Source organism: Dipteris shenzhenensis, chromosome 1, assembly GCF_047967505.1.
Source record: "Dipteris shenzhenensis isolate YYH24624 ecotype China chromosome 1, Dip_SZ_1.0, whole genome shotgun sequence".
In the NCBI taxonomy this organism is placed as follows: domain Eukaryota; kingdom Viridiplantae; phylum Streptophyta; class Polypodiopsida; order Gleicheniales; family Dipteridaceae; genus Dipteris; species Dipteris shenzhenensis.
In genome coordinates this window covers 69,796,483-69,862,616 of record NC_141596.1, presented here as the reverse complement: position 1 = coordinate 69,862,616, position 66,134 = coordinate 69,796,483, and the positions used below count along the sequence as shown (strand labels likewise).

The following is a 66,134-nucleotide window of genomic DNA, read 5'->3' as shown; positions in this document are numbered from 1 at the left end:
TTTTGACTATCAAAATGTGGCATGGCAACTTGCCACATATGCCAATGACAAGTTGATAATGTGTAATGAGATCAGGGTGAGCTCATTCCAAGACGGGCAGTTTGGATGGGAGTTCGGACGGGAGAGTCCAGGATTGGGATCCTAAACTTGTATGCCCCAACGTGTAGACAGCACAGCCCGGCCTTTTGGAGGAGCCTGTTAGAGTGTCTTTCGAATGTAGACTCCTGGATTGTTGGAGGTGACTTCAACAACCTAGAGTTTGGGGAAGACAAGCAGGGTGGCACCTCGTTCTCTGAGATGCTAGCAGCAGAGCATAGTACCTGGGAGTAGTTCATTTTCATGATTAGTGGCAGAGACCCGTGGAGAGAGCCAGATTTCAACAGGACACTTGGTAGCCTTCTCTTCTCCTTTGGATAGAGGAGACACGATGGATTGCTAGAGAGATTAGACCGTTTCTATGTTGGGGACTGGGCACTACACAGAGGCGGATCTACCGAGATTCTGGCATGTACCACTGGTGACTTTGTGGTATGGTAGCCTTTTCTGCTATCAAAGGGCTTACATGTCACTTACCATCCCTTTCTAGTGCTTTGGTCAAAAGAAGCCTCCTTTCAATATATATATATATATATATATATGCATGCATAGACAACTCAAGGGACTCAAACTTGGGGCCTCGTGATCCATAACCCAAGAGCCTAACCATTAGAACATGTAGGGTTTCATGATTCTAGAACTTAAGAGATATGTTATATTGTTAATCTTAAGCACAGTCAAAACCCTAAAGTGGAGTCAATGCCACCTATTAATTGGAGGAAATTATATTCTCCAATCATGAAGAATCACAATTCCTATACTTTCTCTCATACTATTGTCTCTTGTGTCTCCACCTACGCTTTCTCTCATGCCACTACCTCCTACAGCTCCACATGCACTTCTCTGCAAGCTTGATGAAGCTTGCTTTTTTAGCTCCACAACTCCATCACCAAGTAGCAATGCTCTACCAAGCTCCACTTTGAGCTTCCACTCTATAAGCCTCTAGCTCCTTACAAGCCTCACCTCAGCTTGCCATCTATGAAACCACCACAACTACTCAAGTTTCTTGACTACAACCACTAAGGTGGCTATTCTATGCACTAGCATATTTTCACTACAATCCAATGAGCCATTGACTTTGCTCAATCAACTTGACATTTTGGAGTAAGGAATCGCCTCTCTTGTCACACGTTATTAGTGGCCATCTTGTTTTGCAAGCTTCTTTCTTCAAGCTTCTACTACAAGCATTGCCAAGCTTCCCTTCTTCAAGTTGCCATGCTTGCACTATTAAGCTTGCTTCTTAGAAGCTTTCTTGTTTCTTTGTGTCTTTGTTGAGGCTTTTGAGCTCTTCTAATGAGCTTTCTTGCTTTCTTCTACAAACTCATTGAGATAAACAAGCTCTTGCACAAGCTTCTTCTAAGTTATGAGCTTGCCTTTTGAAACAATAGGCTTCCTTTGCTTCCTTACTTGACACACGAGCTATTAAACCTTATCTTGTTGCCCCTTTGGACTTCCAAGGTTTCTTTGTACGAAATTAGAAGCTTCTTGAGGTCGTAGCTATTCCTTATAGCTTCTTACCCTAGAACTTGAACTAGAAGGTGCACTTGTACATAGAAGGAGCACCTCTACATAGCTCCTTCTAGAGCTCTCTATTGCCCAAAATGATAATAGAGCTCCTTAGAGCATGTGGTTATGTTTTGGGTTTTCTCATTTTGTATGACGTTTGGCCGAATAAGATCACTCATAAAATCTTAAAAGAGACTTATTTAGGTAATAGTTATTTTGCCTCCATTGCAGGCAAAGTTGCAAAACGCAATTAGACTGTAGCTACTTAATTTTGGCCTTGAGAGAAGTCCGTCAAGGTTTGGTACATGTTTGCTAATGCTATGATCATTTCAATCGAAATAACAAACATCGTGGACTAGTTAATTGTCACAAGAAGAGATGGGGTAAGTCTAGTAGGACTTGAGATCAAAATGACCCTTGATTCGAAGTGAGATAAATTGAAGGAAATGCATAGGGAGCCTTAAAGAGAAATCCAAATTTAATCTCCATGATTCACAACATTTTTGCATGAATTGAGGAAATAGGGTTACGATCGACACAATTGAAGGATAGGATCATTGAGTGATCCATTCATGACAAGATTAATTAAGAAATTTTCCCTGTCAAAGTGAGTAGGAAGGGAAAGACTAACCACCTTGGCAATATTGTAGTCTCATATTTTTTGGGGGTTTTCACGACCGTGTGTGTGTGTTGCGACGAGCGACGAGCGACGTGAAAGGGGAGGATCGAGGACAGACCCCGTCTCCTCCTGCGCCTTAAGCCTTGCCTTCCTCGCATGCTGCTGCGTCCCACAGCCTGCCTCCACGTTTCGCATCGTCCCCCCTAGCCAGGTACTTGCTTCTCTTTTTCTCGTTTCCCTTATCTATTTTCCTTTCTTGTTCATAGGCCCGTTTTGGGCAGGACCTTTGCATCGTCCCGATCTGGTGGAGTGTTCTCCACTTTCCTTCCTGGAGCTTCATCCTACGGCATAGGCCCGTCGGATTCATTGGAACTGTCGGATTTTAGAATTCTTTATTCCATCTTGTAAAATGCGGACCGTGGTTGAGGAAGAACGGACAAATTTCATGTTTCCATCTTTCCGATCTTGTAAAATGCGGACCGTGGTTGAGAAAAAACGAACCTTTTGTGAGCACGAAGATCTGACTACGATCTTGCGAGGAGGCACAAGGCATTTATAGCATCGAAGTAGTTCATTCAACAATAGAGAGATTTTAGAAGCTGGGCGGTAGGACGGGGGAGGAGCTAAACATACTAGCTTCTCTCTCTCTCTCTCTCATATTGTGCGTGTGCGTTTGTGTGTATGTTTGTGTGCAGAGTACAGGAGATCGGACGTCAGGATTCCGGATCCAAGATGGGTACCCCCAAAGCTACTTTTCTGGGGGTTTGTTTCTATGGTGTTTGCATTTTGGCCATTATGGCAAGAGATGTGCCGAGCGCCGAGGCTTTCTATTTGCCTGGCAGTTACATGAAGATATTTCCGGCCAAGGAAGTTCTCACGGTGAAGGTAAACTCCATCACATCCATTGAAACGGAGCTACCGTTCAGCTATTACAGTCTGCCGTACTGCAAACCACAGGGAGGCGAGCAGCACAGTCCTGAGAATTTAGGGGAACTTCTGATGGGAGATCGGATCGAGAATTCTCCCTACAAATTTTACATGAATACGAATGAGTCCAGCGTTTACCTTTGCACTACGACAAAACTCAGTGCAGATTTGGTAAAGGTCTTAAAGCAGCGGATCAATGACCTTTATCAAGTGAACATAATGCTGGACAATTTGCCTGCCATCAGGTATACCAAAGTAGGGGATAACGTTCTTCGATGGACAGGCTTTCCTGTGGGTTACTTTGATGACGTTCAGACCAAGCAGCACTGCATTATCAACCATCTGAGGTTTACCGTCTACATCCATGAATATGTAGACTCTGGAGTGGGTGCCATTATGGGCAGCGGGGATAGTTTGGATGTGGTTCCCACCGGCTCAGGTAAAAACTCATCTGGTTTTCAGGTTGTGGGCTTTGAAGTTCATCCTTGCAGCCTGCGCCACAATGATAAAGACACCATTGCCAAGCTCAACATGTATGACAAGATATCCCCAAAAATAAATTGTGAGGAGAGTGAACAGCAATTTGTGATTGAAGGTGAACCAATTTCCTTTTCTTATGAAGTAAATTTCGTAAAGAGTGACATCCGCTGGCCTTCACGTTGGGATGCATATCTCAAGATGGAAGGTGCTCGAGTGCACTGGTTTTCAATCTTGAATTCACTTATGGTCATCACATTTCTTGCCGGGATTGTTTTTGTTATTTTCCTTCGCACCATACGCCGTGACCTGACTAAGTATGAAGAACTCGACAAGGAGGATCAAGCTCAAATGACGGAAGAACTCTCTGGATGGAAGTTGGTTGTGGGGGAGGTATTCAGAGCCCCACCACACTTCGAGTTACTTAGCATCATGGTTGGAGATGGGGTACAGATCACGGGCATGGCTGCTGTGACGATCTTATTTGCAGCTTTTGGGTTCATGTCTCCAGCCTCACGTGGCATGCTTTTAACTGGCATGATTATACTTTATCTTATTCTTGGAATTGCTGCTGGGTATGTAGCAGTGTGGCTCTGGAAAACAATGAAAGGAGACTCTACTGGTTGGAGATCAGTTGCATGGCGTGTAGCGTGCTTTTTCCCTGGCATTGTGTTTGGCATCCTCATGGTACTGAATTTCCTTCTTTGGGCCAGTAAAAGTACTGGTGCTATTCCCATATCTCTCTTCTTTATCCTTCTTGCACTTTGGTTTTGTATATCTGTGCCTTTGACAATGTTGGGAGGCTTTTTTGGAGCAAGGTCAGGGCATATTCAGTACCCTGTGCGGACGAATCAAATCCCAAGAGAGATACCTCCACAGAAGTACCCTTCATGGCTGCTGGTTCTAGGGGCTGGGACATTACCGTTCGGGACTCTTTTCATTGAGCTCTTCTTTATTATGTCTAGCATCTGGCTCGGCAGGGTCTACTATGTTTTTGGATTTCTCTTTGTGGTGATGGTTCTACTTGTGATCGTTTGTGCCGAGGTGTCTGTCGTACTCACCTACATGCATCTGTGTGTGGAGGATTGGCGCTGGTGGTGGAAATCCTTCTTTGCATCAGGCTCGGTCGCTCTTTATGTTTTCTTATATGCTGTCAATTACTTGGTGTTTGATCTCAGAAGTCTCAGTGGGCCGGTCTCGACAGCTTTGTACTTGGGGTATTCAGTGTTAATGGTTCTGGCAATCATGCTGGCTACTGGGACCATTGGGTTCTTGACATCTTTCGGCTTTGTTTTCTATCTATTCTCTTCTGTCAAACTAGATTGATGGATGGCGTTGGAAGAAGATATACTTACAGCAATTCAGCAGCAGAGCAGGTGCATCATATCACACTTATTTTTCACCAATGTTGGGCCTAAGAGGTGGGATTTCTGATCTCCTCTTCACAGTGCAGCTTCATGGCTGTGCTTTATTCCTGTTGTGTCATGGCTTAAATCTCCCAGCTAGCACAGCCAGGCATAGTAGGAAATCATTGGTAGACTGAGGTCTTTCCTTCCAGGTAAGTGAACAGTAAAAACTCCAGTGTTTCAGCACTGCTACTTCGGTGTACTGTGGAAAGGCTTGCTTTTACTACTGTCTTTTCGGAATTTAGGTTCAACTATCTTTGTGAGCAGAATTGGAGCAACTTCCCTCTTTTTAACGGCACAAGCAAAGCCTGCCACCGTCTGTAGTAATGTTTGAATCATGCTGTCTTACGTTGTTTGTCTTGGCACAACTCAGTTTTAAGTAACCATTCATTTTTGGACAAGATTGTTGTAAAGGTCAGATCTATTCTACAAAAGGTTCGTCCACAATACAAATAAATATTTTGACAAGCTGAGAGTTATTGTTTGCTTGACTGCTATTCTTGAATGAGTCATAGCCCACTTGCATTAGGTTACTCCTTAAATATAGCAACTCCATCCCTTTATTAGAGGGCGACCCTTATAGCTCAGCTTAAACAGTGTTATATTTATGTTTGCATCTTCTTTATGTTCTTCAAATATATGCCCTTTTATTTTTAGCAATGCTAAATTTAGCAAGCAAGAATGCATTTCTATTTATACTTTCATTGCTCCACCTTTTAGTAAAGACTTTAGTATCTTTAGCTTATATAAAGAAGAACCTATGTACTCTGCACAAGTTTGGTAAATGAACATTTGACCATGTGATAACTTCATCAAGGAGTTCATTAACCAATCTTTCCCCCCAAGCTATTGTCATATAGACTTACTGTTATAATCTTGAAGATGAATTGCTCCTTTTTATTTTGAGACCTTACTTTACAGAGTTCTGAAGTAGTTCTACAATTTTCTTGCCATAATTTATACCATATTTGAAGAAAACAAACTTATTAAACCTCCGGTTACCTTCTCCTAAGTTGAAGTATCTTGTAGTCACTTAGCCAATTTTTCATATATTGTATGTCTTGTTCTTTTCTCCTTTTTCAAAATTTAGAAATATTTAATTTTCATGGTGGCTCTTCTACATCCTTTTGCTAGAGCCAATTTGCAAGTAAGTTTTGTAAGTATTAGGAATGAGACATTTATTAAGGGTTTTGGAAGTCTCACGCACTTTTACATTGGCTCTTTTGCAAATTTGTCTTTTTCTGCAATGAGCTTTCAGAAATCTGTAAATTTTATTTTTCTAATTGACGCCCTAGATTGAAGTCTACATTAGCATGATTGGTTCAAGATAAGATGTGTTGCTATCCACCCATCTAGCATAACTTATGCTCCTACAATAATGTTATTGGTATGAGGAGTATTTGGTGTTAGTATATAGTGGCTAGAACTCCTTTCAGCTCAATATAGTTCTAAGGGACTACACTACGGTACTTGAGAAATACTACTTTTAGTTGGTAACAGCATTGAGAGAAAGCACTTTGAGTTGATAGGAACTTGTCAAGGAAATTATTGATGGCTTCCATTGTTTGAGTGTTTCTTTTGCATTAGCTCTTGTTGAGGCCTCCTTGCTATACAAAGAAAATCCCTATAATGTGAGGGAAAGAGAGGAGAGAAGGGAGGGGAAATAGAGAGAGAAGGGAAAGAGAGAAGGGGAGAGGGGAGGGAAAATAGAGAGAGAAGGGAAAGAGAGAAGGGGAGAGGGGAGGGAAAATAGAGAGAGGAGGGAAAGGGAGAAGGAGAGAGGTTAGAGAAAATAGAGAGAGAGAGAGAGAGAGAGAGAGAGATTTGAAGAAGACCTCAAGGGTCTATGACACAGAGTACAAACATCAAAAAGTGACTTACTACATTTGGATAGCTAAAATGTGTTGAATTCTACGGATCTAAATAAAAATGTGTACATATTATCTCATGAAGAGAGTGAGCAAGATAGCCAATAAGAGTTTAACAACATAGAAGAGATTAGAGACAAAAAAATGTGTTTAATTCTATGGATCTAAATATAAATGTGTTGAACTCTAAGGATCTAAATAAGAGTTTAACCATAGAATTTCATATTAGAGACCCAAAAATGTGTTGAATTCTAAGGATCTAAATAAAGGGTCACCACACTAGAAATAGAAGAGAGTGTGGACATACCACCTTAAGATGGTTATTTACCCCCAAAAAAGTTATAAAAAACATTTAAGATTCAATAAATAAATGTGATAATTGTGTGTACGCGAGCATACGCGTGCTCGCATGTGTGTTCATCCTATATAAAGACACTAGTCATGCCAACCTTTCCTTCTCTTCTAGTCACTTGCTCAACCCAAGTTGCCTAGGTTTGGAGCTTGTCGAGCTCAACGAATTCATTTAGGTGCTATTGAAGAGCGTTCGACTCCCCGAGTTGATGCTCTCGGTTGTGACTCACAGACTTGTAGCCAAGAATTCCAAATGCACGACCATCTCCAAGCTATAGGCCATGTGGAAAGGGGTAAGGGTTGTTGTGACCTTATAGGATGTCCTCTACACCCAAAGGGATGAATTTAACTTGAAATCCTAATCCTATCAATTATCTTCGTGAGGATGTCTTCAACACCTTGTGTGTTGTCTCGACCTACCCATAATGCTGATGGTAGCATGTTGTTGCCACTTGGTGTATGACCATGAACTCCATGACCAAGATGGTGAACACACAGTTAATGAAATGTGTACCTAGATCGTTAATGAACTCGATTGGGATGCCTATCTCTAAATGATGTATTCATAATAACTTAGCTATGCTTCAAGCCGAGTTGTCCCTTAAGGCCTTGGCTTCAACCCATTTAATTGCACAGTTTGTACAAGATTAAAATTGTTTTAGTGAATTGAGCCACTTGCTTGGATGGACCCATTAGTCTAGACCCCATCTTTGAAATGCTTCCCAAGGTAAGCTTGACTATATCGGGGCAGACGATCCTATGGTAGGGGTCTTCTTGCCCTTCTTTGATCATGTCTCAAATCATGCTAGGTTGACAAGTGGCTCTAAAAAGTATGCTCCATCTTGCAAGACCTTCCTTATTGTGAGCTTGACACCAAAGTGGCCATCTGTGAGGCCTCAGTGGGCCTTGGTGACAACCGCTACTCATTCATGGGGTAGCAACCATCTTAGGAATACTCCATCTGCTCCTTGTTTGTAGAGTTGTCCTTTGATCAATCTATTTTATGAAGCCTTCAATGTCAGTTTCCTCTATCCTTATCAGAGCATTTCTTTAGGGAACATGGGGAGGAACAAGTAGTTCAATAGTTCCTGGTACTCGAACTCGAGAATATCTACTGCGCATCGGGATGCTATCCCTCCGTCTTCTTCAGGTGCTCCACCACTACATGGGACTTCCCTAGTTTATGTATGATTTTGAAATTGAATTCTTATAAAAGGATGATCCAACGCCCTAGATAACAGTTTTGTTAATGAGATATTGCAAATCTAAATGATCATCACGAGCCGCTCATCTAGCTATGTCAAGATGCTATTGATTACCTAGCTAGATGCATCTGCATCAACATGGAAATTAACATCCCACCTCAGCTGTCAAAGTATGGAGGTCAACCTTGCTCATTCCTTCAACTCCTTGAAGGCAACTATGTGATCTTCATCCCAATGGAAATCTCACTTTCTTTGTAAGTTCATACAAGGGGGCAACCACATGGGCGAATCTTTAATAAACTTGTGATGAAAACTTATGAATCTAATGAACAATTGGAGTTGTGTCAGGTCATTTGGCTCGGGCATTCTTTCAAAATCTCAATCTTGGAGTGCTTAGTCATGGGGATACTACATGATCAAGTAGTATGCCTGATTTTATATATAAGAAGCATTTGGATGGCTTAAGTGAAATCTCTACTTCTTTACACTTTCTAAAACTTTCTTAAGATAAAACAAAAGTGTCAGAATCATTCTTCCTTAGTTTAAACACAAAAGTCATCTAGATAGAGTGCGAGGAATTTTGTTAGGTACTCGGTGATTTTTTATGCCGTGAATCTTTGGAAGGAGGATGGCACATCCTCAATCCGAATGGCATGACATTGCATGCATACAAAGCCCACTTGGTTATAGATGCTATCTTTTACTGGTCCTCCTTAACAATGGATATTTGATTGTATGCGTTGTAGTTGTCCATGGATGAGTACATTTCACACATAGTTACCTAGTCTGAAATGCTATCTATGAAGAGGAGCAGAAAGGGGGTCTAGTATAGTCTGATCATTGAGCTTGTGGTAATCCACACAAACTTGGAGCTTCTTATTTGGACCACTCATGGGGTTGGTAGCCTTTAACCTCGGCTTGGGTCTCACTTGTAGTCTAATAATAAGATGCATTATTTGTTACTAATGCAATAACATTATCGCTACGATCAATCTTACAAATTGCTCTTTCATACACTTTATAGATGTAAGGTGATTCTTTTTCTTTTAGAGGAGTATCGATACTCTCTAAAAACATTGTTCCCTTTGGAGTAATGCACATTACATTTATTAAGGGTTTGGCTTGCTTATCAAAAGCAAGAGCACATTCATATGTTGGGATAAAATTGAGAATCTTCTTTTAAATACATTTCACCACTGTCCTTTTTACTTCTCATTTTATTATAATTTGGCAAGACAAAACTTGGTCTTGCGCATGACTTTAATGCATTACAGAATATCTCGTCTCTCATGAAATTGAATGCAATACCATTCTTTACAAAAGCTTCCGTCCATCTCAAGTGCTCTTCAAGCACTTGTTGCCTTTGCAAACCACTCTCCATGGATGTTTGTCCTACCTTTTTCCTCTTTTTATCTTGACTCTAATTTTAAGCATCCTGCACCCCCTATGATCCACTTTCCAATAGATCTGCATCATCCACTACATGTCCCGCATTTGAAGGCTCTCCCACTTCTTCATTTTCATCGACCTCAATGCATAAGGAACTACATCGGAGGGAGGGCATGTATGAGGGACTTTAACTTTTCTAAGTACGACTTGCATATTGGAAATACATCGGATGGAGGGCATGTACAAGCTTCAACATCCATGCCAATCCCTAAGAAATGTTGCTTAATGTGAGTAAATACGCTAGTAAACTTATGCTCACAAGATTTACACTATACAAATGAGACAGAGGTATGCACTTTTCGTATTTCCGTCATGTATGACCAAATTTTACTATGCACCATACTTCTGAAGTAACAAACAAAAACATAAACAAAAAACATAAGTTCCAAAGGTAACAATACAAATTATTATATTTGAACTCATTAACTATTGAGAAAGCATACATATTAAAACACACATGTGAGAATGCAATTTGATTAAAGATTGTATATCCGATTTAAAGAATATATGTATGCTTTCAACAGAGTAAAAGTTGTAAATAATCATGCATTCACCTACTATGGAAAGAATATAACAGATATTCACACAAAGTCTATTGAAAGATTATGAAATATATCCATTCATTGACGCATTATTGAAATAAAGGAGACTATTCATTCAAAAGTAAGTGTAGGAATGCCATTACTTAAAATACATCTATTCATTCAAAGAATAGGGAATATTCATTCAAAAGTAAGTGTAAGAATGTTATTATTTAAAAGTTCATCCACATATTGTTGAAAGAATACATATTTATTCTTTCAATAGCAAGCGTAAGAACTCTAATTAAGAGGGCAAATAGTTACCCATTCATTTACATCCAATTCAGGGAATAAATATATTCCCTAAAGAGTAAGTATAAGAAATAAATATATTCCCTAAAGAGTAAGTATAAGAATGTATCTTGACAAATACAAAAATGCAAATTGTAAAGCATGAATATTTACATACTATTGAAATAAAAAAAAATGCTCATTCAAAAGTACATGTAAGAATTTTTATACTTAAAAGTTCATTCACATAACATTGAAACAACACATATATATTTTTTCAACAGTAACTGTAAAAACTCTAATTAAGAGTGCAGATATTTCAAATAGTTATGCATTCATCCACATCCAATTGAAAGAATAAATATATTCTCTCAAAAGTAAGTGTAAGAATGCACATTGTGAAACATTCATTTACATACTATTGAAAAACATAAAAAATATTCATTCAAAATCAAGTGTAAGAATGCAATAATTAAAAGTCCATCCAATTGAAAGAATACATATATATTCTTTCAATAGTACGTGCAAGAACTCTAATATCATAAAGATGCAACACATTCATTCACATAATATTGAAAGAATATAATATCTCTTAATAATAAGTGTAAGAATGCAAATTGTGAATGACTATATTTTAAAAATTTCCCATATTTCACAACTAATTTCATAAAGATGCAACACATTCATTCACATAATATTGAAAGAATAGAATATCTCTTAATAATAATTGTAAGAATGCAAATTATGAATAACTATATTTTAAAATTTCCCATATTTCACAAAGTTGCAAAACATTCATTCACATAGTATTGAAAGAATAATGTTTTCTCTCAACAATAAGTGTAAGAATGCCAAATCTAGATTATATATATATATATATATAAACTTATAAAAAATCCTCAAATTTAAATACTAACTTTTAAAAAAAATTATAAACATAAAAAGCAAATTAAAAAACATAAACGCATAGAGATTATAGGAACTCTAAAAATGATATCCCAAGAACTCTATTAAACTACAAAAAACACAATTTACATAGCCTGTAGAGATCTTAAGAAGTCAAAAATGAGATCCTAAGAACTGTATTAAATTACAAAAAGTAGCCTTCCTTCTTTTCTTTTCCTTCTTTGATCTTTTATGCTTCGCTAGAGAACCAAGCATGAGATAAGCATATGACGCTCGTCTATTAGCTTATATAGCTGTAAACATTTGTTCTTATTTGAATAAAGTATATTCATAAGAATACAAGATGATGATGTGGCAAATCACTAAAAAAGGTGATGTGGCACCGATTTTTTAGCCCCTACAAATCATTCATCTAAATTTTTGAATCATTTGAATCATGAATTTGAATTCTTTCTACTTAGGTATTTGGAATGGTGTGGATTGACTGCTAGTTGCCTTATGGGTAGGATTATGGAGCACATAATGGGGTCTTGGATTTGGATGGATGGAAGGGTTGATTGAGTGGTTGGAGATGGACAATGTTGTTTGTTTGAACACTTTGGACGTGGGGTTTGCGTGATAGGGCATCACCTATTACATTTTCTTTTTCAAGGTAATATTTCAGGGAAAAAAATATTTTGTAGAGACAAAAGCCATCAGATTTGTATGATGTTCTTTTAAAAGTGGATTAAGGGTTTGTGGTCTGTTTCTATGGTGATTGGTGCTTCCATGCAGATTTGGGTCAAGTTTAGTGAAAGACCAGAGAATGGCTAGGAGCTCCCTTTCTATTGGCAAATAATTTTGTTGAGCTTTTGAGAGATTGCAACAGCTAATGAAACAAATGGGAAGCCAACCTTGCCAACTATTATCTTGTTGTAGTAGAAGAGCGCCAATCCGTGTCCTAAGGCATTTGTGCAGACTAAGAAAGGTGAGAAAAGTCATGATGTCTTATAATGATTGTGGCTGCGATAATCTTCTAAGTTTAGCATATGCCTATGCACACTTTTCGTCCTGTTTGAACTATTGATTTTATTGCAACAAGGTTCTAAAAGGAGTGGAGATATGGGTGAAAATATGGATGAATTTTGTTGAGAATTGGATCATGCCAAGGAAGCATTAGAGTCGTTTGATGGGGTTTGGCAGACCAAGGTTGTGGATAATTGTTGATTGCATCTATTTTGCTTGGGTTGATGTCAACTCTATTTGTAGAAATGATGTAGCCCAAAAACTTCATCTTGAGGGTTATCCATTTGCATTTTTTGAACTATAGCTTCAAATTGAATTATGTAGCTTTTTTCATGTGTTTGTGAACTTGTAGATACTCTTCCCAAGTTTTTGTCTAGATTAGTATGTCGACAATGCATACTACCAATACTTTCTTCTCAATTAAATCTTGGAAAATCAAGTTCACAATGTGCTGAAGGGTACTGCCTACATCTAAAAGTTTGAACAACAACTCATAAAGACCTCCCGATGTCTAAAATTGGTTTATGCGTATCCTTTGGGTTCTAAAGTGTTATGAGAATTGGGATTATCCCATTATTAATTAATCTTCCAGTATTTAGTTGGAGGATCTAGCATTTTGACGCAGTGTGTGTCCGCTGTTCGTATGAGTGTATAGCAATGTGTGCGCCACTTATGCGATGAGTGTGTAGCAGTGTGTGCACCACTTACGCGAAGAGTGATAGTATGTGTAGTAATGTGTGCACCATCCGTACCCATCACTGGATAAATATGGCTATGGCCATATGAGTGTGTAGCACTGTGTGCATCACTTACGCGATGACAGTATGTGTAGCAATGTGGGCACCATCCATATGATTTTATGCATGTGTAGCATTGTGTGCACCATGCAATGGTATGTGTTGCATGTGTGCACCATCCATCTATGATTTTTTGATTTTGCATTGCTTAAATGCTGAAAGATTGAATATTATTGGTGATTGTTTCCAAGGTTTCTTATGCTTGAAATATTTGCATTATTGATGGATGTTGTGGATTTAGGGGAAGAGCGATGGCTATTGGTGGCCAGCATTTTTGTGCACGTAAGGCGCAACCAGTGATGCGAGGAATAAACAAGGCTTACTTCAGAAAGCCTAGTTTTTGAAATTACAAACGCTCATGTACATATTTTAATTTTTGGAACATCAGAGGCTTAGCCTAAGCATATTAACTATAGAGGGAAAAGAAAACTCTATTTCTAGAAAAAACAAGCTATTTTGGAAAGTGTGAAGTGGCTTATCTCCAGTTCGTGCATGGAGGAGATATACATGAGCTTGTATCAGTTGTTGCTCAAAACTCTATAATCAATCAAATACATAGGACGTGGAAGATGCTACACCACTCTTATGGGGGCAGATTGCACCCAACACGCATGCCTTCTTTTTCGTTTGTGAGCTTTGAAAGATCGTGCATATTCTATTGTATAGTTTTCGCTATGTTTTTCGATGATTTGCAAGTTTTATGCGAGCGACTCTTGTTGTATAAAGAATTTGCTAGTAGCCTCTTGCTAAACCTAGAGAAGTAAAATATGTTGAATTACTGAGTTGCTCAAGTAGATCTTTGACTCTTAGGAGTGGATATACATCATGTTGAGTGGCTACATTGAGGGGATGAGAATCGATGCAGAATCTTAGGTCTCTTGAAGATTTCTTTGTCAAGTGAGGTTTTGATGCCCATGAGCGCTTTGAGGGCTGATTACCTATTTTTGAAGTATTTCTTTGACGACTAAGTTAATGAAAGCAATTTCTTTCGAGATCACCATCCTGACGGGTTTGGTGTGAATAGAATGAACTATGGGTTCAATTATTTGGGCATTGGGAATTTCTAATAGTTGTTTGATCTATTGGTGGCATGAATGATACTAACTGTGATTGTGGTATGTGTAATGGACATTACTACACACGGATCCTATTGCGACGTTTATGTACCAATGTTTAGCGCCCGCTTTTCTTTATGCTTTGGCCATTTCATATCTCTCAATCCACTTCTACATCTCAGGGCTATTGAGGATACAAAACTTATTGAATTTCTCCATTTGCTCTTCGCTCATCTTTCTTTCAATCCCTTTTCCTTGGGGAACCTCGCTAATGATGCGATCATCATCCTTGTTGTGCCAAGCTTGCGGCATATCGGGATCCGTGGATGCAAGAAACTCTGTGATATATACTAATGACTCTTGCACAAGCCATCCCTCTGCCATGCTTGCTTCCGGTCTTGCTCTTTGTCTTACAAATCCCTTTAAAGTTTTCATAAACTGCTCGAGAAAAAACATCCATCGACTATGAACAGTACCTACTATAGCCACCTCATCAACTATGTGCACAAGCAAGTGGACTTGAGTTGTCATAATGCTTGAGGGAAAGTGCTTCTCAAGCAAGCATATGGCTTCGATGGATTCCACCCTAGCCTTCTCGATGCTCGATATAGAGATCTCTTTTTGAGATATCCACCTATTTCACATGTCCATGTAAGATATTTTCATAATAAGTCTACAGATTAATCAGCTTAAATTGAAGAAAATACATAATGCGATTTGATAGTAAGCATACCTCACAATAACACAGATCTTGAATATAGCATTTCTAACATCTTCTTGTAAGTACCCTTTTATTGTAATTGGGAGGATGAACTATCAAAGCAACAATGAAGTCATGTAAACAATATAACATAATAATAATTACGCTAACGCATCACGATTATCAGTATACTAATTCTACTTAGAATACCTGTAAGACCTTGTGCCAATCATGGGACTTGAGCCCACTAAGCTTATTGTCCTTTGAAAATTCTCCTTTTAAGCAACGCATGTACCCTGTCAGTGTTTGAAAAGAGGCAATGTCTGCCTTGACCGCTGCCTCCTCCCTCGTAGATAGGATCCACGTTGCTTTCGGGAGGATAACTTTTCCCGAAGCATGCACTTGGGGCCACAAATGAGACATCCTATTCATAGCATGCAAGTCTTCTCGCACTCCTCTCGAGTCCTTGGAACCAACCAAGTGTGTCCAAATAGTAGCCCCCACATTCTTGAAGATATGCATGGGATCCAAGAGATGATTGATTTGTAATTGACCCCAATAAGGAAGCTCGTGAAAGATCGATAGCCTCTTCATACCAGGAGGAGGTTCCTCTCCATTCACCCTCCAAGCTTGAATCCAGTCACTTGCCTTCAAATATGATGGTGGTGGATCAAGCTGACCTCCACGTGCGAGATGGTCGAGTGGAAGGTATCAAGCATGACCTTCATAAACATTTTTCCTCATATGTTTGGAGTAGCGTGCAAGTGATTTTAGAGCCGATCCACAAACAGGACAAGCATGGTACCCACTTGTAACAAGTCCTGCACGCGTGCATGAATGTGTTAGTACAAGACATGCGTGTGAAAGAGAGTCAAAAAAGCATAATCCCTCATTGTACATGTAAAGACACAACCACGTACCTACGCACTCTCCATATCCTGGGTAGTCATGCATGGTCCACATCAAGTTACCCCTGACTAAAATATCATTGGTATGTCTAGGAGCTCTGGAAATATCAAAGACCTGCACTCCTCTCCATAATATCTGTAACTCCTCTATCAAAGGTGCCATGTACACGTCCATGTTTTTTGCCTTGTACTTTCCTGGCACAAGTAGTGCAAGCATGAGGTGTCCCTTTTTTATTGTTAGCCATGGTGGGATATTGTAATTCACCATGACTATGGGCCATGTTGACCAAGATGTTGAGCGTAACCCGAAAGGATTCACGCCGTCCATGGCTAGCCCAAGATGTAAGTTGCGTGGCTCCCTCGCAAAGTCCAGCCACTGATTATCTATGTGCTTCCAAGCTACACAATCTGTGGGAATCCTCAATGTGTCATCAGTGGACCGATGAGATGCATGCCATGTCATCAACTCCGCTATGGATTTGCATCGGAACATGTGTTGTATTCTTGCAATGATGGGAAACTGTCTCAAGACATTTACCGGTATCCACTCACCCTGCAAGTCATCTCTATATCGTTTTCGCATAACTCTTATTCTCTATTTCCGCATAAGCTCATGCATAAGCATAAGTATGAACTTATGCTTATGCTTATGCTTATTCTCTATTTCCGCATAAGCCCATGCATAAGCATAAGCATGAGCTCATGCTTATGCTTATTCTCTATTTCTATGCATGAGCTTATGCGAAAATAGAGAATAAGCATAAGCATAAGCTCATGCTCATGCTTATGCTTATGCATGAGCTTATGCGGAAATAGAGAATAAGCATAAGCATAAGCATAAGCTCATGTTTATGCTTATGCATGAGCATGAGCTTATGCTCATACTTATGCTTCTCTCTTTCCCCCTTCTCTATTTCCTCTAACTCTTATTCTTTATTTCCGCATAAGCTCATGCATAAGCATAAGCTCATGCATATGTCTCATTTTCTTATGCTCATGCTTATGCCGCATAAGCTCATGCTCATGCATAAGCATAAGCTCATGCTCATGCATAAGAGTTAGAGGAAATAGAGAAGGGGGAAAGAGAGAAGCATACGCATGAGCTTATGCTTATGCATGAGCATGAGCTTATGCAGCATAAGCATGAGCATAAGAAAATGAGACATATGCTCATGCTTATGCTTATGCATGAGCATAAGCGGAGTAGACAAATGCTCATGCATAAGCATGAGCATATGTCTCTTTTTTCCCCCTTCTCTTATTCTCTCTTTCCCCCTTCTCTATTTCCTCTAACTCTTATTCTCTATTTCTGCATAAGCTCATGCATAAGCATAAGCATGAGCTTATGCTTATGCATGAGCATGAGCTTATGCGGCATAAGCATGAGCATAAGAAAATGAGACATATGCTCATGCATAAGCATGAGCATATGTCTCTTTTTTCCCCCTTCTCTTATTCTCTCTTTCCCCCTTCTCTCTTTTCCCATTCTCTCTTCTTCCTCTTCTCTCCCTCTTCTTCCTCTTCTTCCTCTTCCTTTCCCTCTTCTCTCCTCTTCTTTCCCTCTTCTTCCTCTTCTCCTCCCCCTTCTCTTTTCCCCCTTCTCTTTTCCCTCTAAAATCCTCTTCTTTCGCTCTTTCCTTTCCCTCTTCTTCCTCTTCTCCTCCCCCTTCTCTTTTCCCTCTAAAATCCTCTTCTTCCTCTTCTCCTCCCCCTTCTCTTTTCCCTCTTCTCTCCCTCTTCTTCAGATTCCTCTTGCTCTTCTTCCTCTTGCTCTTCCTCTTCTTCCTCTTCTTTCCCTCTTTGCCTATGCCTATGCCTATGCCTATGCTTATGTTTGTTTTTTTGTTTTTTGTTTTCATGTTTGTGTCTATGTAGACATGGGATCACGTCGCTCATCCGATGAGTATGGACAGCCTCGTAGGAGAAGAGCTCATGATCTTTATGCTCCAGAGGACTTTGATTCCTCTCAGGCAACCACCCCGAGGACTACCCCTGGTCCAACTCCTCTCGGACCTAGCACTACGACTACCCCTGGTCCGACTCCTCTTCCACGTAGCACTACGACTATGCCTTGGGGAACTCCTTTGCTAGCCGCGCATGGCTTTGTCGGGAGTCCTGACGAGTTTGTAGCACAAATGAGCGATGAGGAGGCAGTGAGATTCTTCTCTCTGCTATCTCAAAGGACCTCAGCAATTCCCTCCCCTACACCGACAGGTGGACGTACTGCCCAGCCGTCCCCTCGTGCCCCTTCGACCGCAGGGTCATCACCTGCGCATGCCTCTCGTAAGGGAAGCAAGAGTAGGAAGGGCAACTCATGTTGTGTTGACTCGGGAGATGTAGATGAGTCAGCACACTCATGCTCCTACAGGTCTCCACTTGGTCCGGAGACACAGTATCAGTCAGGTCCCTTTCCCTCTCCTACTCCCACTGTTACTCCTCACTCCAAAAGCGCTCGCGCAGCTTCCACTCCTTCTAACTCTGCTACCGTCAGTCCTCCTTACTCATCAGGGGATCTCTCCTATCAAATCACAGCTGCCAGAGAGATAATAGAAGATAGAAAGGGCAAAGCAGTGATGGCCACCATGAGGAGATTGATGAGTCATCACTTCAAGAGCGGCCTTGCTACCGATTGGCGGTATCAAGATGGCCAAAAGAAGCAGGCGGTCATCGATGAGTTAAAACAAAGATACCCTAACCTGCCAAATGTGGAGTTTAATGAGGATTATATGCAAGAGCGCATGGGTTTGGTCTTGAAGCATCATAGATCAACCTTGCGTACTTCCATCACAAAGGGGTTGGCTAAACCCAGTTGGTTAGACAAAGCTGATTGGAAGTAATTCAAGAAGCAAAATAGGGACCATCCCGAATCGTTCGAGGGTCAGAGGAGGGCTGCGAAGAGACGGCTGGACGTCGTAGGTACTTCGCACTTTGGTGCAGGTGGACGATATGCATTCGAGGCAACCGTGGTAAGTCTACTTCTTCTCATTTAATGTATTGTTCTATTTGTTTTACTACATATTACATGCACTTTAGCTAACTCTAACTCTCGTAAGTTGGATCCACAGCAAGCTGCGATGGGTCGTCTTCCTACAGATGCAGAGACGCGATGCGCATTTCAGATAGGAACAAAGCCGTGGTTTATTGAGCAAGAGGTAATGGGAGCAACGATCGATTGGGTTGAGGTGGCTGCTTACACGGTATAAGTTTACTCCTACTTGTAATCTCACTTTTTAATTTAAGTTCCAATCTAATTTTTGATTTATATGGTTCACTCTTAGGGTCAAAGCTCAAGCGTCCCATCATCGGAGGCGAGCGATCAATAGGGCCAAGGATCAGACACACGTGACGAGGATGAGGGAGAAGACGCAGCTGACGAGGACCAAGGAACAGGCCAACAAGACGAGGACGATTCGGATTCAGATGAGTAGTAGTAGTAGTAGCATTTTCTTTTCCCTGTATGTCATTTTGTATATCCGCTCGTTTGAGCAATTTTGTATCACCCTTTCGAAAGGGTAATTTTGTTACAAACAATGTTGTATATGTCCGACATGTATATGCTTTTGTTGCTCATCATTTCACAAGAGCGATTTTGTATCACCCTTTGGCAAGGGAAATTTTGTTATAAAAAAGCTTTATTTTGTAATTACAAAAAAAAAAAAGGATTAGTGGGGCTAAACAGGGCCATAGCAAGCCCTGTTTAGCCCCACTAACCCTTTTTTTTAAGTTATGGTAATCGTCGCTATATAGCGACGTTTACCAGTGTCGCTATATAGCGACGGTTCTTTTCCAATGCTTTTAGCGACTCTTTTAGTGACGTTTGCGCCCGTGAAATTTTTTTTTTAATGTAAAAAGCGTCGGTATTTTTGTCGGAAAATGGCCTATGCCTTGTAGTGGGAAGTTCTAACCATGCAATGTCTGTGGGAATTTCTAATATTTGTTTGATCTATTGGTGGCATGTGTGATACTAACTATGATTGTGGTATGTGTAATCGAAGTTCTAACCATGCAATGTTTGTGTGATTTTGAAAGGAAATTTTTTAAGACTCAAAATTGATGAGTGCTTTGTGCAAAATCTAACTAATCAGAACCTATGGCAAGTAGGAAAAGTTGTCCAGGCAGGATACAAAATTGTGGGTGAAATTGGTTTTATTGATTACAAATGGAACGATTGCAATGGTGTTAGTTCTATAGGCTTGCAAATGATCTCTGAAAAAGACTTCTATAGGTAGTGCATTTTGTGTTCTGAATTTATATATATGACAATATCTGAGTTGATTGATGAGAATGAACTACATGAATCTATAAGTGTAAGTGTGGGGGTGTTTGGAAGGATTGTGACTAGAGTGGTTATAAATTATTCACAAGAACTCATGGAGGATTGAATTTGCATATAAATGACCTTGGACGACAACCTACTCAGTCGTTCCCTTGTGTGTGAGCTAGTGTAGTAACATAAGAGTCAATGACAGAGATTTGGATATTTTGTGGTGTTGCACCTTGGAAGCTTTCCATAGTATTTGGCTACATGTCTATACATGTCACAATTGAAAGACCTTCGTCTTCCTTGATTGTCTCGAGCAAGATGTCTTTGTCTGAATTGAGAATTTTAGACATTAATGTCCATCAGTACTGCTAACTCCATAGGAGATTTGGACTTTGGAGGTTAGCTTGTTTGTGAGGCAATATTGGATTTAATTTGTTGTGTGAATAGGGGGGCTATGAGAGAAAAAAATCAACTAGTAGATGGGGGGAACTGGGAGGGGGGGAAGGGGAGGGATAAATTGGGGGTAGGGATAATACGCCACGTGTCCCCCTTCTAGATCTCTCTGCACTAGAAGAATCTCTCTACACTGCCTTCTCAAGCATATAAAGCCCTGCGAGTTCTACCTTTAGCCATCGCTTCTACGAGAACTCCCTTCTGTTGTGTGTCTCCTAAATCTCTTAAGCATTTGAGGGTTCTCAATTACTTGAGAACCCCATACTCTCAAAAGCGATAGCAATTCGTAGACAACAATAGTTTGCAAGGAAAAATATACGAGAGTGTTTCAACTCGTAAAATCACATCCCCTCCGATATGCATGCAGAAACTCTATAAGGATCACGATCAAAGACCTTGCGATTCACCTCTACTAGCCCAAGGGAGGTGCTGCGAAGGTTAGTTAGAAATAGGGAGGGAGGAAGGAGAGGCGCTAGGAGGGAGGGACTAAGGAGCAAGTAGGTGACCGCCAGGGGGAGGGATGAAAAGAGCAGGGAGGGAGCCTCTCGGATTTAAGGCCTTGTTCAAGTCCTTGTAACCATTTGTCTAGGCAAGAACTCCATGAAGTCGAGTCAATCATCTGTAAGAGAGCTTCCAAATAGTAATGGCATAACCACTCCTTCTTGCTCCCCTTTGTCCGTTTGTATATTTTCTTATTGCCTTGAGTTAAAGAGTTTGTATGCTACCCCCTCTTCCATCCTTGGGCCTCTACAATTGGGACGGCAATTGCTCCCTGTGACGAGCAGTGCCAAAGTCTTGGCCCTTCCACAGATCATCTGCAGGAGCAGATCTCACTTACAGCATTAGACGAGCTCAGCACATTACATGTGAGATCAGCAAGGAACCAGAGGAGGGAGATGAGGCGAGGAAGATGAGAGTAGGGCTAGAGAGCAGGGGATGGGAGATGAGCCACGAGGGAGATGAATGTGAGCTGCGATTGCATTGGGAGGGTTCAATTTGTTGCATTAGCTTAGGTTAATTTTATTAATTTCATGACTCCTTTAGCCTTAGGTTAGTATACTTGATTTTTGGAGGGGAGGGGAGCTAAAATAGGGAACTCAGATTGATCTAATGCAATTTTTGAATTCAGAGACAATTGCAACACAAAATTACAAACCTGAAGGAACAAATCCTGTGGAAATCTGATGCTTGAATGCGAAGATCATGCTTTTTTTAAAATTAGTAGACCCATTAGGTGAAGACATGATTTATATTGCATTGTGGAAAGTTCCTAGTTATGGATCCATGGTTCATCGAGCATGTCGTGTCGGAGGCATGGCTACAGGAAAAACGATTTCATTTCTTTTGTCATATTTGGTTTGACGTGCAAGAGCAATTACTTTATTCTCACTGCAAATTCTACCCATAGGCTTGTTTACTTGGTGTCCCAGATTTAGGAGTTGTTGTAAAGCTATTTGGGTCGGCTTGGTATGAGAGACATTTGATTGGTTGATCCCATAGGAGATTCTAGTTGTAATGAATAGCCTTTGGCTTTTGTGAATACCAGGTTGTAGCTATTCCTTCTAGAACCATTCGGACACCGTGTGACTTACATTGATCGTTGCACTATTGACGTTGTTGAAATGATCATGCCATGAAATGACTTCTTCGGAGGGAAGGCCTGGAATTATGTTGATTGGAAAGGAGGGGCATCAGGTTTGGGAGAGCTGAGTTGTTTGTATGAAACATTTGTTCCACGGAATTGGGGTGAGGACAATAAGAGTGGCATCTCCACCAAGTTTGAGTATGTGACATGCAAACGACTCGAAGACAACACAGAAATCACAGAGAGCGAGACGTGAGAGAACTATCACTCAACTTCCATTCAGCCAACTGCACATGCACAACGCTTATCTCAAGCGTCCGTCTATGTATTGTCAAAATGCAACGGGACTCCGTCTCGTGGTGGAGGTGATGATGTGGCAGTGTGGATAGATGCGGGCAAACTCATGGCCCTACTTCCAATCCTACCCTATATACCTGCAAGAAAATTTGAACGACGGTCGAATTAGTGAAACCGAGCTGCAAATGTGCAAGTCGTGAAACTGTTCGTAGCTTCTTTGTAGGTCTGAGCTGTCTTGGCTGCTGCGTTTGCCTTCTATTGTGTTGTGCGCGGGCTGAGTCCTTCTAGTCGTGCGGCTGCTGTGTAGCCCATGCGCATGGCAACCTTTGTGCGTTCTTTGTTGCTTGTTTGAAGCGTAGTGTTGTTGCGGCTGTGTTGCAGGCCTTTGCTTTTTGCTTGGTTGATGAATGTGCTGTTGCTATTCCATCGTATACTTGTATGTGCCCCTGTGTTATTGCTTTGAATCTGTATCCTTTATTGCTCTAGCTTTTCTTTGCTTTGAGCTAGTTTGGCTGTCGTGAGGTCGCGTCGTCTGGTAGTTGTCTCTTAGTGTCGTGGGCTGCCTGTTTGCTGTAGGCTTTACTTCTTTAATCATTTGCTTATTGTTTCATTGCTTGATTATGTTTCATCTTAATAGTCGGCTGTCTGCTTCAATTGTTTTGTTGCTATGCTTGGCTGCTCTGTAGAAGTGCACGGTTGTGAGATTGTGGTTATTTGGCGTTGTCTTTTTGTTGCTGCGTTCGCCGTTGCCTTTGTCGCGTGCGTTGAAGCCTCCTGGGCTTTATGCTTTGCTTTGATGTAGATGTAGATGTGTCGTCCGTTGAAGTAGCATATTGGGTTGACTCAGGACTGTTGCGCAGTGCTTGCTGTGGAGTAACCTAGGTTTTTGTGTAGTTCTTAATTCGATGAGGCTAACTGCATGCAGGCTCCAAAGTCTTGAGCGCAGGTCCATTCAGCAGCCACCGTCTGCTTCAGCAGCCTTAGCAGTTGCAGAGTCTTTCTAAAGAACGCAAAAACTTGAAAATCAGAATTTCTCTCAAAGACAACCCAGAAATCTTCCATAGGAAAGAATATCACTCAAAGCCCTTATATCTACCCCTCTCTCTCTCTCCCTCCTCGAGGCTCTCTTTCTCTCTCTCTCTCTCTCTCTCTCTCTCTCATCATCTGCCACCTCTCCACCTATTAAGCTTAAGCAATAGGTGCCCACAACGTTGGAAAAAGAGAGTGCGTAGACTCTAGAGGTAGCAAGGAAGATATGAGAGGCAACCATATCAAGAAATTTCGATTTATTTTCCTCATATTCCTTAGCTTAATCGGCCATCTCGCTCTCCTTCCACAAGCTTATGATAATTAGGCATCACGCTCCCTCTAACTAATTCAAATAGCCATTTTTCCAAAGTTGTGGGCACCTATTGAGCTCCATAATATGGATGAGAGCTTCCTAAACCAAAACTAAGAGGAAGATGAACTCTACAAGAAGTGCTAAACGTGTGATTAAGATTAACTCTCCTTTAGTGCTAGCCTTTGTCATGGCTTGAGTCATCCTACACCTTCGTAGTGTTGGAATGACTTTGTATAAATGGATGCTCGAGTATGTGTGGGTGTGTGGATTTGTATGTGTGAGCATACTTTTTAAATTATGGTCCACACTCACTCACGACGTTAGTGGGGATATCATAATAGCTACTTCTTGGTATGCGTGATGAAGTTTATGGTTTTCAATCTTATGAGTGACTATCATGAGATTGAAATTGCACTATGTTGTGTTTTTAGAGGATGAGTTTGGGAATGTTCCTGGATTCATCTAGGTATAAACTTGTGATTAAGATTACCATGTTGGAGAATGTGAGAGAGCCGCTATACATGAACCCCTTGGGTTAGGTTTTCATCCTAATGCCCTTACATCTTTAACATTCACCTCAAAGGACTCCAAAAACTTCCTTGGAGTTTCATGTGGTGGCGATTGAGGCCTCAATGCATAAGACATTCTAAGTCAAGGTGAAACAAATCACCTAACTTTCAAACTCCCCGCAGTTGAGGATAAAGATTAGCAAGAGCCAATGAACATGCAGTAGGATATGTCACCAACAATGCAAAGGTTCTGGCAGCCAACAATTTTCTTGGCTTCCTATTTGAGGCGATCTAGCTAAAGACCATGAACAGTATATGCCTAGGCAGTTAGTTCAGAAAGCATTGAAGGTAGAAATAGGAGGGCCCATGAATTGGGCAAAGCTCTTAACTTTACACATCTAGGACTAGGTCCAGAAATTGAAGGCAAGAAAACAAAAGGTGTGCCAAGTAGGGACACATCTTTGCCTATTGCATGAGGAGACTAAGAACTTTTGAGCTAGCTACTACTGATTAAGCTACTACTGATCAAACCAATTGACCTCTTGGAGGAGCTATTCATTAAGCCTTCCTCAAAGACACAAAAGAAAGCAAAGCCACAAGGGAGCGTACCACCACCAACAAGGACTACCAAATATAGAGCCAAAGAGCAACCCATCGAGCAAATAACTGAGCCTCCTACCAAACAATCAATAGCCTCCGACAAGGGAAAGAAACCACTAGTGCAAGAATCATCCCATGGACAAGGAAGTGGCACACCTCCAAAGAAACTCCAATAGGATATGAGGCTTTACAATGTGTCCCTACTAGTCCCCCATATCAACATCACTATGGTGAACGAACAAGATACCAAGATGTATGCGCTCATTTGCCAAGTCATCAACGTGATGGCCCATGTTTAGGAGAATTTCAAACCTCATGGCATGTGAGAATTCAAAATGCAACAAGTAAATGGTGAGAGGGAGAGTGTAAAAGTGACATGCATGGTCCTGTAGGACAAAAGCATGAAGCGGCAGTGCAAGGGAGTAAACAACAATCGAGGAATATGCTTAGGACCTTTGCCAAGCTAAAGAATCAAAGCGATAGGTTGGTTTACTTTAAGAAGAGCTCAAGAAATTCAAATGTGTGAGCAAGAGGTGCAACACAAAGCAGAAGTAACCATAAGCCATCTTGCTCGAGTTAGGAAAGAGAATGTCAAGCTTAAGGCTTGTCTCTAGATCCTTGAAGCACAAGTGCAGATGGATTTGGACAAAGTACCTTTCTCTTGAGTGAAGTTATGGAGGTCCGGGAAAATTTTTCAAATAGGCATCCGTAATATTTTAGAGCATTCATCGACATGACAAATAGCAAGCATAGGTAGAGGAGCTCCTTCAACTCCTAATAAAACTAACCGAGCCCTCTCACTCACATCCACAAAGAAGGACCCTGAGTCGAGAGAAGGGGCTTCAATAGTGACAACCCTAGTAATATCATCAATTAGGATCACCCCCATGGAACAAACATCAATGAGCACAAAGCCTAGCCAACTAGGGGAAGGTCATAAGAAATAAAGACATGAAACCAAGCTAGCAGATGAGCTACTTATTGAATTCTCAAGCTTTGTGAATTTGAACAAAGCCAAGCAGTTGACTTTACAAAGGAATCCAAGGTTGAGCCCCAGCAATATCGAGATAGGTCACTCATGCCCCTCATAGAACCATGAGCCCACCAACAAACCCTACTAGCAACACACTGAATGAGGCACTCTAAAGCATAGACAAGGGAATTGGTTTTCTCAATCACCCGTAGCATTCCATAGAATGTTGAGTACTATCAACACTGAGAAATCTTTCAGTCAAAATGAGAAGCCCCAAATGTCAGTTGACTTGGTCACTCCTCAAAACCATAAGACTCCAAAATTTGAATTTAGAAACAAGCAGAGATTGGAGGCTAAAATTCACCCACATAGAACTAACTTTGAGAGGGATTTTGCAACAGACATAAAGCTCTAGTACCAAAGAACTTCCATTAGAGAGAGATTGTGCCAATTTGTGTCAGGTTGTCGGAGAGAGCAATGCCTTTTTCCACTAGTTTTTTCATGTTTTCTCCTCAAGTACTAGAGAATTGGTGCTCAGAATTTAACAATAGACTCCTCATATGGTCGCCCAACTCTAGCTAAGAGCAATTAGAAAGATTTGATGTGCTGAGGGAGAAATCGCAAAAACTTTGTTGAGTGAACATCTTGTCAGCACGAGTAGAAGATGCGACCATTTTGAAATTCTTCCTAGCTAGAAGTTCGCTGAATCATGTAGATGCTTGAGCTCAAAGGGCGTCGTCAATGGCTTAGAGAATGAGTAGAACAAGCCTAAGCAAATTCTGTGGGAAGAGAGGGAAGAAAACCTTCATTTGGGAAGAAGATTATGACATGGCACTGAAAAGGAGGGTGAAGTGGCTCTAATACCACATGATGGAACAACAAGGAAGGCACGAAATGAATCAGTAGTGAAGTGAAAAAGACATTTACTCAAGAGTAGAGGAGCCCTTATAAGGGCAACTGATACAATGCAAGTGCCCAAGGGAGAGCACCTCCAGATCCACAAATTACTCCACTGATCTCTCAATCAAGCCCATGAATCTCTCAAACACACCTAATAGAACCTTCTACCACCTAGCCTAGTCACATAACCACCATGTAGTGACACACGACCTCACAAAGACCTTGTACCCCTTGGTACACCCCATTACATCAATTTGTCCAATAGTGTAAACATTTGTAGATGGTGTTTTGTGTGTGTCGAGCGCACGCACGCATGAGAGAGAGAGAGAGAGAGAGCGCGCATTGTATTCACGGAGGCCTCATGGGCCTATGGGACAAAAGTATAGCAAATGAAAAGAAACAACATACAGGCCACAAAGGGCTGAAGCAAAGGGCCCACTAGGGCCCTTACTAAGTGCTATGCTAAACTAAACTATATAGCTCAAAATCTCAAAACAAAAACTGGAGCTGAAAATTTGAGAAAGTTGGGACTCAAATACCCAAAACGTAGCACCATGGTGGCTCTCTGGTGGGCTGCAAAGATATCTCGGATCTATGTCGATCCGACTATCTCTTGTTATGGTGGAGGGCCTGGTCTCCTGGACCTCTATATCCAAAGATCTATATCAAGAGTGAAGCCTCATCTTGGGCGGTCTCCTCTAAGGATGGCAGAGATGGGTCAAACCTCGATTGTCTGTGCTTTGGTCACTCTCCGTGTTGTGTGTGGACTCTGCATCTCTCGTTGGCAATACTGTGTTGTCTCTCTCCCCGTTGATCCATGCTACCCGCATGTCTACTAGCACCTCCTCCTCCACCCCTTTGTGGACCGGCTCGAATGGATAGAAGTTTGACATGTCGTTGTGATTGGTCTACCTCGGCATCCTGTGGTTCTTTCAATGCATGCTGCTGGGGTAAACAATTATGAAAAACATCATTCATACATATGGAAAAGGGGTAAAAACTTATGAAAAAATTTTGAAATTTTAAATATAGGAATATTTTAAATGTGTTCTTGCTCACACATGTTTTCAGGATTTTTACATAGTGACTACCTTGGGTCTAGGCCAAATACTATTAATATAACAAGAGCAAGAAGACACCCCAAATCAATTAGGTGGCAGAAGAGCCAAAGATGGCCTATCAAGGAAAAAGAGCCAAAACAAACAACATAGCATGCTACCTCTATGGGAAGGAAGGGTAGCATAAACAAGTCAACTCAGGTGGCAAGTTGGTTCGATGGATGCTTTTGTTGTAGGAATTGCCCTAATTAATAAAACAAAAGGACGAGGGTCTAGACCTTGGTTTTCCCAAGTGTTGGACCTGTAGATAGGTGGGAAGGTAGATGCACCAAAGGTAATTTGGACCTTGCCTTGCCAGGCAAACTCGTAATCTAGGCAATGTGTGTTCTATGCAAGGATTATTTCCTTGTAGTTGTTGGTTTTGCATTGCCTATTTTCATAGGTGAATGAATGGCACATCCTGCCAAAATTTACACAGTAGCATGATGCAAATCAATCAGACAAGGATATCTGAGGCATGGGTGAGGTCTGCATCATCTCCAAGCAAATCCGGAAGGTCATGAGCTAAGTGACTCATGGAGACTGGATCAAAAGATAGTCAAAATGGACCTAGACATGAGTGGGTGTTGGGAGGGGGGGGGGCCTTTCCTTGTGGCTCGCATGGTAGCCGAGTTGCTAAAAGCTAGGCATTAGTGGTCAGCACCAAGTGAGGGGGAAGGCACAATGAAATTGTGTATTTGCGATACAAAGGCCAAGGGACCCATCAAATAATCCAATGTATTGGTCCCTCCACCATGTGGGAAACAATTGAGCCTACGGGACAACGGCCATTTCTGAAGATCGTTATATATAATCTCTATATTATCAAGGCATGGATAGCTCCCAGCTCAAGTAAATGATGCCCATACCCTATCACATGGCACATCTGCTCAGTGTCTCACTAGCCCGAGCTCTATTGGATCTACCGATACTATGAGAGAGTCATCCTTAAAGTCTAGCAAGCCCACCTGTCTATCTCGTGTGGGTGCATTGAAGTCCCCGAGAAGGAGGATATCTCCATGCCTAGAGAACTTCGTGATATCATCATATATCATCTCATATGGGCTATGCCCCTCTCTAGCAACCTCATGTGCATAGGATGATGTATATGAAGGGAAGTTGCACATTGCAATGGAGATTGGACATGCCTCCAATAATCAAACTCGTATTGACATATGCCATGCATGCTTGTCTCTCTGTACTACATATATGAATGGCCTCAGGTTTACACCTCCAAAGCCCTATATCCCATTGTCAATCCTCATGTCTCTCCTATAAGATGACTCCTAGGTATATCCCATCATTATGGGCAACCCTCCCTCTGTGTCTGTGTCTTTATATAAAAGATCATGTGTCTGTCAGTGAATGTCTCCAAGAACCCCCTTGGATTGGACCAAAGTGTACCATTGCAGTTCCACACTACCATTTTCAATCCACTATGTGCACTCACCCCATTGGCCCGACACCATCATAATTCCCCATCTTCCTTCTCTCTCCTTTGCTACCATTACTTGTACCATCCCTTCCCTTTTGTGCTTCTGTAGTAAGAGAGTGAGGTCGCCATCCAAGTATATCCTAGTTCCTTTCAAAGTTGCCCTCATACTCATGAGGGTAGACCTAATCCATGGTAGTCCGGAGTTTCAACACGAATGGTCTTGTGGGTGTTTCCGCCTTGCCTACCCTCCATACTCATGAGGGTAGACCTATCCATGGCAGTTTGGAGTTTCGACACTAATGGTCTTGTTGGTGTTTCCTCCCTACCTACCCTCCAGGCTCTCTTGCACGTAAGGTTGACACCCATCTTAGTGAAAAAAACTTTGGCATCTGCCATTGGGGTATGCCCCATTGTCAATCCTCTTACTAGGACATTCAAAGCCTTGTTGGCCCTCCTTCTCTCTTCCTCTAGGGACTCAAAAATAAACTCTTTCTTAGGAGCTACTGATCCCTTTTTTAGAACTGTTGTCCATTTGAGCATCTCTTCTTTCCCTTTAGTGAGCTAATGTGTACATTGTGGCCTGCATGGCAGCCATCTCTTTCTTGAGAGTTGCATTCTATGCTTTGAGCCCTTCCATGTCTTTGTAGCCCCCCTCCAAGGTCATTTGCATGTCTCTCATTTGCTGTAATTCAACCCCTAGTGCATATACCTTGTCTTGGAGCTTTGTTTTCTCACTTTCCCAACTTGATTTCTCTTTCTCCCATTCCCGTTTCTTGGCCTTTTCCTTCTTCCACTCTTCTTGTACTTTCCCTCCTTACTTTTTGATATTAGCTAGTGTCTTGTCCATGTGAGCTTTCTTAGCCAATAGAGCCTCATTTGTGGCCTTCAAACGGTCAATTTTCTCCATCAACACAAGACTATTTTGTTAAAGCAAGTGAGCACTTCGGCAATACCCTTATGAGCTATCCCATTTGAGCGGGTTATCATAGCTATTTCGCTTTCCCTAAATATCTTCTACACACCTTCGTGTAGGCATTGTGCAAAATATTCTTGAAAATCACTGCTAGCTGTAGAGAATTGCAACAATATTGTGACTTCTTGATTGCAATCTTTAGAATCTTGAAGTTATTGATTTGTGTTTCTAATTTTCAGGACAAAGGCTTGCTATATCTGTGTTTCTTCATGATTCATGGTGTTTGTAGGTCCTCAAGCTCACTGGCACAATCTTTTTGGGATGCTAGGTAGGCTTGGGGCTACACTAGCAACCAAGCTTGGCCAAGACAAGCTTTATGGGGGGCTGCGCAAGGCTACTGCACAACCTGGCACATAGCCATGGCAGCAGCGCCTGTAGCTAGAAGGGCGCGAGGAACACGAGCAAGGCGCTAAGAGTGCGAGGGTGTAGGAGGCCTAAGGGTGAAGCTAGGGGTGAGGGTTGAGGGAGAGAGAGAGAGAGAGAGAGAGAGAGAGAGAGAGAGAGAGAGAGAGAGAGAGATTGATTCATGTAATTTGGCTTTGATCATTCCTAATCTTCCTTTAAATCTAGTGAAAATATGGAAGCGATGAAGAGAAGGCTTGAAGTTGAGTGTGTGTGTGTGTGAAATAGAGAGAGAGAGAGAGAGAGAGAGAGAGAGAGAGAGAGAGAGAGAGATTAAGGTGTGTGCATGAACACAAATTTGGTAGGTGAAGACGTAAGTTCCGAGTGTTTGGACATGGGGTTACATGTAAAGAGAGGTGGAGCTATGGCATGAGAGCATACTTATATGGATGCAAGGGTGGGGCAATCATGATGAATCAATGCTATTCTCATCTCTCTCTCTCTCTTCCTATGTTGTTCTCTGAGTTGGGTCACTCTATGGTAGCTAGCCTCTAAGATATGGCATGTGAATAGATGGATGTGGGCGTGTGAGTAGAAGAATGCTATAGTAGCAGAGGTTTCCTATGCGGTGTGTGCACACATGATGGCATTTGTGCAGCTTACAACTGGCACGACTAGATGAGGAGGTGGTGAAGATAAATTTTCTCCTCCTCCTCTTTAATTTGCGACTACCCTTGCCTTTGTTGGCGCTCTTGACATGTGCAATGCAATACAACAATGTGTAAGAGAGTCTGATTGGGGTGGGGGCATGGGCATGGGCATGTAGCATGATACACTCTCCCCTCTGCTTGCTTTGCACACACGGCATTGAGCGGATTAAGGGCGTATGGGGGTGGCTGCTATTGCTCCTTCCGCTCAAAACCCTACCACTTTTAGATATCGCTTGATATCTCTCTCCTAAAATAATATATAAAACACGGTGTGTCTACAAGCAACAGCCTTATATTGGGGTCTTTGTGCTCCAATGAGCCAATGTGAGCAGGAAGACATGCACATAGTTGCATCACCACTACCCTTCTCCCTCCTCTATCTCCCTCATCTATCTTTTTTGCTCACTCTCGTCTTTCCCAAGTCCTACAATCATATGATTTTGTGTGGTATGGGTGTGTATATATGTGGGCCATTGATAGTCCAACGTGGCAATGCAAGAGCTAAGGATGTCAAGAGTGATAGTCCAAGACCTTGGTAGTCTAAGTGCCTATAGTAGTCTAAGATTTCAAGGGTAGAAGTCGAAGAGTTTGTGTTCATGAGTCCCTAAAAGTCCAAGAGTCCCAAGGTGGTAAGTTGAGAGGTAGTGATAGTCCGAGAGTCCCAGGGTGGCCATTTTCTAAGCTCTTTTCCTCCAAGCTACCATTGTAAAAAACCCCTCCTTGGTTTTATATTTTGGTTCGTGGGTAATAGGTAGAATAGATGTTAGCAGTTACAAAAGTTTCAGAGTCCATACACGAGGAAAAGAGTCCTCCTTATAACCAAGAAGGCTGCTCCAGTGGATGGTGGAAATCCTTGCCAAGTCCTACTACACAACGATGCTAAGGAGCTAAATTAACTTATCCACTATTCGAACTCATGCACTCAATGATGAGTCTTTTTTGTGCTTGACAAGTCTACCCCAGTCTCCTTTGGTTGGTGTTGACTCTCACAGCAACAATGCCACGGGGCCAAATTGATTCATTTGGAGAAGCTTTTTACATCATATCAACAATGCTAGGGAGCTAAATCGATTCATTTGATCTAGCTTGAATGGATCCAGCAGTGAGACAAGGGGTCTAACCCCAAAGGGTGTCATAAATGTTACATAAGGACTATATGATATAAGAGGAGAAGTTGTAGCAATGATGCCAAGGAGTAATATTGAGTCATCCAAGGTCAAACTCACGCACCCAAGAATAAGAGGCCTACTCATAATCAAGGAAATCTTTTTAGAGACAAACATTTCAATAAATTAATCAACTTTGACACTCACATACAGACGTGTGTGTGTGCATGCACACACATAGTATGTGTGTGTGCATGTGAAGAAACACGTACTTATAAATATATACATACACTGTGTGTGTGTCACGCTTCCCCCTGGGCCACCCTCTTTCCCTCAACCTCCCTCCTTGCCTTCCTCTATGCCCTTCTCTCAAACTCTTTGTCCTCGAGTCACTCCTTGTTCTACTCTTAGAGATTCCCCTCTACATAACATGATAATATCAAAGCTCTCTCATCATATCTTTTTTCTAAAGTGCCTCCTTGTTGTACATGGTGTGTGTGTACACATATATATGTATATTTAGAGAGAGAGAGAGAGAGAGAGAGAGATGTAATTGGGCTTTGTTCTCTAGGGGGGATACATTTCCTTTTGACCTGGTGAAAATGTGGAAGCGATGAGTGTGTGTGAGATAGAGAGATTGAGCACAAATTTGGCAGGTAAAGACGAGTGAGAGGAGATGGGGGTTACAAGGAAAGAAAGGCGGAGCTATGGCGTGAGAGAGAGCATGCTTACACGGGTGCAGCAATCATGATCAGCATGAAATCAATGCTATTCTCTCTCTCTCTCTCTTCCTATGTTTTTGTTCTCTCAGGAGCTCTGGTGGCTAGCCTATGAGCTATGGCGTGTGAATAGATGGAGAAGAATGCTACAGTAGCAGAGGTTTCCTGCGCGTCCTGTGGGTGCGCGCGCGTGGACGGGGTGGCATTCTACCCAGCTGGCGCGGCTGGATGAGCAGGTGGCGAGGATGGATTTTCTCGTGCTGCTCCTCGTCGATTCCCGACTTCCCTTGCCTCTGCTGGCGCATGTGCAATGCAATACAACAGTATAGGGGATGCATATAAGAGAGTGTGATTGGGGGCGGGGGTATGGGCATGGGCATGCAGCATGATCCTCTCTCTCTTTCTCTCTCTCTCTCTCTCTTTTTCTCCTCTGCACGGGATTGAGCGGATCAAAGGCGTCTGCTGCTTCTGCTTCTGCTCGGAACCCTACCGCTTTTAGATTCCACTTCATATCTCTCTCCTAAAATTACATATATAAAAGGCGGAGTGTCTAGTAGCTTTGCTCTTGTATTGGGCTCTTTGTCCCCCCGGGAACCAACGCGAGCAGAGGGGAAGAAGAACACACAGCAGCGTCACCACTACCCTTGTCCCTCCTCTCTCTCCCTCATCTATCTTTTTTGCTCACTCTCGGCTTCCCCTAGTCCTCCGATCGTCTGATTTTGCAGGATCAAGAATCGCCCACCTTCTGTACATCATTGATCGGGATCGCCCACTTGCCAAGGCTAATCAATTCTCACGGTTTCTTGCTCCAAATTGGCTGCTTCGGCGCCCACTCCTGCCTCCCTGGCACTGTTGCCTACGTTCCGACGTCGTCTCGTGGGTTCTGCAGCTGTGCATCGCCTGACGATGTTCAAGCCTCGCATCATTATCTATAAATATGCGGTTTTGTGAGTCATCTTGCGCGGTTGAATCGTCTTATGAACCTTTCGATGCACTGCAATCTATTCTTAACATGCCTTCTCGCTGATTTTCGGAATTTGTGTAACTTAGGTGTGCCCGTGTCCGTGGAGTCGGATCTTGTTGTTAATCTTCGCAACGATCGTACCTCTGATGCCAGAGCAAATTGGCTAAGATCATGGGATGAGCTTGTGAAGGTTCGTACTGTCACCTTGTTATCGAGCGTATATGTGACGATTGCGTACGCCTCGTTGGTTCGATTTCAGGCAAAATTTTATGCTATTTGGGGCCTTGCCGTTGTGCTTACATGCATTTTCATGGCCTCGACTGCACTGGGTTTACTGTTATCTGAAATCTGTTTTCAATTCATTATTTCGTTGCAAACCGATATCAAAGATGCAAATCATATGACTTTTGGGGATGCAGTGACACCGGTCCGAACTGTCTGTCCATATTTGCAGTATTCATAATGGGCAGATACAAGCAGCGAACCATATCTGATCTTTTGAAACAAACTTGCAAGGTGCACAAACCGAGAGTACGTATGCTTATCCTTTGCCATCTTTAGTTTCTCTTATCTATGGGTCACAATGAGTGCTTTGATATCCATTTCCAGGGTGCCTCTGGCAGTCACATCAATCGATCATAGTATCGTTTGGATTCTGGCTGTGTCTGGGTTTCAAACCTAGCTAAGGCTAGGTGGATTGGCTATGCAGATGACTGCGGTGCTTGAAGGAAAAGCTCGAATGCAAGGACCTCTTGATGAGCTGGATGCTGAAATAGACTTTCAATCATTACAGGTATCTGAGATTTGATTGTTGTCTGCTTGTTGTTTTCATGTTTCACTCATATACAAGCGAGTTTGTTATTCCTTTGTCAAATTGTCTGTCTTGGTAAGCCTGAAGGCATCTGATTTTTGTGTTGCTTGATTATTTGTACGTGATCCCTTCTCCACGGCCTTTTGTACATCATGATCTCCCAGTTTGTCAGTCCTGATTGGACTTAGGTTTTGTCGTTTTGAATTCTCACTGCTGTGATTATGTTGAGTGCAAGCTATTGAAATTTGGAGTTTCACTGTTTAAATTCTTATGGCCATATTTGTCACAGGTTTGTGGGAACTGTAGGAATCATCTGGATTCTACTCAAATGCAAAATTGTAATATCTGTAAGTTGAAGTGTTTCCTCTGCCTTTACACACATATTAATGAATGCACTGCTTGCTTTGATATGGCCAAACTGATTTCTGCTTAAAGGACTGTTTTTTTCACTGATATTTGATGCTGGGCGCATTTGCTACATTGGAAGATTGATCTTGTTCTATGCTCTCATTCTTGTGAACAGGTAGCGGGGGATTCCACAATTTTTGCCTTGAATCTCCAGTGAATGTATGTTCACATCAATATTTTTTACTTTTCGTGAGTTTAAAAAGACTGGTGTGCAGGTCTTGCATTTGATGCGTGATTTTTTAATCTTTTCTTGTCAGGCTTCCTATTTCAATGTGGCTAGCATAATATTATATTAAGAAAACATGATTTGTTTTGCTACATAAAAATTGCATTACCTGGATTATATTAAAGTTTCCATCTTCTCTTGGAATGTTGTAATTGGATGCAGGCAGATGTTGACACTGTCCGATGTTGCTATCGGTGCCTAATCTCATCTGTCAATGATAAATACGCTTCAAGTGATGCAGTCGCCAATGATGCTGTCCGTGGTGAACAAGGATTTGAAGGAATGGATGTGTGCACAACAAGCGATGATGCGCAAGCATTCCAGAGTCTTGGGAAATCACACGCTGCAGAAGAGGAATCAGCTGCTCGTGAAGATATGAAGGCAAATTCTAAAGATTGGGAGAGGCCTGTGAAGGCATCCCCTGATCGGACCAGGGATAATTTTGATGATGTTACTGAGCCTCCAATCTCACCACCTGCCACAAAGACGGGGGTTCGCCGGAGGAAGGTTGTAAATAATCTTGAAAGGACTGGCGTTCCTGTCCAGGTTGGAAAGTTGGACTCTGGCGTTCCTGACCCGGTGGCAAAATTGGATTTGGATACATGCAAGAAAGCTGTGAAGCAAACTGTAGTGGATGCTTCGGAGTCTCTTGTTTTCAGAAATGAAAGTGATGGTGGGAAACAAACACTAACTCTAGAAGGGGTGCTGATGGATGGTATTCAGTCTGATAAAAACAGGACTGAATTAGTTGTTTTGAACGAACTCACAGAGACAGGGGCTCTCAATCCCACCATACATGCAGAAGCTCGAGAAATGTTTGATGCTAATATACGCGTGCAAATGAGCACTCCGGAGATTGTCTCGGACACGAGTTTTACACCTGCAAATCTTAGTCCGGTTAGAGTTGAGAAAAGCCTTGAGGATGGTCATTCTGCTCTCAGACAAATGAGAGCAGAAGGAAAGGATCACAGTACACAAAACGTTTTGATACCAGAGGGTTCCATGTCCGAAGAAATGGATTGTCATGAGACCCAAAGTCCTCTTGCAAGGCAGATCTCTGGGGCGAAGCTCTCAAACGAAGAACTGCCAGCAGATTCCTATGTGACGCTGGCAAACGCCTCTTTTGAAAAAGCACCCTCTAGGGAGAAGACGTCTCAAACTGATGATGCTCAGCTTGAAACACAACTGAAGAAATCTATGGACCTGAATGGCTCACCAGAAACAATCAGTTCAGCTGATGAGGCTGGGGTCACAACAGGATTGGATACACATGTTCACTCGGCAAAAGAAAGCTTATGTGGCTTGTTTAAAGGCAATAATCTAGGCGAAGGACCATGTGGTGTTGTGCAAGTCCAAGCAAGCTTAGAGGGGGAGCAATCATCTGTTAATGAGGCTTATACAACTCTAGCACAACAGATGGAGAACAAAGGGGAGAATGGGCTTCATGATGCACAATTGCAGGTGGGTAAGACGCATCATGTACCAGTGCAAGCCGCATGTCCCTTAACAACTGTGGGACCAGCTGCTTTGGAATCAGAAACAAGTTGTGTTGATGCTGATCCTCATCAATTAAAAACTTTGAAAGTCCAGCCCTCTCACAGTATCGTACAAGTGACAGATTTTAGCTTGTCTACCTGTAATCCTCCATCTTCAGGCTTATCAGAAAAACTGTTGGACAGGGGAAATGCGCCTTCGTTGAATGTTGCAGAGGAACAAACATCTTCCCGACGACCATTGGACACTCTTTGTTCCACCCAATTAGAAGTACCTAGAGAGGAATTTATTGCTGGAGTTTCAGTTAATGCGAATGACAATGAATACAGGAAGGAACAGAGTGTGGTTATATTGACTTCAGGCGAGAGTGCTGCGATCGACACAGAAAGCTCCCTTATACATCAGGAGTCAGACTGTGCAGTCGCTTTGGTCACACCCAATGTTGGAGTGCCACTCGAAGATGATGTAAGTATCTGGAAGGATCCCCCTGTTCTCTGGGGATGTTCAATGCTCCTGTGTTGCTGTGGAAGCTTGTTTTTCCTGGTATATGATCATGAGGTTTTGTAGAGTCAAACCTGATTCATTGTTCAGATAGCAGATTGATCTGGACTGTCATCCTAGAGCTATCTGTACCCCTAACTCCCTTATCTTTGTCTTATTCTTCTCAGGTTGTTTTTTGTGCGCGCTTAAAATTTGAAACTAGATCTGTCTCACTTCTGCATGTATTTGGTCTCTTTCCTGGGCATGTCTTGTTTCGGTTGTATTCTCTGTGTTATGTGTAATTGCAGTTATTGCCATCCTTATTAGGGTTGCCTAACCTTATTGTTGCACATAATTAGGTCAAAGTTTGTGACATTTGTGGTGATCCGGGATACGAAGATATGCTTGCTGTTTGTAGCGAGTGCAATGAAGGAGCAGAGCATGTGTAAGTCTTGATTCAAGTTTTTGTGTTTTAAAAGTTGTTAAGATGCAACATCATCATGTCTTCATGTAGGTTATATGGTAGGCCAATTGTCACAAACTCTTTCCTCTTCATAAGTTATTTTTCTCATAAAAATTCACTTGCTCAGGTACTGTGTACAGACATTGCTGGGTCAAGTTCCTGAAGGGTATTGGCAATGTGAAGGTTGCAGATTGAAGCAGAGGGTTGGTGATTCAAAACTTTCCAAAGTGCGGCCTGCCACTTCTCCTCTAGCAAGGTTGCCATCCTTGAATAGCAGCAGGAAGCAGAGCAATTTTGGAAATGCTCGCTTGAGACTCTCAGCTCGGCTAGAGAAGAGAAAAGTGGGTCCTGAGAAGCGGAGAGCTCTGAAGGGAGTTCCCCTATCTCAATTTCCTGCGAAGAGACATGCAGTAGAGAATAGTGAAGATGCATCTGCTACCAAAAAGCAAGCTATAGAAAACCCTAGCCCCTCTATTCAGGCGGTCAATATGCCAGCTGTAAGGCCTGGTCTCTCAAAGGAGGGTTCTTTTAAAATTCCTGATATGGGAAAAGTGAAGTTTTTTTCTGCCACAACTGTTAGCAGTAGCAGTACAGGAGCTCAAGGCACAGGGTCAGGTTCATTTGGGACTGGCAGATTGCCCCTTTCAGTTGGGATGCCAAATCCACACCTCCTGCGCACTAATGTGAATCAGTCCGGGCAGATGACCAAGGGTCGTTTTGCAACTTTAAGCAACTTGACCGGTGACCTTCTAGGTAATGGAAACAACGCTACAAAGGCCAGTGTCAGTGCGCAAACTAATAATGCATCTACAAGCTTGTCTTCTTCAATTGTATCTGCTGGTCTGAAAAGCTCAGGAACATTCAAATCCAGTGATGCATTACCTTCCTTTTTACTTCCTTCCAAATCCACCTTTGCTTCAAAGCTTCAGGTTGGTATGCAAGGGCAGCTAAAGGAGGGCTTATCAGGACAAACACCAGTGGCAAGTTTGAAAACACCAAGCAAAATTAATTCTTTCAAGATACCAAAAGCTACTGGAGCAAGTACTTTGGACCAAAAGTTACGGGGTGACCCTGTTCAAGGTCCTTCTAGATCGATTGGTGCCAAGGCTATAGGTTGTGATCCAGTCCCAATTAAAACTGGTGAAAACAAGTGTGATTTACCTTCTGACATGACAACAGAGGAGGAAAACCGGGCATCGGGAGCAAATGAATTGATCAGCTCTGTGGATGCAAGCACTATTGGTACTTCCATACTTCTAGATTGTGGAAGCCATTCTGGTAGCTTTACTACCCCTGAAACTCCGAGCATGCTTCATGCTAAAGAACTAGCTTTAAAAAGTCCGGAAGTGTCTGTTAGGTCTGGTTTGCCAGGCAGCGTTGAATGTGAAAGCACCCAGCAGGTTATCTGCAATCCAGAAATTAGTACCCGTATGAAAGTATATGAAAATTGCAATTCTGGGGAGGACAAAAAGAATGCTTTTCAGGCAAAGGTTTCAACGACTCTGACTGTACTAAAAAAAGTAGCTGAGAACACAAGTATTGAGACATGTGAAGAGGTGCCTGTGGTGAATGAGGGTAGGTTTCTGCTACCTGTAATTGTAGGCTGAATGAAAACCAGCACAACACATTCATTTTTACTGTATCAATTGTTTTGTCTAGATTACAAAGTGTATAAAGAGCACAACTACTTTATCAAAAACCTTTTATGATTTCATCTTCCTTGTTTTTTTTTTCTGTGTTGATGATGATACAGGTCCAAAACAGCAGACTATGGTCCCAGCCAAGAGTATGCGCACAACGGAACAGCCTTGTAGCTTCAATGCAGAGGAAGAAAAAAATTTGCAATCAACTGGAAAAGGTGTTTCAAATATGGAAAGTCCTGGTTTGAAATTGATTTCTGAAGAGAAGTACAAGGCACTTACAAATGAAGAAAGTAGGAGCAACTCTAGTCCTAAAAGCAGGCCTTTGCTCACATGGGATTCTCCAAATCTTGTGCCGACCATTGGAAGTACTAGGTGTTATAGATGCAAGGAGTTGGGTCATTCTGCTCCATATTGTAACAATCGTAATTCTGTGTCTTGTATCCCCTCAGACAGTGCTGGTGGTGTGAAGGTTGCAGCATGTAACATCGATTCTTCCATGAGATCTTCACAAGAGGTGTTGGACGTGGAAAATTCTGGAAAGTTTAAGTCTTCAATTTCTGAAAGTGCAACTATTCTTAAGCCTTCTGGGATGATCAAAGATCCGCCTTCAAAAGCCATTCCACCGCTTCAAAAATTGAACTTGAATCCGGTTGAAGGACAGGGCCAGGGAGAGCGAGCTCAATTCAATGTTGGTTCTTCACTGTCGTCTTTTCCAGTGTCCATGGATTCAGGAGTGAAAGCCAAGGCTGATATATCTAAACAGGAAATTTTGGAAAGGGGTACACTGCCATCTGGCGTTCTGAGCAATTGGCAAAGAGAATTTCCATATCTGGCATATGGAGGTACTTCGGTAAAACCTGCAGTCTCTGCTGAAAAGTCAGCTGCAAGTTTGGGTAATTTCAGTATGCCTGATGCAGTTGGCATCAAAGATCTGCCTTCTAGGAAGGTCTCCGAGGCTGATCGCAGTCCAGGATTAGCTGCTGATGCAATTTGTTTTCCAAGATTTCCGACTGGAGTGCAGTCTGCTGTATCTCCTGTGGAACCACAGACAACAGCCTTTCCTGTGCATCCTATGGCGAAGGGTGGGGTGTACATATCCAGTACACTTGGAATGCCCAGTAGCACTTCTCTGAATGTCCCACTTTATGAAGAATCTTCAAAAGTATATCCTGAACCTCTGAATGTGTGGCGGTAAGTTCATATCCATCATTTTGCAGACCGCATACACGTGTGTGGGGGGGGTGTGCGTGCTTGCATGAGGTGTGTGGCTGCAGGGTGTGAGGTCTGTGTAAAAGGGGTTTGTGTTCTTGTGGTTGTATTATTATTTGCTATTTATCTTTCAAGTATGGGTGTTTTAAGTGCTTTTGTGGTGCTAATTTTTCTGCTTTGTCATGATGTGAAGAGAGAGAAGATGACATTTGCTATTTATCTTGCTAAGTGTGGATGTTTATAAGTGCTTCAGGCAGGTTTTATAGTGTTAATTTGATCTGCTGTGCATATGTAGGAGAAATATAAGATCAAAGCATATTAAGCAAAAAGTACAGCAAAAGAGAATAGTTGTTCCAAAGAAAGAAAGAAAGAAAGTCTATTAATGTCCATGGGAGACCAACAGGTCTATGTGAGAGGAAAAAACCCAGTTAATTCATCTGTTTAGGGAGGGCACAAGCAGACATAAAGTGACTCCGATTATTATCAGATACGTAGCTACATTTGTAGTCTGAAAATGAAGAAAATAAGAGGCCATTCATAAGTTTAAGACTGATGGTCTTCTGGTTCTAAGCTCTTATGATTACAATTTGGAGATGACACATTCCCATTGAGATCCAGAGTTCTTTGGTATCCATATTGTGGCACCTTGAGCTTGTGAGATTGGCGAAAAAGCTTAATTTGTATGTCTCGTGTGCTAAATGTAAGTATGGCATGTCCTCCAGAGTCACGGATATTAGTTGGGGGAGCTGTTCTACCTTTGTCTTCTTCAGGCCATTTCAAAGCTGGGAGTGGCTGCTTTGATGTGTGCTAGTCTCTCCTTTTATGTTTCCTCATAATTGAACCTAGCTGTGCACCTCTGTAGGCTGCAAGGGAGGGGCCTGTGAGGGGGGGGGGCTTAGTTGCCATAATTACCAGGGAATGGGAACGTTCCGAAATTTCAAGTGCCGGAACGGGAACGTTCCGGGAAGGGGGAACGGGGGACAGGAACCGGAACGCCACATCATCAACTCATAAAAATGTACCAATTATGAAAAGAAAACCACTTTTAGCAGTTCTTAACTTTCCATTTCAGCTTTAGACATTTGAAGTCACTCTTAGAATACTCAAAACTGATATGTACACGTAGTAGAATGGAGAATACTATAGATCCAAGAGCATATAATATGCAAAGTACAAAAAAGGTAGGCCATGCCTCGGGCCTGAAGGCCTCAATATAAAATAGGACTCGAGACTCTCGAGCCAAGTACATGGTGTATAGAAAAAAAGAGAGTCAGCCCTAATGGTCTGAGGGTGGCATAGCAATGGAGGCCTCTCCCTCACCCTGCTGGGCCTCATCATCCTGATCCTGGTTCTGGGCCTCATCATCCTCATGCTTAGGAGCATCCTTTGCTGCATCACTGTCGGAGTTCTCATCAGGTCTAAATCCAAGATATGGTTCAGGAGTGCACTCTGCCCTGAACTTGTTAAGCAAACACAAGTTTGCATTAACAAATACAAGATCGTTTGCCTTCGGAACCCCAAGCCCGTTCCTCTTTTTTGATGCAATGTTTCCAAAAGTGCTCCACAACTGCTTAATGGGTGAAGAGCTAGCTCCCTGGCTGAGTATACGAATGGCCAAACGCTGCAACAATGAAGCATCTGCGCCATAGTCCTCCCACCAACAAATGGAGGAAATCTTGAACTTGTCATTCTTATGTGCATCCTCCAAACCAAACAACCCTTTTCCTTGCCTATAATACGACAACTCCTCCCACACTTTTCTCCTATCATCTTGACTTGAGACAACTCGTCTCAATATCTTCTCCCATCCTTCCACCACCTCTTTATCTGTTTCTTGCCCCTTCCCTTGAAATTACGGATTCAAAACAAAGGCTGCAGCCTCCAAAGGTGAATGATATTCTGTCCACCGAGAGGTTGCCAGGGTCCTCAACTCCTCCTCCCTCCAAGCATACAAAGCATCTATACTTTGAACGGTCTCATCATCCTATCCATCCCTTTATACACGTTCCCAATACAAAGACCATCTCTATCAACAAGCCACAGCCTGAAGCAAAAGGCGAACATCATCCCAAAAGAGGTCATCCAAGACAATGGACTTAAGTCTTTGAGCCCGTGCAGAGTTCTGTTCACGCCATGCATCCCACTCAGCGGAAACAACAAGCTGCCTCAATTGAGATTTCAGCTTAAAAAGCCGCTTCAACATGATGAAATTATAAGCAAAGCATGTGTCGGAATACTTCAAGAGATTCTATTGAGGGGATATCTTACCAAAAAATAGTCAAAATGTAGTGATGGCGAGTGATGAAAGATACAACATGATTACCCATATCAATGGTAGGATCCACCCGATCCAACTTACCAATATCCTTAAAGAGATTATCAATGAAGTAAGGATTGCGGGCCTTTGTTGTGGGTACATCTGCTCCATAAAAGAATCAGTCCACTGCAGCATCTGCCTGTGCCCTCCTCCCAGGATGCCATGATGCCACAAGGCTAGCTTGCACGATTCTCGGGGTGGGGGCTGATGAACTGGGAGCATGTGCCTATGAAGCTGTACCCCCAAAGGAGGAGCTAGAAATGGAAGCAGCAGGAGAAGGTGCTGCATGTGAGGATGCCCTTGCTTGACCTCGAGGATCAAGAACCTTCTGCCGTGTTTCCTCAGTGTGCAATCTATCTGCAAGTGCCTGAAAACGTGCCATCTCTGAATCTGGAATATTCTTAAGGCAGCAGTTAATGTTTCTCCTCTTTACTCGCAATAAGTGATGTCGAACTCGGTCAGAGCCTCCAAATTTTTCATCTTGGCAAAATTTGTATTTCCACTTGTGTGCTTCTCCTTTTGACTTGTTGTAGAGGCTTCTAGAATCCACTTCCTTCCACCACGGAGATTTGTTGTCTTGGTTGATGCCATGGGGAGGAGCCATTGAGAGGAGGACTGATAGAGTGGGCTGATGGCTAAACGTGGAGAGAGTGGAGAGAAGGGGGCTGAGAGAGTAGGCTGAAGGGGAGAGAAGGGGGCTGAGCCTTGAGGGAAGGGAGAAGGCTTGAGCCTTGAGGCTTGAGGGAAGGGAGGGGGCTGAAGCAAGAGTAGATGGAGCAAGGAATGAGTCGATGGAGGGAGGGAGGGAGTAAATGGATGGACGAGTTGGATGGATGGATGGAGGGAGGGAGTAGATGGAGGGATGGAGAGAGGGAGTTGTTGGATGGAAGGAGGGAGGGAGGGAGTAGTTGGAGAGCTACTGGATGGAGGGGTCGGGCTGCTGAAGGAGGGAGAGAGCAGGTGGAGGGCTGCAGGTTGAAATAGCGGAAAACAGGCTGCCGCCGCTCGCGAAACAGGGTTGAATAGGAAACCCTAAACCCGGAACACCGGGTTCAGGTCCGGAATGGCTTTCGGGTACCCTGGTAACACCTTGGCTGGAACGTTCCAGACAGGTTCCGGTGGGTTCCAGGGTTCCCTCTTCTCTAGAACAGGGTTCCACGCGTTCGGGTGGGAGAACGGCGCTCCCTGGTAACTATGCTGGGTGGGGCCTGGGAGCTGAGGGAGGAGTAGAGCAAAAGGGGTCTTGGGAGTGAGGGAGCTGAGTGGAGTGGAGGAGAGGCTGAGTGGAGTGAAGGCTAAGAGGCCTGAGCGGCAGAGCTTGCAGCCCTATGAGCAGCTGGGAACCGCACCTTTGTGCACATCTATGTTTAAGAAAAGCCTAGCATGTGTGCATTCCTATCTAAAGATTGTTTCGTGTTCTAGCAGCCCTATAAGCATTGGCGATCGCATGTTTGTGCATGTTTGTGTCGAAGATATGCGTAGCAGGGAGGTGTGCTTGGTCTTGAGACTTTTTTGTGTTTTCTTTTGTGGCTGATATGTGTGGCGTGCATGCATGGCATAGTGCTCATACTCTATGGCACTTGTTATACATGTTGGAAATTCTCTCTTCTTTGGAAGTATTTTTCCATTTATCTTCTTCAACATCAAGGTCATATCACCTAGTTCTCATCTTGATATCATGTGGCTTCTGAGGGGGGGAGAGATTTACAGCTAGGTTTTTCCTGTCCACCATAGATCATCGTCTGGTCTGTCTCTTTCTTGTAGAACACCTCCTTTGGTTTGTCCATGCCTCTGTCTGTAAGAGCAAGCACATCCATCCTCAGTAGTCTAACCCTCCTTTATACCAGTTCTTGTACTTGGTTGCTTCAATACGATCCTTGCTGTGCAAGCTTGATCTCTCTCAGGATTCATCTAGAGATACTCATTCTTTCGCCTACGCCAGTTGCACTTTGAGCACTGTGGTGTACTCTCTTGCTTTCTCATGATCCATCTGTAAAAAGTGTTTTGCTCCTTATTAACTCGTGGCTGCCTCCATCTATGGCATTACAACTCTTAAGACAATTGTGGTCTGACTCTAGCAGCTAGCTTCATTGGATGTGTTTTGAATTGTTTGATATTCTAATGCCCAACGGATCTGTTTATTCGAAAGGTATTTTCTTTGATGTTGCAGATCTTTCAAAGTATGTCTTCTATTTATCTGGCGGGTCATAAGCACAATTTAAATGAGAATGAGAGAGAGAGAGAGAGAGAGAGAGAGAGAGAGAGAGATGATATGATTGTATTAAAGTGCATGTGAGACCCTTCAGGATCTATGGACTGGCGATCACTATCAACTTATAGTGATCCCTTACATCTAGTGAAAAAGTATTACAAACTTGTCATGTATTGAGTACTTGTTGGGCTAGCTTGTGTGCTAGATCTAGTACCTTGTTGCGGTGCTCCAGAATTTCTTTCAAATATCTTTTGGCTGGCTGCTCCAACAGATTTTCTAGATCTCTGCTGTCCTCATAGCTTTCTGTGATGCGTGTTTAGGCTCTATATCTCAGTAGTACATTCTGTTCATTTTCTACCTTCCCTGTGGGGCAGATTTTACAGGTTCTTCCCTCTCTGAGGTCATGGGGGCAGTTTGAGATCTGTGTTGTTGCAATGACATTGGTTTGTGGGACTGCCCGACCCTTAGAGCAAGCTGGATGCTTGGACAGCGTTGTAGTTGGACACAGACAGTGGGAAATGTCTTAACCTTGCCTTGGCAAATGGGTTCTAGTAGAAGCCTAGGATTGGATGCCTTCTGAAGACAATAATTGGCTCAGTCAGACGAATTGCCAGTGAGGCAGAGTGCAAGGGGTGAGCCCTTGTTGTAAGAACAGATTCCATTGCCATAAGAATTAAATAAATACCGAAAGGGGCGCCAAAGCGTTTGGGGCCAATCGGTGTCTCTCGTGTATTGTTTCTGAGCAGGGACACTCTAGCCTCCCTTCAGTGTGTTCGAAGTTGTTTTCTCAGGGTTATTATCTAAAGGAAGTGGCTGGAAATGTTATATTGTGGCTATAATTGATATGGATGCTCTGTTAGTAATAGTTCATTGCCCTTTAGCTTGCTAGAGGCCAGTTTCATTCTATTCAAAGCACGGTAATCAACTCACATGTTGAATAGCAATAGGGTGAAGAGCTAGGCCAGAATCAGCCCTTTTGATAATAGGTCTTGCACATGTGCCATTATTTCCTCCCTTTGTGATCCGCTCATCCTATAAGGAGGTCGGTTGAGTAGGGCGGCACTCCCCCGGCCTTTCAACCTGGAAGAGTATCTAATCCCCCCCCCCCCCCCCCCCCCAACATACCAATTGAGATAGAATTCTCCTAAGAATCAATTTCAACCTGTTTGAAGACTGAAAATTTCAAGAAACTGAAAATTATTTCTATCTAGGCAACTCAATTCAGCATATCATTCTCTAGAATTACATAATACGAATTTGTATGATTGGATATATTCTAGTCTTACAAAGGTATATATATCATTCTCTATTTCTTTAACAAAAACCATATTCACAGAAATTGTAGGTTTCATTAACTTAGCAACAGAATGATTTCCACACTTGGATAGAACAAATCGCTTCCCAAACTATGCCGCAACTACACTTGGTGTTCTCTCCTCTGTAGGAACAAAGGCGAATCAAGTTTGCTGCATCCTGCCTGTGTCTAGCTGCTCTTTTGGGTTCCGATTGCTTGTGTGCAAGATGTTTTAAAACCGGTCTCCAAGCCAACAAGAGGGTGGTGATTGACAACTGGCCCTAAATTGTAAAACCACTTAAATTTCTAAGGGTCCTTACCTACACCTGATGGCCTTGCCCACTCAATTTTCGAGGGTCTTGCCCACATGCAAGATAAAACTCACGTCCTCATGACCTGTTCTCAGCCTGAAATCATCACCACTAGGGAAAGTGGTGATCCTGAGCTGTGCTACCACTGTAATCAGCCCTGAGACCCTAAAAATGAGCCTGTAATCAGTCTTGAAACCCTAAGAATGAATCAATTCAGGTAAACTCGCAGCCACAATCCTCAATTTGCAGCAGGTTAAATCAAATTGAAGCAGATGAAAGCAAATCGTACTAGCCTTGAACAATTCATCGTAGTATGGCAACAGAGAAGAATTCGAATTTCAAGAATCCACAAAAAAACATGTATCTGATAGCTTCAAATAGAAGCGAATTCTTTTTGGGGATCAAAACGGATTGATAGAGGGGGAAAAGGGAGCAGAGCGCACATTCACTCCCTCCCCGAAGGTGGTTGTTTTGGGAAAATCAATAGTTTTGGTTACAAGATCAGAGCGCAAAGCAGCAGCTAGAGCAAATAACATATACAACAGAGCAAGTGCGCTCCTTTATTCTCCTCTAGACTAATAGAGCAATAGCAAGTGTGGTTCTGTTTGGCACTGTGGACGTCCAATTTGCATGCCTTTTGCCCTTAAAATCTAGGGGTTAGCCCTCTCAAAGCACCTGCCACAAATAGAACACCACCCGTTAATGATAGCCAATGCATGCATTCTAATTCTTTGGACTAATCCTACTCCTCTGTGGGTGTCCCCACCATGCAACTAAGCAAACACAATAAAAAAGATACAACTTTTCTAGTAACTCACTTTGAGCGAAGTCAATTCCCTTTGACTAGAGTCAAGATAAAATATTTTCTCTTTATTTCTGGGGATAAATATGAGAGAGAGAGAGAGAGAGAGAGAGAGAGAGGTCCATTGGAGACCTTCAAATCTGAGGGGACTGCAGCTCTACAAGAGCTGCTCCAATCCTACCAGAATTACAACTAGAAGCTAGAAAACAGATGTGTATGTCTGAGTTTATGGTTGATTTGACTTGCTATATGCTTATTACCAAGGCCTATTTTTATACTCTAGGAATTCCTTTAGGTATAAACAAATTTTTTGGGTGGCTACCCGAAAAGATTTTGCAAGAACTTGGGTGTTAAGGTGTGGAAGTTGTGTTAAGGTTTGGTGTTAAGTAGATTTTTCCCGTCTTGAGAGAGAGAGAGAGAGAGAGAGAGAGATTAACGTCCTCGGAAGACCTCGCGGGTCTATGGGACAAAATACACAAACCAAAAAACTACAGCATCAGTTAGAGACGGAGAGTCTGTGGGGGAGTACAACAACTCAGCCATTATTATAATAGCATAACATAACTACATTCAGGTATTATGTGTGTGAGAGAGAGAGAGAGAGAGAGAGAGAGAGATTAAAGCCTCATGTGATGACAGGGGTACCTTTGAAGTCATTTCAAGAGGGCATTCACATACAAATTTTCATGGATTACAAGCACATCCTTCAAACAAAGCATTGATTAAAGTTCGTGAGGTTGCAAAGAAGTTGCAGTCTCCATTACATCTTGAAGAACTTCCCCGGGGCAGTGAATACAACTCGTGGCCTCTTCAGTTCCAAAAAAGTCCGCCTAATAATGAGAACATTGCTCTTTACTTCTTTGCCAAAGACAAAGAAAGGTGAGTGTAACGGTTACAAAGATTGGAGACTCTTTTCAGGCTATTGATTGTGCAATTCTTCCTACTTACAGTGGTCAGTTGTCTAACCAGCCAGGTACTGTAGGAAGATGATTTCTTGGATTGTTTCAGTGTTTCTTGTGAAAGTGATAAAATGTGCCTCTACACAATCCTTCTAGTTGAAAGAGGTTGTGATGTGTGCATTTGATAGCCTCTTGCAGTTGTAATGTCCGCTTGTACTATTGTTTTGCATTTGTTAAGTGTGCCCGTTGGAATGTGCTGATAGGTGGATCATCGTTTGCCTCTGGAGAAGCAACATGAACTGAGCAGTATATGTAATATTTTCTTCCTCTTTGGCCCCTTTATCATACTTCTAATAAAAAGCTTTCATGTCTTCAGCTATGAGCGCTCCTATAAACCGCTGGTGGAGCGGCTGATGAAGTACAACCTAGCTTTGAAGAGCTATATTGAAGATGCAGAGCTTCTAATCTTTGCCTCCAACTTGTTGCCTCCTGCTTCTCAGTGTAAGTAAATCAAAGTAGTCATTCAATTTGAGGCCTGTTTTACATTCACCTAAATGGGGATAGCAGTGGCTTTTCATGGTGGAAGCCTGAAAGCTGCAAGATTCATAATAGCCTTGTTTGTTCTTTTTCATTTTTTTTTTGGCATGCACATTTTCTGGGTTGTCTGAAGGAGAGGAGAGGAGAGAAAAGCTGGCAGGGTGAGACTTCGTTTTTGGGGAGATTTCTTTGGGGTTTCCTTTAATTTTGTGGCAATTCCTTTGTTTGTCGCCATTTGATGTCTGCTCAAGGGATTCTGCAGTCTTTTGAAACCCAGAGGGAAGCTTACGCTTGAGTATTAACTGTCCTTTTGATTAGAATTTCTTTTTTTCCCTGCTTTTGATATTCTCTAACGTCTCCCCCCACCCCCTCTTTCTTTCTAACCTTCAATTTTCTATAATTTCAAAGTTATCAATTGGGCATATGGTAGTCTTATGAAGTCTATGCGGTGGTGTGGGAACACGTTTCGAGTGTGAATGTGAAACACTTTTCAACTTTGTAGGTTTTGGCATCTGAGAAAATTGTGTACCTGCAGCTAAGTATGCGTTTACATGCAAATATCAGTTCTTGAAGGGTATATTGTGATGAGTAGGCAGATGTGGAAGTCAAGGGGGGATTAAATTTCTATCGAGTAGGGGTAGGATTTTTCTTGTGAGGGAATCTGGTCACCGGTGGCCGGGAGCTGGTTTGTGACCAAGAATAGTCGACTGATAGCAATTCCCAGGCATCAAGGGAGTGTTAGGAGTGAGCCACCGACATGTGGTTGTAGTCGACCGAAAGCAAGTCCCAGGCATCAAGGGTTGCTAGGAGTGAGCCACCGACATGTTGTGGTTGTTACGGTCGTGTGGAGGTTATTGCAGATATCAGTGCCGGATCCAGTTATCAATATTAGCGCCGGTATTAATTCTGGATGCAGATAACGGTGCCAGGACTATATATGAGTGCCTGATATAGGTTCTGGATGCAGATATCAGTGCTGGATATCGGTGCCCGAGATATCAGTGCTGGATATTGGTTTCAGATGCTGAAAGGTGAGTACAGAGTCGTTTTGGAATCCGGATTTGGATTCTATGCTCGGGATTGAGGGTTTGGGTGAAGAGCCGCTTAATGCCAGATTTGAAATCTGGGGAGTTTACAGATTAGGCATGGGGTTTGGAACCTGGATTGATTGCCGGTTTCTGAATGTTAAAATCTGGGGAAATTGACAGCTCAGAGCAGGTTTTTGTATCCGGCCGTTAATTCACATCCCTGATTCACAGAAAAAGTTCAATCCAGTTTTGGTAATCAGTTGCTGGTTATCTTGGAGTGTGATTTTGTTTACAATGACTTGCTGCACAAGTAAAAATTTTTGTAATGGATTTATATTCGTAATAATATTGAGGTGCTCGTCTTTTTTTATTGGTTGCCATAAATTGTTTTGTTGTTTGCACTTTATTATATGCTGGCTAATGGTGCACTTTCTTTAATGATGATGTCTTGTATGTACCATGAATGTTCTTTGGTGATTGCATGAATTTTCCGTCAGTGAAAGAAGTTGTTAGTGAGGTCTTCTAATTCCTTACCAGAAGCTGGTTATATCGTATGGTCACAATTTATGCACTCGTGACCGGCGATTTGATGCAAGAGAGGGAGGGAGAGAGATGACATTAAGTTAAGACTATTCCTGAAATTTTCCTGTTGCTCTGGAAGGTTGGAACAATTTCATGTTTCTTTGGGCAGTTTTCCGAGACAGAAAGCCTCCTGCCAGTCGCGTGGTTTCAGCTCATATTGCAGGTAGTTGTAAGCAATTGGAAAGCTGTATTGAATCTAAATCGGTGCAGCTGCCAGCAGTTCACTCCTGGGCTGGAGGGGAGGACATGCAAATTGATACGGTGGGAGACAAAAAAGTCAATGTGTCAGTCACAGCAGGAAAGGACTGTGGAAGACGAGACTCTTGTGCAGGCCTTCGTGTCCTTGCGAGTGTTACTGTTCCACATGCCCATCCTGAATTGCGAGGTACTCTTTCTGAAGAGCCATCATGCCAGCAAGCATTTCAGGCTCCCTCACAAGCCATACAGGCTTTGGTAAAGGAAAGCTTCAAGCATCATGATGACAGAGAACAAGTCTCTATTCCAGTAAAAGCTGCTGTACTTGGGTCTGGGACAGTGGATGTCTTGCCTGACATGGAAACTCATAGCTTAAAAGTTGGTTCCTCAAGAAGAGAGGACGCAAGAGGGGTGGGTTCACCTCCTGGATTTGGCGGTGCTACTCAGCAACAAGTTTCTGTGAGCAAGCTTGGGGAAGAGGTAAAACTTTTATGCTGCTTAACATATTCTTTAGACTTGACTTAGATGTTGAGGGATAATTTTCTTATTTTTATATATTCTGTCTGTAATTTTCAGGGTGATATTCATACTGAAGTCATAACTGTGAGTATTTCAAAATCAAACAATTCTTTACAGCAATTGCCAAGAAAAGAGCGTGGTAGTGTCGAGACATCAAGACATTTGCCCCCACTGACTCAATCTCCACCAGCACTGATCGTCTGTCCGAGTCCAAGGGGGGATGTTTGGACGCCTCGGACACTGTCTCGTTCAAGTTCTCGCTCACCGACAAGGTACCGTGACAGGGAGAAAGAAAGAGTCATTCGTGACTACAATTATGAAAGAAATCGTGAAAGGGAGAGGATAGAGCTAGGACGAGGGTCATCTAGAGAGAAGGACAGAGATAGGGAGAGAGAGAGGGAGAGAGAAAGAGAGAGGGAAAGGGACCGGGAGCGGCAGAGACGACATCGGGAGCGGGACAGGGAAAGGGAGAGGGAGAGAGAGAGGGAGAGAGAGAGAGAGAGGGGGAGAGACAGAAGGGAGAGAGGCGGGGACAGAGAAAGGGAGGAGAGAGAGAGAGAACGGGGGGGAAGAGAGAGAGAAAGGGAAAGAGAACGGGAGAGAGGGAGGGATCTTGGAAGAGATCGTGGGAAGCATCGGGATTCTGAGCTTGCTGATGCCGAACATGATAGAGAGAGCAGGCATTGGCATTGTTATCCTCCTTCAGGTTCTCCTTCTCAGTCTTCTGCTGGTCGCCAAGATCGGTCTCGGTCCCGGTCACCTGTGTCAATGTCAGATCGCAAGCATGACAGCTATCGGCCATATCATCGCTCAAGATCTTATTCACACTCTCCTGATTCTGATCGTGGCTCACGGCGGTTGCAATTAAGAGAAGAAAGTAGAGACAGGAGCCAGGATAATTTTTCTCAAAAGGGAAAATCACCTGCTGTTTCAATGGGTGATATAAGGCCAAAGGCTGAAAGGATTTTGGAGAACAAAATTAATAGGGACTGTGATGTAGAGAACTCGGGCAAATTGTCACAAAAAGGTAGTAGTAGTGGCTCATTATGCAGAGAATGTACAGATGGGTCGAAGGAATGGTCGACACGTATTGCAGATTTGAATGTGAGTCCTATGGAGGCTGATGGAAATGAGGACAATGTGGTGCCGTCATCAGAATCTTTGCAGAAAGCGACTGATCTTAGCAGTGGTGGTCATTATCATGATTTCTTTCTCACAAGTTCTCTGGGTGCTAGCTTTCCAGAACTTGGTGAATCTACTGGTTTTCGTGGTATTTGCCGCATGGAGCAAGGTGAATCATCTAATAGTGCTAGTAAGCTGTTCCTTGATCACCATTGCGCATTTAATCCGCTGAATACTTGTGAGGAATATGACTGCCAGCCTTCAGCTGTAGTAAATAATCCTTTTGAGCCCTCATTTCACCCTTTAAACCTTCCGTCAGGGCCATCCTCTTCGTGCCTGCAGTTTTTTCCTCCGGCTGTAGAGGATGCCAATGACCAAATTACACCTGACCTCAATCTTGCACTCGGTGGTAAAGGGAAGACTCCACCAAAGCAAGGAGTTCTGCCTTTATTTGTGCAGCTCCTTGATGTGCCACAACAAAGTTCACCAACTAGTACCATGGGCACTGTTTCAGATGTATCACTGAAGCCTCCTGAGCAAGCAGCCCTGTCTCTATCTCTGGCCATTCCACAGCACACCCAGAATTTGGAAATGGATGCTAAGAGGCCAGCCAATGATAAGTCTGTCAGCACTTCTTTGTGTCTCTTTGGTTGATTTAGTACTTGTATAGCAGATACTTAGACCTGTGCCAAAACATACTGTGTGTGTGTATTGTTCTTATCTGATCCTCTTCTCACCCTGTGGGAATGGTCCAGTAATAGTGAAGCTTTTGTAAATCTAACATTGGCAAGGTCTGTCACAGGAAAATACTTTTTCTACAAATATAATTGTAACAGTATTTTTTCGTAAAAACTGAGACAATGGACCAAATGGTTTGTGGGTTATAAAGGAGTTAATGCACCTGTTACCTGATACATAATCTAGTGTAGTTCTGCAAAACTGAACTAAGAGTAGCTCTCTCTGTTTCTAAAGGAAAGTTACTTGGATGACTAGAAAAGTTAAGTATTGTATGCCTGCCACAATTGGTGCAATTCTTAATAGAACGTGTTTGCATGATTTTCAAAACTTTCTTGCAGGCCTTGATTATTTGTCAATAGAACATGAACGTAATTGGCCAGTTAAGTAACTATGGGAGGTCCAGACATGGTTACTGTAAAAATGCAGATTTTTTCTTATAGGGTTTATATTGTATACAAGTTACTATTTTTGATGTCCTACTGTAGACTAAGGTCATGCTAGCAGCTTAATGATCGATATTGTTGATTTGTTTGGGGTGTGGCACACGGGAAAGTGAATATTAGTTTTGCACCATGCCAGCTCTGAATCCTAATGCAAGGCAAACAAATGTCCCATGTTAGAAAGCTCATTATGGAGTGCTATCAAATATTTTATTGAGCAAAGCCGGCCAGTTACATATCTACTCAAGGCAAAGTTGATTTCAATCGCACTTTGAGTTCAAACTTGATGCTTCACATCCGAAGTATGTTTGCTGCTTATATAACACATATCTTTCCTAGAGCTACTTAGACTGTAAGCAACAAACACATTGATGGGCAACATGAGAATAGTTTTTTGGCACAGGTCCATGTGCTCATGAGAGTTCTGTTCACCCCTTGATATTGGTGTTGACTACTGCCATAACGAGCTAGCCATGAGTTCTATTCAACCTTGGCTCTTTGGATTCGTTAGAATCATACTCGTCCAAGCTTTGCTTACACGCTTATCTCCGCATGGACAGTTTTACCCTTTCATCATTGCCATCTCGTGCATTTGCAAAACATTGCACAGCCAGTCCTAGCATTTCCTTTATCAAGAACCTCTGCTTGATCATATGTTTACAAGGTTTTTCAAGCCATACTAAACCAATAAACCAACATAGCCTTTGATAGAGGAAATCCATGCCATGTATATGTATACGCTTGGATTCAATAGAACCATTGTATGGTCTTTCTAATGGCCCATGTCGATTGATCAAGATACATTTTGACTAGACTAAACAACCTCCCTTCCCTCTTCAATAATTAGTATCCTTGACTATTAAATTCAAGGAATGCTCTCCATCCATGTAAACGGATTTCTAAGTAGCCTCATGAAGATAAACACCATCTTGAGTGTCTTTTGGTTTCATACTAGGGTTTCTTGATTCTTGTTGGTCTATGAGTTTGTTGCACCACAATGTTTCAATCCTTTATAAGAAAGACTCTCTCTCTCTCTCTCTCTCTCTCTCTCTCTCTCTCTCTCTCTCTCTTGCATAGGGCACACACAACCCCCCCCCCCCCCCCCCCAAAACACACATGCACACACGCACGCACGCATGCTAGCTTCGGTATGCGACAATTATGATAGTCTAACCTCATAGTAATTTACTAATAACATGCTACATACAATTTCCTTGAGGGTAACTTACTAAATGACATATGCATACAATTATTTTGACTTAAAACTTTGTGTGTGGGTTTATCTCGTTCCCTTGCGCAAGAAATACTTGGGTGTTTTTCAGGTTGTCTTTCAAGACTAGGGTCATCTTTTAGTCACATTTGTTATAGTTTCAATTTATGCAATTGATTCACCTTAGTCCATGGTGTATAAGAAAGATTTATCTTTGTAGTGATATTTCTTCTAATAGTAGAGGACATAATATGAAAATGGTTTTTGAGGGTTTTCTTGACAAATACATGAAACACTACAAACAATTTGGACTGAAAAAAGGGTCCTATAAGAGAGTCTTTGCAGAGCAAGGTGAATAAATTGGAATATAAAATTGCTTGTGGGGTCCCATTTTTCAATTCAAATTCAGATGCAGCTCTCCTACTCGAGCCCTCACCTCCATATAAAATGTAACCAAACTTGTACCTGATCCAAATCAATTGAAATCAAACCCTCCCATTGAACTCCTACGTTCCATCTCCCATGTTTCCCCCTTCCCTATCCCTCAAGGTTGGGTGCCCTTCCCTATACCTCAAACATTGTAATGCTTGTATGAAGTTCACTTCAAAGCGTTATAATGCCATGTCTCCCCCTTCCCTATCCCTAAAAAAAATATTATAATGCTTTAAAGTAACTTCATCATATCCGTCATCATTCCATCTCCCAAGTGTCCCCCTTCCCTATCCCTCATGTTTGGATGCAATTTGATAGAGATTTGGATGAATTCTTGAGCATACGTTCCCTTGCTTTCTCCTATTTGATATGAAAGATTTTTCAAAATAGCTTTTGAATCTTTTGTAGCAATACATTTGTTGTAGGCAAGTTTCGAGTAGAAAAGTGGAGTAAATTGAGGTAGACAAGCTTCTCAAACATACTTAAGGTCTAGGTATGTATTGATTTGTTGAACCTTAAAGCTTAGGCTTCTGTTGAATTATAACTAGTAAAGTATAAGGGGAATAAGTTACATTTGAAGTTTTTATAATGCAATGTTTAGTGAAACTTTACTTTTGAAGTCATTGCTATACAAGCATTATAATCTATTCATAATTTGATCGAGCTTTGGATGAATTTTTTGATGTGAAACTTTATTAAAACTATTCTATAACAATGAATTTTTTTGTAGAGAAGTTTCAAGGGGAAGTTGAAGTATATGAGGAAGACAACTTCGCAAACATACTCAAGCTCTAGGTATGTATTGATTTGTGGAACCTCAAAGCTTAGGCTCCTCTTATGATACAACTAGTTTAGTGAGAATAATTGTATTTATGTTTCATTTATGCATTCTATTATTTTTGACAATGAATTTTGAACATGTCCATATGCCATTGGTTGTTTGGTTGTGTTTTGTTTATTGTTGTCTATTAATTGTGTGTTGTATCTAAGTTTGTGTAAGTTTTTTTAAATATCTGTATTTTGATATCTGTTTAGATTTTTAGTCAAAAATCTATTAATTTCTATAGTTGCTTTGTTATAATAGTTTTTGGCTATGTCCTATGTTTTCTTAGATTTTTATTTATATGTCATTTGTTGTTTATAGAGGCTTTTATTTCATGTGTCAAAATTTGAGTTATTGTTGGGAATAAGAGAAAAGTGGACATTCAGTTTCAAGTTGATGTTGGAATGCTCCATTTTTAAAGAGAATGAATGCTTTTTAACAAGTGAAAATGATATCAACTATCTTCAAAATAAAGGGAGAAAACATATGGATCTATGGCTTGATGGGAAGATATATCCTTCAGATTGAGTCTCTTCACAAGCTTCACAATTCCATTGGTTGACTAGTTTTATGAAGTTTTTGTATGAGGTTGAGAATGGCTCGAACACACTATTCAAGATTTTTGGACTTGTGTGTAAAGTCCAATTTCAAAACTGGACATAAAAAATGTCCAAAAATCATGAATACACTATTAATGCTATTTTGAAGCTAACTTTTAAAACCAAAGTTTAGTGAAAAAACTGCTAAGATTACATAAACACTATTCAAAATTTTTGGACTTGTGTTAAGTCCAATTTCAAAACTGGACATAAAAAATGTCCAAAAATCATGAATACACTGCTAATGCTATTTTGAAGCTAACTTTTAAAACCAAACTTTAGTGGAAAAATAGCTAAGATTACATAAATATTTCCTATGATAAATATTGTGCTAATGATGAATAGGTGCCCACGATGCTCAACAAATGGGTATTTGAATTAACACATAAGGTGGGAGGTGTGAATTAAGGGATTAACCTAAGCATTACAAGAAAAATTAGATGCATTAACAGTAGTCACGAAGCATTCGAGAAGGGGGGATTCCAGAAGTTTCGTGATCCTCCCATCACCGCCTTACTGCCTCCATCTCTCCCTTATAGATATCTCGCCTTCCTCACTCTTTCAGTCTGTGTCTAGCTGCCTTCGTCTCTCTCTCTCTCTCTCTCTCTCTCTCTCTCTCTCTCTCTCTCTCTCTCTCTCTCTTCATCTGTTGCCTCTCACCACCATCATCTGTCGCTAGAAAAAAGTTGCATTGCGGGTTACCCATTTCGATTGTGGAGGCCTTTGTGTCACTATCCAACTCCATCACAATGTCTGTGATGGCAATTCCATGGCTCACTTGATGAAATCATGGGTTGAAATCATCCTCCATCCTTATCTATCGCTCTCTCCTACAAGCCAAACAACCTTCGTCTCCTGCCTTCGAGCATCCTGAGTGTAAAATGACCAAGCCAAACTTATCGAGCAATTGGCCTGTCAGCCCTGAATGGGAAGGCAATCAAGGAAAAAAATGCGGCTTCAACTACCTCAACTATGATAAATGAAGCTTAGAAACATTGCAAACAACCGTCTTTGGGTCCCTGTCGTTCAAGATGCAATAGCCACTCGGGGGGTCGTAGTTGCCATTAGAGAGAATGAGAGAAGTGCGGAGGGCAGAGCCGAGGAGAGGCAAGGCGGAGGGAGAGCAGTGAGATAATAGATTAAAGCTTAGGTTAATTTTGAGATTAGGAAAAGCGATTTAGATTAGTTAATTGAATTCGTAGAGCGAAATAGGAGTCAATCCCATAGGAGAAGGAGGGAGGAGGGAGGCAAAGCTGTATGGGAATTTTGTAGGCAAAATTAGAGAAATCTTGTTGTGGGTTTGAAGTGAATCAGAGTTGTGAGGTGAGAGCTGTGAATTTTTGAAGTCGGAGGAGCCATTAGGATTAGGAGCCACTGCATGAATAGTGTGCTATTGAGATTTTTAAAGATAACTTTCAATACCAAAGTGTGGTGAGATAACCAAATACTTGTTGAGATTACTAAAATACTTACTATGTTTAATCAAACACTAGACTCTTTTAATATTAACCAAATATTAGCTATGATTAATCTAACCTTTGAAAAATTATAATTCTTGAGCCAAAATAATGAATAATGCTGTAAACAAGCTCAAAATAAAAGTTATATTTGCTCCAAGTCAAAAACTTTCCATGAAAATTGTACTTTGAACTATCATTTCTTAAGAACATCAATAGATGATCAATTCTCTTAGAAACGTGGCATACATATACACCTTCTTGATATAAAAATACACTCTTAAGTATTAATGAGTAAATGCCATTAATGAGAGTAAAGACACCAAGACAAATGAAAAACAATGTACTTAGTCATACACATTAATTAGATCCAAAAGTAAATTGCTTTATTCCAATATTCATTTTACATTGAAGTTCAAAGCTTGTGATTACCAAGCCCTTAGCTACCATGGTCTTGAGAACCAAGCTCTTCAATACTAGGCCCTTGACCATCAAGGTCTTCACTAATAGGCTCCTAGTGGGCTGCTCTAGATTCTATGAGGCTAAATGCATAGAGGTTATAGGTGTAGACTTGTTAGTGTCTCTTGGTAACTCTTTCTTACTAGGTCTTGGCTTATTATTACGTTCTATAGGTAAGGCTTCCTTGCTTGTTCCTCTTCCCTATCCTTCAACTGAGACTTTGGGTGGATTACTGGGTTTTAATTTCTAGGCTCATGTTTCAACTTCTATAGCCTTAATCTTTTCTTGTGATGTGGTGGACTACTACTTGCCTCTCGCCTTTCTATATGACGAGGAGGACCTTGACTCTTAGTGATCCTAGATTCCCCCCCATCTTCATCATATTTCTTTTCATTGCCCCTCACATTGGATTTAGAGCTATCATCTCCTCATCACCTGAGCTAGAGTCATTAGCCCTTGAGTTACTATCTTCTTTATCCTCTTCTTTGGGATTTTGATATTCAAGAAGATAGTACAACAATATGTGTCAAAAAGCTGAATTGGATGGGGGGTATCAATGACATTTACATTTATATCTTGATGTAGCAAATTTTTAGCATTCGATACAATGCTACCATCCTTTTATCGTTCAATAAGTTTCCTACCATCTCCTCTATTAGGCTGGGATTGCTACATCAAGCATTTTATCCTCAAAGTGATAGATGTGGAGAAACTTTATGAGGATTTCAATTAGAGTACCACCACCCCTTGATTGAATGGTTGTGTCTTCTAGGACGTTCACATGATGGCGTAGGACTATACCATGGTATACTTTTAAAATAAATTTCCCAAAGCCTGATGTCAAACTGGCATATAGGGGATCCATTTGTGCTTCTATCATAAAAAAAACCAATGTTGATCTTTTCTTGTCTGCAAAAGGACCTTCTATGATAAACCGTACAAGATCAACTATCCTTAGCACTCTAAGGTCATGCAACTTATCCATGAAAAAGACACATGGATTCTCCCAAGTATGAATGGTCACTGCCATGAAACAATATGTATCAATGCCATTGATGCGTGTAGATTTTGTATTATCCTTTGATACAAGTAGGCAGCCTAAAGGGATGTTTTGGTTTTCTCTCACCTCCTTGAGTCACGTGTAATCATAGGAGAAGCTGAAAGAAGAACCAAGAATTGTTGTACCTTGCACTGTGTGATTCAAGCTCTTCTTCTTGATCTCTGTATAATCTGTCTCTAACCTTTGCCATTTTATCTCTCAAATCCTTTGTTGGTGACCATTGAACTCGACCACTGTCCAATCACGTCTTGTCAATCATTCGATCCAGGCCAAGTACTTTTTCTTATCCACATTAACTATTTTGCCGACTAACTCCTCATTTGAACTCAACAAGAAAAAGTAATGCTGAGAGAGGAGCTTCAATTTGGCCATTTGAGTGACACTTTATCCAAGCGGCTATGCTTGCTCTTCTTTTCAAAGAAGCAGTCGTGCCACTAAGGATTTGCTGGCATATGGCTTTTGTTATTTCATATGGAACGAACCTTAATGGTCTCCACCAGATCTGTCTTACTATTGCTTTCTTGTGATTTACCGTATGCTCTGGTGCCTCGTAGGATATCTTCCCTATTTCATATGCTTGACAAACATCCAAGACACATTGAAAGTTTGGATCCTCATGAAACACAATGCAAGTATAATCCCTATATTTTGTGCCCTTGAGATCCTAGACACATGGTAGAGTATCATTTACTATGCCCTTCAAGCATCGGTAGAAGTGACTCCATTTCGCCATGTATTTAGTTGTATGTCTCTTGCCCTTTAGTGTTTGTGGCTTGCCACACTTGATCCATAACTTCCTTACCTTTGTTGGGACCTCAGAAAGAGTTGAGAGTTTCTTCATCATAAATGGAGCCAAATTTAACCTTTTTGATTCAAGAATGTACTTTGAGTTAGCATTCAATATGCATATGTAACAAATGACCAGTTGAAACTTTTCCATCCACTCAAGTTTCCTTTTCATCCGTCATCAAGGGCGATCTTGCAAGCTTCACAAAAGTGCTGCCCATGAATGGGCTCAAACCTTCATCTGTACAAGAATATGTTCTTTACTAACATATATGTCTTCTTCAAGTCACTATTGTATTTGCTTTGGTATAAACCCGCTGAAAGGACACAGTGACTCTTTTTGAAGTCTTTAAAGACTTGGAGGAAGTCTCGGCGCTTTTGGAATGTGACATCATGCAATAGAGGATCATCTGCTTCTCTTAAACATCATGGGACAAAGAGTGATATTGCTTACATTTGGTCTTTTATTTATCCTCGTATCTTCATACAATTTGCGCATAAGATGCTTGTCCAACTATGTTGAGCCATAACCCTAAACTCTAAACCTTAGACCCCTAACCCAAGACCCTGGACCCAAGACCCTTGCCCTTACATCATAGACCCTATAATCTAGATCCTAGACCTAGACCCTTACAATCTAGACCCTAGACCCTAAAACCTAGATCTTAGACCCTAGCTAAACCCTAGACCCTAGCTAAACCCTAAACTGCAATCAACAATTTATAAATCTATTGATTTGTGCAATAGGTTGTGTGCACCCCAAAGTTGTTGCACACGTAGTAAGTTGGAGATGCACATAACCTATTGCCTATGCAATAGGTTTGGTGTGCACCCAACCTTTTACTCAAATTAGCCAAATTTGATAATTTGAGCAACAAGTCTTGTGCACCCCCAACCAAAATTTTTGTGTGTGCAATAGGTTGGAAGGGCACCCAACCTATTGCACACACAAATATGCATCCCCAACTTGTTGCACATGCAATAGGCTAGAGGGGCAAAAGGGGTGCTGACAACCTGTTGTTCAAAATCATCAAAATTTGTAGATTTGAGGAACAGGTAAGGTGTACACCAGCCTAACCTATTATTTCAAGGCAGAAGAGGGCTATGCTCAGAATTTTCTTTGTATGGTGGGGGCAATTATGCTAACTAGTGTAGGTGTCATTCAAAATGCAATGGATAGTACATCACATCTATAGGTCCATAATACTATGTCTCATCTACAAGTCCATACTACTCTCAAATGGGGTTTAGCTTCTTTGAAATAAAATTTGTGCAAGACAATTTCCTTCAATGTGGTGGAAGACACAACAAAGTACTATCAGAAGAAACAAACAGGATCCTAAGTCAAGAAGCTGTAGCGGCTTTTAAGACTACCATATTGGCATGCTCATAGGTATTCACGACTTATACTGAGTGGTGTTAATGCAGAAGAGGTTTCTATACATGTGGTGTTATACAAGAAGGATGAAGTGGACAAATACATAGTCTTGATCATATACATGTGTGTCATTTCCAACATTGTGGTGAGAGAAGATGCGTAGCGATAATCACTGATGTGATAAGTCCTGAAGTACACTTAAAATATCCACATGGAGACTTCGAAACATTGGGTGATCTGTTACAATGTGACATTTTTTATATGCAAGCACATAGAACTCTTTGGGATCGAGATGAAATCGTTCCAAAGGTATACTTCAAGATATCTAGAAAACTTATTTCAAGGGCAAAAAAGTTGAGATTTTTTCTTAAGAGAAGTTTTAGTAGTTGGTAGATTTAAGGGCTATGCTAAGAATTTTCTTTATATGGTGGAGGTAATTCAGGTGACTAGTGCAGGCATCATTCAAAGTATAATGAATGGTACATCTCATCTACTAGTCCATAATACTACGTCTCATCTACAAGTCCATAATATTGTCAAATGGGGGTTTTTTTTCTTGATAAAAATTTGTGTAAGATAGTTTCATTCAATGTGGTAGAAGACACAACAAAGTATTATCATAAGAAAAGTATTGTGACACAAATGGGCTCCACATCAAGAAGTTGAAGCAGCTTTTAAGACTACCATATTGACATGCTCACATGTATTGTGGATATTAGAATAAGTGGTATTGATTCTAATATGATTACCAATATAAGAGACTTATCTTGTGTTGCAAGTGACTCGATTATGCTCACTGATATAGAAGACTTATCTTGTGTTGCAAGTGACTCTAACATGCTCATTGGTATAGAAGACTTGTCTTGTGCTACAAGTGACTCAAACATGCTCACTAGTATAAAATAATTGTCTTGTATTGAGAATGATAATATGGGACCATAAAGAAAAATAGACAAAGTGATCGATGGGATAAACGATGAAATAAGAGAAATTGATGATATTAGTGATAATGGTCATGATGTTCTAGAACATTGCAGTGGAGGATAGAGATGGAAAAACATGTAACATCTTCACACACAAGGATATTTATGTTCATCCTCATGAAGCCCTTCCATATCGAAGACCCAATTGTAAGTCTTAAGATGTTACTTAATTGAGTGTGTCTATGATTTTTAGTTGTTTCTAACAATGAATAATGTGTTGTAGAGATATATACCTTCAAAAATTTTAAAGTGGGAGCCTTCAAGAGGGCTAACTGGGCTATTGCATGTACTCCATGCTGAACTATCGAGGCTTGTAAATGAAGTTTGCACTCCATAAAAATTGAGAAAAATGGAATTTTTTGAATGATTTAATGTCCATCCTATTTAATAATGAGGGTGAGCATGGAACAATACAATGAATTCCCTTTACTACCTTTGATAATCCTGAATGGCCACTTCCTAGTACAAAGATGATTGAGCCTTATAGAACCTAAATGTTTAATGATGTGCAATATACCATGAAACCAAGAAGTAAGGGAGAAATGCTTAGCTGAGAGAGAGAGAGAGAGAGAGAGAGAGAGATTAATGTCTGCTAAATACCTCATGGGTCTATGAGATAAAGTATAAAAACCAAAAAGTGGCTTACTACGTTTGGATAGCCTGAGAGTTAGGAGAGTGCACAAGGCTTAGTTAGTACAAGGTTATTATCATAAGGTGGCCTTCTAAACCTTAATTAAAGACTAAGAGTCCTTGGGTTTAAACTTGAAGTCTCTAATCAATGATTGCCATCTTTGGAAACCACCCATTTGCCTACCTTGTGTGCTTCCTTTACTTTGGTGAGAGAGGCAGAGATGCTTTTGCTGTCCCATGGTTGTTTTTGGAATATCTTTGATTTTTAAAAAATTTTGGGTTTTCAAGTATTTTTAGTCGTTTTAGTATTTTTTATCTTTTAGTATATAGAGGAGAATCATGGATTGATTGAAGAATTGGAATAAACAAAATTTGAGGGCTTTTTAGGTCCCCTTTTATAAGCACCTCACTTTCATTCTCATATTCACTTTTCACTTCTAGCATTCTTGCAACTATCCTTACATGCTTGACATTTTCACTACTTTACACAAATGTTCTTCGCATTCCTCTAGATTAGCATTAAAAAATTGAATGTCATCAAGTGACTCCATAGACTTGAGTAACAAATCTATCTAGTCATCTACAAGTAATAAAATTAGAGGAAACCTTGAGACCCTTCCTTCCTATTGATCATCCGTCGCTCCAATTTTTTGACAGGAAAAAAAATTGAATGTTGATACAAGAGAGGATTGAGATTTAAGTCATCCTCAATATACCCAACATGTACTCATCCTTCTTCCTCCTGTGCTCCTAATTTGGCTACACTGAATGCCACATTTGGCATTGCTTGATCCCATGACAATAGTAGGTATTGTGTGATATCTCATCTTTTATGATGTTTTGGATGCTAGTCTACAAGAGGATGATGCCCTTTTGAAAGGTGAGAAATATCATATCAATGGATCCATTGATTTTGGAATTGAAGGAATTGATCCAAAGGTAAATGAGGTTGCACAGTTTGATGGCACTATCCGCACTAACATGGAAGCAATCTTGGCTACTCAAAAATTTATTGAAGATGTAGCTGTACAATATTAAATGGTTCAAGAGGAATTCCAAACATTGCAATCTTCTCTCTTCACTCCAAGATCAAAGGAGATGGTATCTCAAAGTATGCTAGCCAAGATCAAAGGAAGTTGATATTCAATGAATAAGATAATTCCTTATACGAGGCTTCCACATCCCCAACACCATGCAAAGATACATGCAATAATGCATCCAAATTCTTGGGTGATATGATTATAACATCCATCATTGATGCTTTCACCTCTCAAGACTGAGCATATCACATCCTTAGACATAGTTTCCACTATTGGTAGAGATCAATGGATCAACATCATCATTTGGATACTATAGCATTAGCTCAGTCATGAAAATTTCATTGCACTTAGATCCAGTGATTTTTTATCAATTAATCATTACTTAACATGATGACATTTATGCATCAGCATAGGTGGACATTATCAAGTTTGGTGATAGAGTAAACTGGAGAGCCTCAATGTTCTAGCATGCACTTAGGGATGTCATATATAGTTTGTACTTTATGAAAATTAGTGTCAGAATCTAGGACGTACATATCTGACCCACCATCATCATTTTGGCATCTCATATGCCTCAAGGATATCTTAATGTAGATTGATTTTAGCCCTTGATCTTTTCTTGATCCTTTGATTTTGATTTTAAGCTTTTATCCAAAACGTAAAAGCATAAAAAGCTTGCTTTGTAAATCTCCAAAGCCTAAAAATTGCTTTTCAAACTAGTATATTAAAAAAAGTGGGATTCCTCAAATTAAGGCATCAGACTTGTCATTGTATCTTCATCCATTCTTCGTGGAAGTGCATTCTTGTGTAAGAAGGTATTTGACTTGTGGCTTTAGTCTCTTTCTTCTATATTTCTCTGATTTTGTGTGATGATTAAGTTGGTGTTCGAAGCTCCAGCCATAGACGTGGTGAGGGGTGGGGAAAACAAAAAGAAACTCGATGTAAGCATGAAATTCAACAACCCAAAGTGGGAGTCATCAACCTCGCAATCTGTAAACAAAGTGAAGAGTAAGTCTCTCAACAAGAATTATGTTCATTGGACCAAGGAGGATGAGGATCATGATGAACCTAGCCCCCCCTCCTTCTCGTAGCTTAAAGTTGCCATTGACAAGGCCATTCAGACCTTGGGCGGTTGCGTTTTCCTTAAGCTCAACTGGAGTGTCCCTAAAGATTCCACTTGGATTAGCTTCT

At 41.5% G+C, this 66,134-nt stretch overlaps 1 protein-coding gene and 1 pseudogene across 4 annotated transcripts; both read left to right on the top strand.

The window, feature by feature from the left end:
• The first annotated feature begins 2,231 nt into the window (after positions 1-2,231).
• LOC147906296 (transmembrane 9 superfamily member 11 pseudogene) lies at positions 2,232-5,520 on the top strand (annotated as a pseudogene). The gene is made up of 2 exons (XR_015541382.1): positions 2,232-2,432; positions 2,917-5,520. The product of XR_015541382.1 is annotated as a transmembrane 9 superfamily member 11 pseudogene (transcript).
• Positions 5,521-33,318: 27,798 nt separating this feature from the next.
• On the top strand, positions 33,319-53,882 carry LOC147906295 (uncharacterized). 3 transcript variants are annotated; one of them, XM_087377797.1, is made up of 14 exons: positions 33,319-34,339; positions 34,443-34,546; positions 34,811-34,887; positions 35,066-35,149; positions 35,457-35,514; positions 35,691-35,734; positions 35,964-37,760; positions 38,135-38,220; positions 38,366-39,813; positions 39,992-41,072; positions 48,666-48,905; positions 49,302-49,426; positions 51,152-51,747; positions 51,844-53,882. In XM_087377797.1, the coding sequence occupies exons 3-14, from the start codon at positions 34,819-34,821 to the stop codon at positions 53,560-53,562; spliced, it is 7,347 nt and encodes a 2,448-aa protein (XP_087233923.1). In that variant the 5' UTR covers positions 33,319-34,339; positions 34,443-34,546; positions 34,811-34,818; the 3' UTR covers positions 53,563-53,882. The 3 variants fall into 3 exon arrangements, with proteins under 3 accessions (XP_087233923.1, XP_087233918.1, XP_087233926.1); XM_087377792.1 differs by having other exon boundaries at positions 34,776-34,887; XM_087377800.1 differs by having other exon boundaries at positions 34,776-34,887; positions 35,457-35,518; positions 35,695-35,734.
• The last annotated feature ends 12,252 nt before the right edge of the window (positions 53,883-66,134 follow it).

What these genes read in the sequence shown, in the direction of transcription:
- LOC147906295 (XM_087377797.1), top strand. Translation starts at nt 34,819, where the DNA reads ATGGGCAGATACAAGCAGCGAACCATATCTGATCTTTTGAAACAAACT. An exon ending in AATGCAAAATTGTAATATCT is followed by an intron (nt 35,515 to 35,690) that starts GTAAGTTGAAGT and finishes TCTTGTGAACAG; the next exon opens with GTAGCGGGGGATTCCACAAT. An exon ending in TTTGCCAAAGACAAAGAAAG is followed by an intron (nt 48,906 to 49,301) that starts GTGAGTGTAACG and finishes TCATGTCTTCAG; the next exon opens with CTATGAGCGCTCCTATAAAC.